Source organism: Micromys minutus (assembly GCF_963924665.1).
Source record: "Micromys minutus genome assembly, chromosome: 10".
Taxonomy (NCBI): Eukaryota; Metazoa; Chordata; class Mammalia; order Rodentia; family Muridae; genus Micromys; species Micromys minutus.
Genome location: NC_137979.1, coordinates 4,805,969 through 4,876,985, shown reverse-complemented (window position 1 = coordinate 4,876,985; position 71,017 = coordinate 4,805,969). Strand labels below are relative to the sequence as shown.

At 51.0% G+C, this 71,017-nt stretch overlaps 1 protein-coding gene across 1 annotated transcript; it reads left to right on the top strand.

Moving 5' to 3' along the window:
- Positions 1 to 23,294: 23,294 nt before the first annotated feature.
- JADE2 (jade family PHD finger 2) lies at positions 23,295 to 64,079 on the top strand (the record flags this gene model as incomplete). The annotated part of the gene is given in 13 exon segments (XM_080923465.1): positions 23,295 to 23,331; positions 23,334 to 23,341; positions 31,543 to 31,600; positions 34,195 to 34,289; positions 45,137 to 45,294; positions 49,265 to 49,425; positions 49,877 to 50,088; positions 51,796 to 51,963; positions 53,567 to 53,683; positions 54,797 to 55,261; positions 58,718 to 58,835; positions 60,993 to 61,124; positions 61,834 to 64,079. Coding segments are annotated over 13 exon segments (2,535 nt in total). The 3' UTR covers positions 62,640 to 64,079.
- Positions 64,080 to 71,017: the final 6,938 nt, after the last annotated feature.

The following is a 71,017-nucleotide window of genomic DNA, read 5'->3' as shown; positions in this document are numbered from 1 at the left end:
ACTCAGGGTCTGTACTACCCGCCTCAGTAGGCAGGGACCCATCCAACAGACACGCCCACAGTAGGCAGGGTCCTATCCACAGACACGCCCACAGTAGGCAGGGTCCGCTCAACAGACACGCCCACAGTAGGCAGGGTCCGCTCCACAGACACGCCCCCAGACCAATCTGATGGGGGCAATTCTTCCATGATGCTCCGTTTTCACAGGTAACTACAGTCTGTGTCAAGTAGAAAAAAACTAACTGACACAGGTAGAAAGATCAGAAGTTCAAGGTCATCTTGGGCTATATAATGAGTCCCAAGTTAGGCTGGGTTATCTGAGATCTAGTATTCAAAACAAAACAAAAAAGTAAAAATTGTTCTTATCTTATGGGCCAAATGTGGCCTTTGGGGCATAGTTTGTTCATTCTCTAGAATGCTCTAGTCTAGAATGTTCTGTCCTAGGGCTTAGAGTGCCAGTCGCCACAGCCCATAAGTCATGGGTAGTGATAGAGTGGCCAGCGGCTGCGGTTGGCCCTGGACAGATGATTCCCTAGGATTTGGGATATTAGGTGTTAAAGCCAGGGCTGCCCCAGGCAAAACAGATAACTGGGCACCCATTTGGCAACTGTTAACCCAGAGGGACCAGGCTTCAGGAGACAGATAGGGCTCTAAACGGCCTTCTGTAGTCTGCCCATGCACTGCCAGGTCCTTGGGCCCTTATCCCACCCTAGCTGTCCTTCTGAAGGGAGCTGCCCCCCTCTTCCCAGCAAGGAAACCTCTGTGGTCAGGACTCTCTCAATAGGCAGGAAGTTGAATCATCAGCTCTGGTAAGGTTTCTGTGGCGTGTGGGTCAGACCCAGAGCCCAGGCTTCGGGCCCAGTGCCTGGCTCTAAACTTTGTTTTCTGTCTTCTGGAGAAAGGAGAGCCCCAGAGCAAGAGTGTCTGATGAAACAAGAGTCACGGAGTCACACACGTGCGAAGAGCAGGTTGATGTGTCCCCAGCTGTGTCCCTTCCTTGTTTCCCTCACCCTCTCTGTGTCTCAGCTTTGGCTTCCACCACAGAATTCTGATTCTGGAAATCTTGTGGAGAGAGGGAGAAGAGAGAGGGCATTGGGTTCCAGGAGGCTCCTGGGTTCAGCAGGGACAAAGGATGCTTCAGTATAGATCCTTGTCCACCTCCCCCAACCCCAGCTTGGGGACAGAAGCCGACCAGGCACCCCTTGTGAAGACTGAAGAGGCTCAGAAAAGAATATCAGGAGGCACTGGAGCGGGACAGGGGGCAGGGTGGGGTGGAGCATGAGGCGAGGCACAGGAGGGGCTAGCTTAAAGGACTTCCTTCCAGCAACAGTAGTCATAGCACTTACTGTTTTTATGGTCTTATTTATTTATGTGCACATGTGGTGATCAGAAGACAACTTGCAGGAGACCATTCTCTTCTTCACTGTGTGGGTCTCAGGAATCAAACTCGGGTCCTTGGGCTCGGCTGCAAGCACTTTTTCTGGCTGAGCCATTGCAACAATCCCCACCTGTCGCTTATTAAGCATTTCTGGGTGGGCTGAGGAGAGTTTTCACAGTATTGGTAAGGCCCTGAACTCCATCCCTAGCAGTGGGGTGGGGGTGGGGCACATTTGCAATCTTCCCAGACCCTGAGTGATCTCCTCTGAGTTACACAATAACTTTTAAGATAGGAGCAGGCATTTTTTCCATCCTGCAAAGGATGTGAAGGAGGCCCAGAGACAGTAGATACCTGTGCAAAGTCACTAACTCAGCTATCCAGGCAGGGCCAGCATTGACTCCAGGGTTAAGATGTAGTGTTAGAGCAGGATTAAGAGAAGACAGGAGCTTCTGAGGAAAGGTAAGAATAGAGGTGTGGAGAAGTGTCCTCTTTCTAAGCTACTCAAGGACATCAGAGAACATTAAGAAGTCAGGAAGCAGGAGCTCAGAGACCTGGAGAATTGGCTCAGTGCTGAAGAGAACTTGCTGTTATTGAGAACCCAGGTTCAGTTCCCAGCACCCATAACAACTGTCCTTAACTCCAATTCAAAGAGATCTGACGCCCTCTACTGGCCTCAGGTGATCCTACCTGAAAATGGTGCCCAAAGGCACAGACACAATTTAAAAAGCTGGTGAGGGGGGGGGGGCTGAGGCTGTAGCTTTGTGAATAAAGCACCTACTACCCAAGTGTGGGGACCTGAGTTCAGAGCCCCAGAACACAAATCTGTAATTGCAGCATTCCCACCATGAGATGGGAGGCTGCCACAGGCAACAATCCTCTGAACCTAGCAACTGCCATCTTGTAGGGGGGGGCTACCTGTGCACTCTGCAACAGATCGTCCCCACCGGGCTTGTTGGCTCTTTACACTCCCTCACAAAGGAGTGGGGAGCATCAGGAGATCCTTGCTTGAGGTTCCAGCTGTTCCCTGCCACCTGCTGTATGCAAATCTTCCCTAATCACACATGCCAGGGAGAGGAACTAGAGAATACAGTTCTGGAAAGAGCAGGGGAGGGGGGCTCATTCCTGCTGGGCAGAAGATTTTCAGGTGGCTTGCTCAAGGAGCACCCATACCACCCCCCCCCCCAGTAGGTAATCCCTCACCTGTGCTCTCAGGAAGAAGGCCCCCAAACCTCACTGGTTCCACAGTGAACTCTGGAACATTAAGTGAGACTGGAGACCTTGTTTACATCTTCCCCAGGAAAAGAAGTGTAATATCAGTGGCAGAGACACAGAAACTGGGAAAGCCCTGGAAGTTGGTAGACCAGATATCCCAGGAGGACCGCCACCCGTGATTGTCCTCTGACAAACATACACTTGAACACATGCCACACACAGCTGCACTCTTCATAATGAACATGCACACACATTACATACACAAGAAATAAGAATAAGTAAATAAATGGGGAAATAGAGAGATGGCTCAGTGGTTAAGAACACAGACTACTCTTCCAGAGGTCCTGAGTTTAATTCCCAGCAACGTGGTGGACCCAATACCCTCTTCTGATGTGTCTGTAGACAATAACAGTGAATATATATATATATATATATGTGTATGTATATATATATATAACACACACACACACACACACACACACACATATATATATATATATATATATATATATATATATATATATATATAACATGTTTTAATATTGAGGGTTGAGGAGAGAGGAAACTGGGGTGTAGATCAGTTGGTAGACTTCTTGCTTGGGTTCAATCCTCAGTCCATTAACCAGACATGGTAATAAACTCCTGTAACCCCAGCACTTAAGACATGGAATGAAAGGTCATCCTCAGCTACACAGGGAGTTAAAAAGAGGTCAGGTTTACTGGGCTGGGGTATTAGAACCCTAGATAAGCAGTCTCAAGTTGAGCATGCTGACCCTATGGTCTTTGAGACCATAATGAGGACTTTACACACAGTAAGCTCTTGCTGCATACAAGGCCATCTGAAAATGCCAAGCAAGCTGATTCTGCTCTCTCAGGGGTGTGCTTTGGGTGTCCCTGTACGTCTCACCCTCTCACAGTGGGTCACATACTCTAGGCATAAAGGGAGGAGACGGTGAAGACACAGCAGGGCTTATCACCTTAGTAGAGGACCAAGCCCATGAAGGGGGCTACTAAATCCACCCTGGGGGATGTCCAAACCTAGCTAAGACAGACACTATCTGAGAGGCTGAATTCAAGGCTTTAGAAGCCAGGCCTGGCACAAGGCCAGGAGGAGGCTACAAGGAACAGGTCAAAAGATGTCCCTTTGGGCACTGTGTGAGAAAATAAATGGCCCTAAATCACAGTGTTCCTTGAGAGAAGGGCAAGATGGACAAAGTCAACCCAACTGTTTCAACCTGACTCCTGCACAGGGTCATATCAGGTACAGAGATGGCTTCTTCACCTGAGCAGCAAGTTCAAAGCCCTGGGAACCCATTCTCTTCTGGGCACCATGAAGTTTCCTATGAAGCCATTTATCTAAGAAGCATTTTGCTGTGGTAACTCTATGATTGCTGCCCAGAAGCTTGTTAGGGGAGGGTTCCAGAGGCATCCATAGCCTCAGGATTTCTAGGTGGAAGAGCAAGCCATGACTTTGACGGGAGAAGAGGAAGAAGTGGGGAGCAGGGGTTGAGGCTAACCTCTGACATCCCACTTGGAACTGAACTAGACAGCAGGAGCCTTGGGACCCTAACCATTCCTGCAGACACTGGCTTCCATTAGCTGGCTATTTTGGGCAGCCCCAGACTAGACTAGTGGTTCAGAGACCTGAAATAGTTCCATATTAGACATGACTGGCTCACCCACATAAATGAGTCTTTGGGCCTTTGGGGGATCTGGTGATGAGCACACCTCACTGTCTTCCAGCCCAAGGACGCAGGAGTAGCTAGGGTCTCCACCCAGAGGCCAGACTCCTTAGCACCACACATGTGGGCTGAGGGTAAGTGGTCACATGGTGCCTACAGCCAGGTCTGTTCTGTATGCTTTCCTGCCCAGGTGTCCTCCAGGTCCACGTTGGAACTCCACCTCTCAGCAGGAGAAAGCAGAACAGGACTGGCTGGTTGAAGGCCCCATAGGACTGCCCTTGGGTGCTACAGAGGCTACAATTTGAGCCTCCCCCATTTGCTATGAGTGCCAGCCTGGCATGGGGCCCCAGGAGCTCCAACTTCCCCAGTCCAAAGGCCACTAACAGCCAGAGGCTGGGTGTACACCAAGGACTGTGTGCTAGCAGGATGAGGAAAGAGGCTGCAGGGAGGGGAAGCCCTAGAGCTTGAGGCATACACAAGGAGGCCTGAGACCTCTTCAACTGCCAGCTGGGGCTGCCTGGCTTCCCTCACCTCAGAGGCTGCTGACTGTGGACAAAGCCCCACACACTAGCCTGTCCCCAGCTTGGGTGGCAGTTCTCTTGTAGGACTAGAACCTGCTGTCAACTGCCTGTCAGGCTCCTGAAGAGGAAATGCCCAGCTACCCCCAGGGCATAAGCCTTCTCGGGGTGACAGTGACAGGCAGGTAAGGGAGATGGTTGGGTTGAGGGTCTTTCAGCTGACTTGTAATCTGCCATAGTTCTGGTCTAGGTGGGGCCAAGGGGAACTGTGGGTCTGGAGTAGCTTGAGGAAGATGCTAGGAGGGACTTGGTGGGGTCCAGAGCACAAAAGCCCACCCAGCAGTCAGGAGTCCTTGTGTCTAGCATGGCTCTGCTCCCATGTGCACCCTGTGATGAAGACATCAAAGCCCAGGTGGGAAGCCAGAGGCAGTGGAAAGCGTTTAGGATCTGGGTGAGGGTCCAGATTCAAGGCTCTAAGGCCAGGCTTGACTCCGGGCTCTATGAGGCTGCAGAGAACAGTGAGAAAGATACCTCACCTGAGCACTGGGCAGTAGACGAAGTGTGCCCTACACCAGAGTTAGGCACCCACACAGTAATGTCAGTGTCTGGGGGTTCCCCGGAGACAGGCTGCGGACTGTCTTAGAGTCCTATTTCAGTGAGGAGACACCGTGATCACAGCAACTCTTTCTTTTAAAAGGTTTGTTTGTTTAAGTACATGTAGCTGTCTTCACACACACCAGAAGAGGGCATCAGATCCCATTACAGATGGTTGTGAGCCACCATGTGGTTGCTGGAACTTGAACTCAGGACCTCTGGAAGAGCGGTTGGTGCTCTTAACCACTGAGCCATCTCTCTAGCCCACAGCAGCTCTTATAAAGGAAAGCATTTGATTGGTTCGGGCTCACAGTTCCTGAGGTTCAGTCCACTGTCATCATGGCAGGAAGCACGGCAGCACGCAGGTAGACATTCTGGTGCTGGAGAAGGAGCTGAGAGTTCTACATCTGGATTGGCAGGCAGTGGGAAGAGCAAGTGAACCAAGTAAGTCTGGCCTCTGAGACCTCATAGCCCACCAGCCACGCCCTAGTGACACACTTCCTTCAACAAAGCTACATCTACTCCAGCAAGGCCACACCTCCAAACAATACTACTTCCCATGGGCCTATGAGGCCATTCCTTTTCAAACCACTATGCCAACTGAGAAAAGAAAGTTGCCAGCCAGATGTGATGATGAGTTCTAGCAGGCTGAGGTCAGAGGACAGTGAGTATAAGGCCAGCCTGGGACACATCTGGCCCTGAGCTCTGTTGCTTCTTAGCCTTTGCTCACTGCTTTGGCTCAATTGCGTCCCAATATCCCACCCTACAAGAGGAGGTACTAAAGTCTTAATCACCGGCACCTACAAGGTAAACCCTATGTGGAAGCCAATTTAATACAGTTAAATTAGATCATCAGAGTAGAGTGGCCCCTATGTAGCGTAATTGACATCTTTATAAAAACAGGAAAATTTGAAGCTGAGTGTAGTGGTCCAGTGCACCTGTTATCCCAGCAGTCAGAAGTCTGAGGCAGGAGGATTGTGATGAGTTTAAGGGCAACCTTGGCTATACAGTATACATAGTAAGTTCAAGGCTACCCTGGGTTACAATGTGAAGTACAGTCTACTGGGAAAAAATTATTAAGAAGTTTGGGAGGAAGGGAGAGGGACAAGGAGGGGAAGAGAAGGGTATGAGGTGAGAAAAGAGGGAGGAAGAGATAAGGAAGGGAGGAAGAAAGACAAGGAAAAGACTGAATATGAGGAGTATGGTTTGGGTATATACACAAAAGAAAAGGAGGAGGATGGAGGAGGAGGAGGATGGAGGAGGAGGAAGAGGATAGAGGAGGAGGAGGATGGAGGAAGGAGGAGGAGGAAGAGGAGGAAGAGGATGGAAGAGGAGGAGGATGGAGGAGGAGGAAGGAGGAGGAAGAGGATGGAGGAGGAGGAAGAGGATGGATGGAGGAGGAAGAGGATGGATGGAGGAGGAAGAGGATGGAGGAGGAGGAGGAGGATGGAGGAGGAAGAGGATGGAGGAGGAGGAGGATGGAGAAGGAGGAGGATGGAGGAGGAGGAGGATGGATGGAGGAGGAGGATGGAGGAGGAGGAGGATGGAGGAGGAGGAGGATGGAGGAGGATGGAGGAAGAGGAAGAGGATGGAGGAGGAGGAGGAAGGAAGAGGAGGAAGAGGATGGAGGAGGAGGAAGGAGGAGGAGGAGGATGGATGGAGGAGGAGGATGGAGGAGGATGGAGGAAGAGGAAGAGGATGGAGGAGGAGGAAGGAGGAGGAGGAAGAGGATGGAGGAGGAGGAAGGAGTAGGAGGAAGAGGATGGAGGAGGAGGAGGAAGAGGATGGAGGGGGAGGAGGAAGGAGGAGGAGGAAGAGGATGGAGGAGGAAAGAGGAGGAGGAAGAGAATGGAGGAGGAGAAGGAAGAAGGAAGAGGAGGATGGAGGAGGAGGAGGAAGAAGGAAGAGGAAGATGGAGGAGGATAGAGGAAGAGAATGGAGGAGGATGGAGGAAGAAGATGGAGGAGGAGGAGGAGGACACAGGAGGAGGAGACAACATGTGAAGACACAGAGACACAAGCAGGCATGGAGGAGAGAGCCATGTGGTGATGAAGGCAGAAACCACAGAGATGTGGCCACAAGCCAAAGAATGCTTGAAGCAACCAGAAGCTGGAAGAGACAGAAGCATCCTCCCCTGAGTCAGGCATTAGAAGGAAGAGGTCTTGTCAACACTGATTTCTGGCTTCCAGATCCCAGAGAGAAAACATTTCTGTGACTAACTCTTCCTTTTGCTGGTACTTCATGACATCCGCCTTACGAAGGTAACATACCCAAGCTCCCTCTGCTTCCTGTACGCACCCCTACCCTGCCTCTTTGGCAGGTTCTCATACTGACCATCACCTGCCCCACACATCCTCTCCTGTGCACCCCAACTCTGAGCCCTTCTCCCCTCAGTAAGTCTGTAGACTTAGTGGGTACGTTGGTCTCGCTGTAGACTACAGGCCCTTGAAGGGCAGGGTCTGACCTGCAGTAGGACATGTGAGTGGTACTCAGCACACAGTAGGTGGCTGGATGGATTCACAATGAGCCTTGTGAGCACACCAAAAGCACTGTTTACATCTGCAGAGCCTGCTCAAGTGTGGGTTAGGGACACAACAGTATCTTTAGGGGGCTTCCGACATTGTCTCCGAAAACCACCCTCAGTTATTCCACACTCAAGTTCCCTCCTGGACCTGTGTGACTCTGAGGAACCTGGGAAAATTCCTAACCTCCCCTTTCAACTGAGCCCTTGGCTTTTGGAGTTAGCCACAACCTAACTAGTCAGGTCCCTCCAACAAGGGGACTGTGTCTGTGGCCGGATGACTCATGCACACTGCTCCATCCCGCAACCTTGGGCGGGACTTGGGCTGGGGAGGATGCCAGCCAGCTCAGGCTAGGAGCCTGCATCCTGTTGCCCCAACCCAGTCCTTCCAGAACAGAGTGTACTCAAAGCTTCAGGACAAAAATCTGGAAGCAGAGAGCCGGCTCTCGTTTGGACCGAGATCTGAGTGATGAAAAGAGCAGGCAGAGGAAACAGCAAGTTCAAAGTTCCTGAGGTAGGAATGTGCTTGGCACAATCAAGACCTAAGCAAAACACAGTGGAGGCCACATTACAACCGTCTGTAACTCCGGCTGCCAAGGATCCGGTCAGGATGGGCATAGAAGGACTCACCTGGATAAGCCAGAGTCATTGCCTCTGTCAAATACTTAATAATTTTTCCTCCAAGACTGGGTCTCTCTGTGTGTCACTGGCTGTGCTGAAACTCACTCTGTACACTAAACTGGCTTATGAACTCACCGAGATGCGTCTGCCTCTGCCTACCGAGTACTAGGGTTAAAGGCCCGAGCTACCACTGCCCAGCCTAATTAAACTCCTTACCTTTTAAGAGTTCTTTTTCTTTTTTATTTATGTGTATGTGTGTGGGTGCACAAATGCATGGGGGTAACTGCAGAAGTCAGGAGAGGGTGCCAGATCCCTGGAAGCCAGAGTTACAGAGAATTGGGAAACACCCAACATGGGCTCTGGGAACTGAACTTGGGTCCTCTGCAAGAGGAGGTATGGTCTTAACTGCTGAGGCATCTTCTCCACCCATCTCTGCAGAATCTCTTTCGGCTCCTCATGGAACATCTTCCCAGTCTCTGGGAAGCACACTGAAGACAATAGGGTGGGTGTTGTGTCTCTCCTAGCTGCTCTTGCAGAGACCCTGTTTCTCCCTCCCAGAGCCCATGTGAAGGCTCACACCCATTCACAACTCCATTTCAAGGGTCCCATCCAATCTTTGGACCTTCTTTAGTACCAGGGACTCTGTGGTACGCCGAGTTACAACCCTTGCGCATGTCAAATAAAAATTAAAATTTTAAAACAGTGCCTTTACCTCCTGGACCTCAGGGTCCCTTTACACACTGTCACTGTGGGTGCATCAAACCTCATCATCTATATAAGGACTCTTTCCTTCTTTTTTGGTGACATGTGGGTCTTGCTACATAAGCTGTGCTGACCTCAAACTCACAGCAGCCATCCTGCCTCAACCTCCCAAGCTCTGGGATTACAGAGACGCCCCACCAACCCTGGCAGGACAGGTCTTCTTCAGACTTACTCCAGGCTGCTCTAGCTGCCTTTTACTTACTATGCATAAATAATGCAGACTCACTGGAACTGGATGTTGATCTTAGATTAAAAAGGTGGGTTAAGAAAAGTGTATCTGCTAAGCAAGCACAGTGTGCATCAAATCACAAATCCTCAGGTTAGATGGAAATTATTTTTAGGTTGTCTGGGGAAATAGCTCAAAAGACGAGGACTCCAGAGACATAGCCTTAGGCTTGTGTGGGCCTGTATTGATAAAGGGCAGACTCAAATGCATATGTACGAGTGCTCTCTCTTCCTTCCCTCAGCCCCCACACAAGCATCTCCTTTCTGGCTTCCCTTTCCTTCCCATCCCCTCCCCATCCCTCATACAAACAGAGCAGCAACTTATGTTCTGCCTCATCTTGTAACCTGTTTCCGTTTCTTCCTCTCTTTTAAATACATGGGGAGGAGCATGCCATACATACATGTACATATGTTTATGTGGAGGTCATAAGACAACTTGAGTGAACTAGTTCTCTCCTGCCACATAGGTCCTAGGATTTGAACTCAGGTCCCTGGGCTTGGGAGAGGGTTCCTCTACCTGTTGAGCCATCCCTCGGGCTTTGGCTACCTGCTTCCCTTAAGGAATGCTTGTCCATCAGGGACTAGACACAATATCTACCAGCTTGTGTTTAAGCTCCAAGAGCAGGTGGGGATCAGGGACATAAGAAATGAAGTGTCTAGGGACAGTTATTGTCCAGGGTGGCATGCACTGCCCATGCCACACCCTCTGTTTAACCTGCCCAGTCTGCCTAGATGGGGATGAGCTCAAGAAAAGCTCTCCTGTTCCCATCATCTTCCTGATGTGGGCATCTAGTGTGACTCCATCCCAAGCCTCTCCCTGAGGCTCTAGCTAGGCCACCATCACCCCCTCTACAGCCATAGGTCCTGGATGTCCAGTGGATAACACCCAAAGGAAGAACATTTGCTCCTTAGCCCTTTAAGAAAGTTTCGAAGGAATCACCTTGCATGCCGGGACACTTCCCACAGCAGGAGGCTGGTCAAACCCAGGACCGGAAGTCCAGGAGGCCATTTATGAAGACTTGAGTGGGGGTAGCCCAGGGTTTGGTGGGCCTTGCTGCATTTGGGCTCACACTGAGTCCTGACTCCATCCTCCTACCTGCTGTGGTTTGCCCTTCTTCCCTCCTGTGGAACAGGATCTCATCAGCCACACCTGATGTCAGGGAGGGTTTAGGCCTAGAAGGGCACAGATTCCAATCTGAGCACAGCCCAAACCAGGATTCACCAGCTCAGAGCCCAAACCCTGGCCTCATCTTTACACCCCCTGCCAACCACCCAGGCTGAACTTACGTTTGCTCTGTGGCCCAGGACAACCATGAACATTTTTTAAAAGAATGACTTCTATTATTTTTGTCTGGTGTGGGTGAGTATTCCTTTGTGCATCAGAGGTCAGAGGGCAACTACAGAAGTCAGTCCTCTTCTTCCCTTCCACCACGTGTGTCCCAGGGATGGAGCTCGGGTAGTTAGGCTTGGTGGCAGGTGCTTTTACCAGCTAAGCCATCTCAGGCTCAGACTTCTGATTCTCCTGTTTCTAACTCCTGAGTACTAGAGTTATAGGCACGTGGCATTATGTTCACTTGATTTGGTGCAGGGGACTGAACACAGGCCTTAAAAACATGCCAGCCCTGAGTGGGTTCTTAGTAACCGTTCTGGCAACGAATTGTGCCTGCCTTTGTCACCCCAGAGGCCAGAAATATTTCATGTAGATATACTGGGAAGAAATAGAACCTTCCTGCCAAGGGAGGGAGCATCTTCTGAAGGCCAAACTTCTCAGCACTGTCTTCTTTCCACTTGGTTCCCAGATCCAACTAGCTGAGCAAGACCCTCGGGTCACAGAGAAATGGGGCTGGCCGAGTCCTGCTGTAGCTCAGGCTCCATGAGAAGGCTTTAGAAAACACGGACTCTGAAGCCTGTCCATCCGAAGCAGCCCAGAGAGAGATCATGATTCCAGGTACCAAAGAACGCTAAACAAGTGCAGGCCACACAGATCACTACACTTGAGGCAGACCGGTGGGACAGTACAATGTATCTCAAGAGTCTTCAAGTACCACTTGTTCCTAACTGAAGCTTTCTTCCATACATGGGGTCCTACTCCACAACCAGCTCACTCCTTCCTTTCTCCCAACACTAAAGGCAATAATCTCAATCTCTCTCTCTCTCTCTCTCCCTCCCTCCTTCCCTCCCCCCCTTATTCTCTCTCCCCGTTTTATTTTTAGATAGGGTCTCATGGAACCCAGGATAGCCTCGGATTCACTCTAGAGCTGAAGATGACATTGAACTTTTGATCCTCCTGCTTCTGTCTCTCAGGTTCTGGGGTTTCAAGTGTGTCCCACTGGAACTGGAGAGATGGCTCAGGGGTTGCGAACACTGTTCTTACAGAGGACAGGGGTTGCGAACACTGTTCTTACAGAGGACAGGGGTTGTGAACACTGTTCTTACAGAGGACAGGGGTTGCGAACACTGTTTTTACAGAGGACCTGTTTTGATTTCCAGCAGCCATACAGTGAGTCACAACTGCATGCAACTCCAGTTCCAAGGGATCTGATGCCCTCTTCTGACGTTGGACTCCTGCACACATCTGGTACACATAGACTCATACAAGCACACACACACACACACACACACACACATAACTATATCTAACAATTAAACCTTTAGAAGGCATAAAATAAATTCAGGTGTGACGGCACATCTTTAATCCCAGCATTCAAAAAGCAGAGGCAGGTGGGGTTTGAGGTCAGCCTGGTCTACATGGAGAGTTCCAGAACAGCCAGCTAAGGATGGTGTGAAACTCCTTTATCTTCCCACTTCTCTAATGAGTCGGGATTACAGGTGCACAGGCCAAGACCCGCCATCCGTGAGTTTCTGAGGTATTAAGATCACATGTTAGGTTTCAGACTGGGGCACAGCTGAGTAGCAGAGAGTTCTTTCAGATTCAGTACCCTCCACGCCCTCATTGTCAAACTAAACAAAATGGGGGACTCGTCGTGTAGGTATTTTGTCTGATTGTGAATAGTACCATGTACCCCGAGGTGTCTCTGCCACTTGAGGCTTTTATTTCCTGTCTGTGGGTGTTTGGGTGATTTGCCTGCCTGCATGTCTGTACACTACTTGTGGGTCTGGTGCCCATGCAGGTCAGAAGGGGGCATTCCAACTCCCTGAAACCAGAGTAACAGATGGTTGTTAGCTACCATGTAGGTGCTGGGATTTGAACCTGGGTCCTCTGCACGAGCAGCCAGTGCTCTTTACCACTGAGACCTCTCTCTAGCCCTGCTTATCACAATTTTTGGTCTTTCTCCACACTGGAAGTACACAAGGTTGCTCCTTCCTTGGTGCTCGCTTTGGTCTGCCCCCTCCCCCCACAAAGGCAGGTCACCTGTGCTCCTGTCAGGGTCTCTCCAGAGGGGGTTTTTGGGAGTCAAACTACATAGTCTCACCTCCTCCTCCTTCCAAGTTGAAGAGCCACTATCTCCACCTTCCTCATTTTCTGAATGAAGGGTGCTGTATCTACGGGACAGTCCTCCAAGACTCTCTGATACCTTTGCTGCAATGCAAGGCAGTGTCCCAGGCAGACACCATCTCCTCCCCTCCCTATCCCATCTTGCTCCACACCTGCTATGGTTTACAAGTGACACATCCCCCAAGGATTCCTGGGTTGGAAACTTAGTCCCAGGTATGCTGGGAGGTGATGGAATCTGAGAGAGAATGGACCTGATGGGAGTGTGTGAGCCATTGGGGAACCTGTCCTCCGAAGGGAATGTCTCTCACAGCAAACCCTCCAAAGAATGGGCTGCCATGCACCCCTGAGCTTGGCCTGAATTCCTGCCTAGTTTCCAACCATATGATCTCTCCTCTCACAGAATTCTTGCTACTGTGATGCCATCAGATATGAAGTTTCCAAAAGAACCACACTGAGGTCTGCATCATGACCCTGAGCCTCCAAACCCATGCTATGTCAAAAAAAAAAAAAAAAAAAAAAAAAAAAAAAAAAAAAAAAAAAAAGTTGCAGTGCTGGGGCAAGCAACTGGGGCCTTGTGTACACTAAGCCAGCCAGACACTTTGTTATAGAAATAAATAACGGAGCAATACCACAGTTGTATACTCTTCTTAAGAAATTCTGGGCTGGTTGTAGTAGCACCCACCTTTGATCCCAGCACCCCAAAGGCAGAAACAAAGGATCTCTGTGAGTTCAAGGCCAGAATGGTCTTCCTAGTGAATCCCAGAACAGCAAGTACCACATAATGAGACCTGTCTCAAAAGAAGAGAAGAAATAACTCCTTTTGACCATTTTAGCCCCAGTTTCCTAAGACATTTTATCGTTTCTGTTTGAGACAGGCTCTCAACCTCGAGATCACTCTTTAGCCAAGGATGACCTTGAGTGCTTCTGCCTCTACACCCCCAGTGCTGAGATTACAGATGTTCACCTGCAGGCTTGGTTTATGTCGTGTGAGGGATCAAAATCAGGGTTCGGTACATTCAAGGCAAGCACTGTACCGACTGGCTGCATACCTACCTACCCTGTGAGTGTTTCTAAAGGTGAGCTATTTCTCTTTTTAAAGAATTATATTTATTTTATGTACATGTGCACACTGTAGCTGTCTTCAAGATACCAGAACACATTACAGATGGCTGTGAGCCACCATGTGGTTGCTGGGAATTGAACTCAGGACCTCTGGAAGAGCAGACAGGGCTCAATTAACCACTGAGCTGTCTCTCCATTCCCAGGTGAGCTATTTCTAAGAAGACCAGTTATTTCCCTTGTAACTAAGCAAAGGGAAAGCCTGGATGTCTGGCGATGAGAGAAATTTGCTTTGATTTATCAGAAACCCTACAAGAGGTGAAGGACATTTGTTTATTCAAGTCCTGCTTGATTTAGAGCCTGTACCTGGGTGTCTGAATGGGACTGGTCCCCTCAGTTCAGAGTGGGACATCTCACACTCTGGTTGGGTAGGCACTGACAGGAGTTACTGGCTGCTGCCAGGTTCTGGAGAGCCGTCTGGAGGCCCATGGGATCTCCACTGCCCTCTGCCATCTGTGGCCAACAGGCAGGATCTGAGAGGATGAGAGGGGACAGGTGGCCTGGCTGGCGCATTATCCAGACATCTCCAGGGACTGGTCAGAGCCATCTCTGAACTGGCTGACTGCGGCTGTGGAGAGGCACCTTTCCCAGCCATGCACTGACGTACACCCAGGCAGAGCCAAGTTCAGATCTTGCTACAAACAGCCTTAAGGGGCTTCTCACTCTGTTCCAAGTCCCAGCTGTGGTTTCTCTGTATCATCCAGGAGGCTTAAACTTTTGGCCTTGCCTTCTTTCTGAAGGTCTATTTGGCACATAGTAGGTACTCAGCAGATATTTATTGAATAAGCAATGGATGGAATGATAATCCTTCTTCAAATAAAGCCACCACCTACTTCTGACTCTAGATGGAAGAGGAAGATAGAATTCTAGAAACGCCGATAATAGAAAATACAGGAGCTGGGAACGTAGCTCCTCAGCAGAGCTGCCGAGTGTGCACAGGGCTCTGGGTCTGTTTCCCCAGCACCACGTAAGACCAGCCATGGTGTCACTGGGAACTTGGAAAGTAGAAGCTGGAGGATCAAGTTCAAAGTCGTTCTCGTAGTCCTCAACTACACAGAGAGTTCAGGGCAGGCCTAGAATACATGATACACTGTCTCAAAAAGAAGGGGGAAAAGCCAGAGGTGATGGATGGGCTTTAGTTCCTGTAGTTAGGAAGCAAAGGGGGGTCATCTATGTGACTCTAAGGCCAGACAGGGCTACAGTGAGACCTTCTGAAAATAGGAAGGAAGGAAGGAGGGAGGGAGGGAGGGAGGGAGGGAGGGAGGAATCTAGCAAGCTTAGTTTCTGACTTTGCAACAAGCACCTTTCCAGCTTCCACTCACAAGACCCTCCACAAAGGCTTCAGCAGCCCTAATGTGAGAACAGGGTTCTGACCTGGCCCACTAAACTCTCTGCGCTGCTGCCACAGGGAGCTTCTGGGAAACAGAGACTCAAACCCCTCGCCAGGCTTCACAGATCAGAACCTTCCCTGGAGACGTTCCTGGTCAGCCCTGAACAGTATCTTTGAACAGACGCTGCCCTGAGCACCAAGTGAGCCTGCAGGAGGGCTCCTCACCACACCCATCTTCGGAGGCAGGCTGCTGGCAACTGTGCTGGGCTGGTGCAGCTGCTCTCTCAGGCTACCTTGATGACTCAGACAAACGACTGAGTCAGAGACTTTGTCTCTCCAGCCCTTGAATGTGGCCTGGAACATAGCAGACACACTCAATAAATATTCAGTGCAGAAATGCTGAACTAATCTTAAACTTTTTTTTTTTCAACTAAAGCACTTAGGATACTGGGGACCTCTGCTTCTAGACATAGATTGCAAGCAATTTTAAAAGATTTTTGTGAAAAACTCCTGAAAGAATACCTATTGTCTATTGAGCAATTGCTGACTGCCAGGCTGGGTTTTGACACCATGAGCACAAACTCCATGTTTCATAGAGGTTGGTTCCAGGGAAGGAGCATGAAGAATGAGCAGCTAAGGAGGTTGGAGAGTTGGCTCAGTGGTTAAGGATACTTGCTTCTCATGCAGAGGACCTGGGTTCAGTTCTCAGCAACCACATGGTGGCTTGCAACCATCTGAAACTCTAGTTCCAGGGGTTTGAAACCTTCTCCTGACATGGTGCACATCAATATATGAATGTAAAAAAATGAGTAAACATGAAATATGTGAATATTGAAGAAAAAAAAAAAACCTACCAGGCAAGGACAGGGGAAGGCAGGGGGGTGTAGCTCAGGCTAGCCTGTGCACTGAGTATGTGTGTGCTACCCTGGACTCGATACATAGCCCTCTGTGGATGTACATACTTGTAATCCCAGGCACTGCAAAGGTAGAGGCAGGAGGATGAGACACTGAAGATCAAGTCATAAAAAAGTAAATATAAAGTTCAGGGTCATCCTCAGCTATATATAAGGTTCAAAGCCATCATGGGCTATTCAAGATTCTCTTTCAATAATAATAATGATGATGATGATGAAGATAGCCGTCACGGTGGTGGTGCATGCCTTTAATCTCTGCACTTGGGAGGCAGGTGGATCTCTGTGAGTTTGAGGCTAGTCTGGCCTACAAAGCAAGTTCAGGACATCCAGAGCTACACAGAGAAACCCTGTCTCAAAACACCGAAATAAACACATAAATAAAAAAACCAAAGTGAAAGAGAAAAGAGCACTGATCTAGTAAGGTAAGTGTGGTGACTCAAGCCTATAATCCTTGTACATGAGACTGAGGCAGGAGGATTGCTGTAAATTCAAGGATGTCTTGGGCTACATAGTGAATTCTAGGTTAACCTGGGCTACAGTGTTAAGACTCTAGCTCAAAAAAAAAAAAAAAAAAAAAAAAACCTGAAAGAATAAACTCAGGCTGGGGAGATGGCTCAGTGGTCAAGAGCACTGACTGCTCTTCCAGAGGTCCCGAGTTCAAATTCCAGCAACCATCTGTGATGAGATTCGATGCCCTCTTCTGGTGTGTCTGATGACAGCAACTGTGTGCTCATATACAATAAATAAATCTTATGTTAAAAAAAAAAGAGTAAAGTGACTGTTGAGGATGTAGATCTGTAGATTCCTGGGCCTGGCTTTAAACTATTGAAACCTGTGGGTGTCAGAATAGGACTATGCCTGTCTGTCTCTTTTCCTCTATGTGTATGCTAGAGATCAAGGCCGGCTGTTGAAATCTGTACCTTCTTGGTTTTGGTTTTTCTTATCCAACCCTTGAGCTACCTACACTAGAGGCTAACTGAATTCTGGTCCTCTTGGCATTCATTAGGCCATGCCTTCAGTCCTTGCTCCTCTTTCTTGATCTAGTCAGGTTTTCTCTTGCTTCTCTCAACTGTTGTCAGGGTTTCCAGGGACCTCCATGTTCCTGAACCTTAAGGTTTTTTTTTTTTTTAATGTTTTTCCTTGTCAAGACAGGGTTTCTCTGTGTTACCCTGGCACTTCTGGAACACTCTGTGTGGAACAGCTGGCCTGACACTCAGAGGTCTGCCTGCCTGGCCTTTTTTTTTTTTTTTTTTTTTTTTTTGTTTGTTTGTTTGTTTGTTTTTTTGTTTTTTTGTTTTAAGGTAGGCCCGTCTGTGTCCACAGTTAGGCTAAAACTCTCCACATAGATCAGATTGGCCTGAGCCACACCAAGAGTGACCAGAGTTAAAGGCCCAGTTTTACAATAAGATATCCTGTGATCCTTCAGCAGTTTGGGGCTCTTCACACTGGGTGCTCAACAGGCACCTCAGCAATATGCCAAAGAGGAGTCCCTGGTCCTCCTCAAGCTTCCTCCTCCCATCCCTCAAGCCCCCCAGTCTTAAGTAATGGCAACTGCACCTTCCTGTTGACTTAAGACAAAACTCTTGTAGCTGTGCCTCATTTAACCCAAGATTTAAGTTGTGTTTATGTATTTGTACATTTGTGGGTGTGCATGAGCCTGCACGTGCCGCCACTTTCCTGTGGAAATCTGAGCGCAGCACACGGGAGTGTACTCTCTCTCCATCAAGTACATTTGGGAAATTAAGCTTGTGCAGTGAGGATAGCCTGTGCCTGCTACGCCACCTCACCGGGTCTTCTGACTTCCTTGTCTCTTCCCTTTCTTTAACCGAGTCAGCAAATTCTGTTAAAATTTCATACAGAACACGCCCACTTCACCCATCCTCACAGCCATTACTCAGGTCCATCCTCCAACCTAAATGTTCTTCCTGCTTCGGCCTTGGGCTGACAGTCTGCTCTCCGTGTGAAACTGAGTGTCAGATCACGGCACTCTTCCATCCCCACCCCACACCTCCCATGTCATTCTGCCAAGAGCACCAACTTGCTAGCCTCTGAACCTTGTCCGTGCCGTGTACTCAAGTACTCTGATTCCTATGGATTCCTCTCGAGTATAAGATCTTTACTCAGATCCCTAATGGATTTCTCCCGAGTATAAGGTCTTTATTATTTTTGCCATGTTGAGAGTGGAATCCAGGACCTCAGGCAGCCCAGGCTGACCTCAAATTTGCCATGTAGTCAAGGATGACCTTGAACTTCTGATTCTCCTCCATCAGCTCCCCCTAGGTGATAGGATAGTAGGTGTGAGCCACTATCCTGCAGCCCTTGAAGTAAGTTCTATGAGTTATAAAGAAACCTAATTATACTGGAATAAAACGCTCAAGATATTTTCAAAATGTGTAACACACTGATATGTGTGCTTTCCTAAGTTAGAGGGCGGCCCAGTCTGAAGTGGGGATGTGCAATGGCATTCTAGGGTATTAGTAACACCTGTGATGGAGTATGAACATAACCTGTGATCTTACCAGCAGCCACTTCACAGGTTGTTAATACTGAAGACTTGTGGTCCCTATTCATAACTGAAGAAAGTGCTACATTCTAGTGATGAAAATGAAGATGTGACCTTTCCTCCCATCAAAAGTCGAGGCCCTCAAATTCTACCCACAGACCCATATAGGGGAGTACCCCTAAACTCCACACACACACACACAGAGGGGGGGGGGGCTTACCTGGTATCTTCTCAGACCAGCCAATTTAAAACCGTACCCCTTAGATCTGATGCCTTCTTCTGGCCTCTGCAGGCACTACACATGCATAAAACACAGACATATATGCAGGAAAGACATTCACAAACATAAATAAACGTGAATCTTTAAAGTAAAGTTGGACCCCTATACTGTTTTGATTTGCAATTGGATTTCTCACTGTAGCAGTTAATTATCTTCAAACACACCAACACACACTTGTAATCCCAGCATTTGGGATTGCACCGAATTTGAAGACAGCCTGGGCAACACAGTGAGTCTGAGGCTATTCTGGGCGCACACTTGATTATCTGATTACCTGTCTGTTTGTTTTCAGGGCTGGAGAGATTGTTCTTGCCGAGGACAGGAGTTCTCCCGGAGAGGTCAAGTGAAGGGGTTGACAGAGCCTCAGCTCTAGAGTATCTCACGTCCTCCTCTGGTCTTCATAGGCACCTTGCAGTCACACACAGATATCCACAGACAGGCACACACCTACACATAATTAAAACTAGAATAGAATTTAAATTACTCTTCCTCCTCCTTTCCCATTTTTCCCCTGGGGGGGTGGGTGGGCAAGCTACTCCACTCAACCTGCAGTCTCATTTTGCTGTCTGAGTCAAATTTTCTGTGTAGCCCAGGCTAGCTTTTAACTCTTGGCAAGCTTCCTGTCTCAGCTTCCCAAGTTCTGAGATTACAGGTGTGAACCAGGATGCCTGGTTGGACAAATTTCTTATTTGTTTAATTAAGCTATGTATGTGATGAATTAAAGTCAGCCTCACTGTTTTTGTTTAGTTAGCACGTCCAAGGTTAACCTTAGACCATAGCACAAGGCTCTGGGGAAATCCAAGGACTAGAGGGGATTTTGGTCCTTAGCCAGTGGTATTTCCTGAGGGTTGTTTAGGGGAGCCCTGGTTTGGCCCCTATGGAAACTTTGTCAAGGACTAAACAGAGCTGCTGTCGCCAAGATGGATCATGGCGTGACTGTATAATAGCATGACTTTTCTTCTGGTGTGTACCCAGAGCCAATGGTAAGGACAATGGTGCCAAGATCACGTGCCCCGAGCCGTCCACTCAACACTGCCCACTGCACATTACTCCTGAGTTTCTAAGGCCTTTCTGCAGAGGGTAATGGGCTTTTGAGAGGATGGAACGGACCAGCGTGCACACAGGACGCAGCAGGAAGCACATGCTTATGAGGTGTTCATTTCTTCCCTCTATCATCTCGCTAGGTCATTTTATAGTTCCTTGCCAAGACATTTTCCCATTCCAGTTCATGGGCTCCCAATGGCCAAGAGAAACAGCTTGTCCTGTCCTCTCCCGCACAGACACCGCGCCCCCACCCCCAGGAAAGACCAAATCTGTGGGCCGGTTTAGACTCTTCCTCTGTACATTGTGTCTCTACCTATATCCTGGGTCCATGGCTGGTCGTTGTTGGGACCTTGACCATATATAGCCACTGTTTCCTCCCAATTCCTCTTTCTGTGCACACTGGAGTTCTTGTATGTATCCTCAGGGGAAAGACTGAGAGTACTGTCCTCTTCTTGCCTAGCATGGGCAAGGCTCTGGGTTCAATCGGAAGCAACAAGCGCAGAAAGAAAAGGCAGGAGCTGGAGATATGGCTCGATAGTTAAGGACCTGAGTTCAGGTCTCAACTATATCCATTAGATGGCTCACGATCATCTGTAACTCCGGCTAAAAAGAGCATCCCGTGCCTCTGGCCTGCCTCACCTGCATGCAGACCCACCTGCCCACGTGCAGACACATAATTAAAAGCAGGTGCGCATACACCTACTCATCATTAAAAATAATTTTAAAAAATAAAGAGTTTATAAGAAAGAAAACAGGAGCCAAGCACCCAGGTAAGCTGTGCATTCTTAGCCAGGTCCTCCTGGAGAGAGAATTAAAATTTACATATTCACATGCATGGGTATCTGCACATATGGTCTCTGGAATCTTCAGCTCACCAAGGTAAAAACAGACCCAGAGAGATGCATTCACTGGCCTGGGGCACACAGCCTCTGAAAAGGAAGGCCAGGATTAGAAGCCATTAACCACTCTGTTGGGTACTCCCAGCCTGCAACACCTGTTAGCAGACATTGACCTTGGCCTGTGAAAATTTTTCTCAGTGGATCGTTGAGAACCAAAGCCAGGGCTAACTGTGAGGTGATGGTGAGCCAGACAAGGCTCTTCAAACTTTGTGAATGAAGGCCAAAGAAGAGAAATTCTGCTGGTGGCTTCCTTTGAATTCACCTCTTTCTTGTTGCAGAAAGCGCTTCTATCAGCGTTCCTCTTGCCCCTCTTTGTTTCAGAGACAACCTCCCTGTCAGAGGATTTGAGCTGTTATGAGTTTGTTTATTATTAGATTTATTTCTCCTATAAGCAAATGTGTTCACAACATTCCATCGGGGAATCTTCTTAATTGTCACATAAATGTCATCTTATGTAAATTGAATATTTATCTTTGCATACAAGAGGGGTGGGGGTGGAGGGGAAAGGAAAAATAAACAACCTTCAGTCTTGGAGAGGGAAAGGGATTTGAAACTCATCCACCTGACTTCAAAAACAAAGGTGAGTTTAGGGGGGTGGGAATCATTGGATTAACTTGGAGACAGTAGAATACCTTGGCAAGGATGAGATGAAATGCCTTAGGGATGCTGGGCCAGGCTTCCCCAAACCTCAGCCCGAAGCTAGCCAACCTCCCCAGCTGGAGCATTCCCACGAGGCAAAAGGTTGCCCCCCACGTGCCTACCAATCCAGGAGGCCTGCCCTTTTCCTTCCTAGAGAGAAGGTGAGCTCCCCAGGCGCAGCGGGTTGGGTGGGTGTGGCCCGCAGCTCAGGGAACCGACCCAAGGCTCCGCCACTGCCGGCTAGCCGCCCGACAGCCCGCCCGCCTGGCGAGCGCAGGCTCTTCTTCCAGAAACTGCGAGGATTGGAGAGCACTGTTTGTGCACCACAAGGTCAAGTCGGGAAGTGGAGTCGGAGGAGGAGGGGCGAGAAGGAGAGGGTGGGGAGAGGGGCGCCCCGCTTCTCTGCCAAGTACCAGCCCTGGGAAGTTGCCCCTCGGTTTTTAACCCCTTGCGGTTATAAGATGCACGAGGCAGGAGGAAGGGGGTACCCGGGGGCAAACTCCTCCTGAGGCTAGGACATGTTGCCACCCTGCTAGCCACCCACCCATCACAGTGCGCCTCACCCCCCCCCCCGGAAATGCAGGGCAGCACCGGGCGCCAGGAGGCACCCGCGAGGGGGAGGGGGCAAGGAGCCCAAGAAGGGACCCCCCTCTAAGGACAGCCCCTCTCTTCCGGAGGTCGCCCACAATTTCAACTTTCCCTGCCTAGGATGCCAGTTTGCATTTGGTGTGGGTGGGGGAGGAGGACCGCGCCCCCTCCCCCAGCCCCATGCGCGCCCCTCCCCTACACTCCTGCCAGCACTTTCTGCTCACTTCTGGCGCTGCAAAAAACGCCACGCGATTTATTCGATTTCGATTTTAAAACCAGTGATTCCGAAACCGGGCGGAGGGCGAGGGTCTTCCAGCACCGGAGTACCTGGGGGTGGGGCGGACGGGCCGGGTACTCCGTGCAAGCCTCGTTTCCTCCGCGAGTGTCGCCTCTAGGCTGTTATTTGCAAAGAAACGTCTTTTTGACGCAGGGAGAAATGGCAAATTTTAAGTACGTCATTAATATGGCGCCAAAAGATTTTTTTAAGTATAAGCTTGCTTTTTTTTTTTTTTAAGGTTGCGGGGGGCTCTGCCTGGGTCTGGGGCGCGAAGGGGGCGGGGTGTGAGCAGAAAGTGTGAGTGAGCGAGTGGAGGGGCGGGGTATGTGTGTGAGTGTGTGAAGTGTGAGCCGACCTGATGGGACTTGCACGGGCTCAGCCGGCGCTCGGGCCCGGCCCTGGGGACAGGGCGGGCTGGGGGCGCCCCGGAGTCCACGAGGAGTCCGGGCCCGCGTGCAGGCGGGCGGGTGACCGTGCAGGGCACCCCCCCGGGGGGGCCGCAACGCTACCTGGGACTGTCGCCGGAGCCAAACAACTGGGAAGGGGGGGACACGACAGGGGGGTGCCGGGAGCGGAGATCCAAGTGAATTAGAAAAAAGTGGCTACTCCCCCTCCCTCTCTTCTTGCCCGCCCCCACCCCACCCCCACCCCAACACATTTTCCCCCCTCTAAAGAGATCACAAGGAAGTCTTGGTTTAAAAAGAAACAGAAACATACACAGGGGGTTGGTGAATGGTGCCGACCGCGGCCATCGCAGTTGGAGGCTATTTTTTGGGGGGGTGAGTAGCGTCCATGGAGTTACTTTGCGCCCACTCCTAGTGGCACCAGCTCTGGGCTGGAGGGCTGACCATCTTCCCAGCAGGGGTGCGGGGCTTGGGGGACGCCGCGGCCCGGTCGCCTCCCTCGCCACGACCCCGGATGGATGCGCGCCCCCCGCCCTCCCGCGCCGGCCCCAGGAGCTCCTGGCTTCGGGAGCATCCTTCCCGCGCCGGCCCCCGCCGCGGCGCGTAGCCGAGGGCAGCGCCCCTCGGGAGGGCACCGCGGAGCAAGGTAAGAGCCAGCCCCCGGCGGATGGGCCCTGCGCATCTCCACGGCGTTATTTTGTGGGCTTTTTTTTTTTTTTTTCTCAACAGATCTGCCAGTGCTCCTCGCTCCCTCTCTCTCTTGCTCGCTCGCTCCCTCTCTCGCTGGCTGCCTGTTCTAGGAAGCCAGCGCGGGGGGTGGGGGGGACGCACAGCACTGGGGAGAGAGATTGCGCATGTTGGTCAGCCGTGTTTTAAAGAGTACAGTGCGGGGAGGCTGAGAGGGGCGCATGCAACAACTTTTGGAAGGGTGAGCCTGGCGACCTTCTTTATTAATGACTGCGGCAAAGCGCCCCTGGGCCGGCGAGGGGGCGCGGGCGGGTGGGGGCGCTGGGGCTGCAACTTGCCTCGCGGGCTCCGGCCGGCCCGAGGGGCTGCGGCGCGACCGGGGTGCGGGGTGGAGAGGCCGAGCGGCGGGGCAGCGGGGCACGGGAAACCTGGAGCCATCTGCCCTTCTGTCTCCCCGAGTTTCATTTTGTTGATACGCAGCACGTCCGGGTGCCGAACCGGGCTGAGCCGTTGCACATGACCCCGCGCTGGGCTCACGTGCAGCCAGTCCAGTCCTAGACACCTTCCGGGGGCCACCGCCTCCGCCCTGCGCCCCCTTTCCAGGCTGGGTGCACGCGGGAGCTGCACGCGGGGGCAGCATGCTCGGTTCTTGGGTTCAGAGGCATTGCACAAATTAGTTTTTTTTTTTTTCTTTTTAAGGGGCGGGGGACAACGTTCCCAGGTGAGTGCTGGGTGCGCAGCCCAGGCAGCCAGGGTGCATATTGGGGTAGTGGACAGCAGCCCTCCGGTGCTGCGCGGGAGTCCAGTGGGGGAGAGGCACTGCGAGAGTGGAAATGTACCGGCGACGGCCGGAGCGGCGGGTGCGCGCTCGCGGGGCGACGGCAGGGGGCGTGGCCCTTGTTTACCTTCTCCCAACTCTGCTGGTTCGCGTCCCGCTTCAGGGACGACTCTGCAGCTCCCCCCACCTTCCCTCCGCCCTTACTAAACTCTGGGTAGTACCTAGGAACAGCAGACAAGTGGAGGGGCCTGCCTGGGACACACGCACCTGACCCCAAAATGAGTGACATTGCAGCCCCCGCCCCCACCAAACACTGCTGCAGTCCTTCTGCCGGATCCCCGGCCCCGCCCCGCCCCCGGCAGTGGCATCTTCCCGGCTCACCTCCTTCCTCCCTCTCCCTCCCTCCTTCCCACCCACTTGCCTGCGCCTGCGGAGCGGCTCTCGCTCGCCCACTCCCCGCCTGGGTGCAGACTTGTGGCTCCCCATGGTCCCTTCCCGCCCATCCCTGGGCTTTGAGACATCCCCTTCTCCGGGCAAGGGGTGATCTTGGGTCAGCTTGGAGACTCGTAGCTTTTCTGCTGGAGGGTGAGGACATCGTAGAACTGGCTTGGATGCTTCCCTCTACCTTCCAGAGAGGCCCAGCCAGCTCAGCCCAGTCCCCCTACTGCACACCTCTGCCCCGCTCAGTACCCCCGCCCCCACCCAGGGCTTCTTTGCCCTTCCTCGAGTCCCCTATACCCCTCCCCCGCCCCGGGCGCCAAGCCCACCCACCTCCTGGCGCCGCCCCCGGCCCGAACCGCCTCTTGCCCTTCCTACGCCTGGGCTGGAGCCCCCCGCAGCCACCTCCGGCTCCTCCTCCCGACTCCCGCGGTCGGAATCACGCCGGCGCGCCTCCAGCCTGCATGCCCGTCGCCCGCCGCCAGGGGCAGGCTGGAGGCGCGCAACCCTCCTCTAATCCCCTTAGCCGCTGCAGCCGGCCTGTGCACTTTTTTTTAAAACCAGCTTGGCCTCAGGCCTCCTGCTGGGGGGCGGGGGAGGGGCGCCGGGTTTCTTTATGCCCGAGGATGCGTTGCATTCGCTATCCCGGGTCTCTGCAGATTTCCAAACTTCACCCTTGCCCTTAGTACCCTCCCCACCTCATCTGCAAGATTCCGAGGTTCAAAGTTTTACCCAAAGGCAGTTTGCAAGAGGTCAATGGGAGAGATTACGGTTGTTTTCAGAGAAGGTGCTAGAGGGGTTAGGGAGGGGCAGGGCTCCGGTTTTGAAATGAGTTCTGAGCCCGGAAGAACTCTTAGGATGCTCCCTTCACTTTTATATTTGCAAACAGAATGGAGTTTGGGAGCTGGGTTCTCCTCTCTGAATGGCACCGTCTCTCCTGTCACTGGTAAAATTCCCAGTAGGACATTTGGCAAAAGATCCCGGCAGAGGGCTGCCAACCGAGCCTGGCTCTGTTTTCTGGGTTCCCAGGGTGCTGACTTCTTTTTCCCCTCGCCTGATTTCTTTTTACCCCCTAAGGGCCGCAGGCCAACCCACCAGCCCTCCAGGCCCTCCTGTCCCATCTTCCTTGGGCGGGTTGGTACTCGCAGAGCAATCTACTAAGCAGGCAAGGAAAGTAAGAGAATGAACTGTGAGGGGGGAAGGAATGAGTAATAAAACTGACCCAGTCAAGGAGGACTTTTATGTTTAGGCTATGCTATTTGCTTTTTAGGTCACAGGCTGCAAAAACAGTCTTTGATCCGAAGTGGGCGAATAATTTATTGAGAAAGTTTGCATGGTGTGTGTAGGGGGTTGGGGGGAATGCCTGTTTGATCTGGAGCCCTCTTCTTGGTTGTTCCAAGAGCTGTTGGCTGCTGTTTGGAGTGGGAAAGCATTTGGTTCCACAGTAAATGCCTTTTAGAGGGGAGTCCTCACCCTACGCAGTAGGACTTAACAGTGAATGTTGGCTTTGAAACTGTTTGGCCAAGGGTCTCCCCAACACTCTTGGAGATGAAGTGTTTAAGGACAGAGTCGTTTGGGCTCTGGGTACAGCAAATGTTTCCAGAATGTTTTCCCATCCAACATGTTTTTTCTTTCCCTAAATTGCCTGGTTAAATGGCCAGTGACTCCTATCCAAGAGGCTGTCAAAGGTCTCTACCACTTAGTTCTCACTGATATGTGGGGATCCCTGGGTCCCTGTTGTACTTTGTCATTTAAATTTAAGCCTTTGACACTGACTCCCGTATCTTTGAGGTTGTGGGCAGAATATTCCGGTTATTTATAACCAGTGTTTCTATTAGACTAGAGGGTGGTTGGTTGCCCCAATGCCTCTACCAAATGCTTCGCTGTATGTGCAACAGGCTGTTTGGAGATCCCAGGGATGGTTGCCAAGCTAGAGTTGGGGGTGAGGGATAATGGTTGCTTGTCATGTCCCCCATGTGGTGGCACCTATATCACAAGACGCTTAAACACGTAGACGGCAGGTCTTAGCTCAAAGCTTCAGCACTATGGGACATTGGTTCTGAGCCTTAGCTTCCGCTCAGAAATCTCTTTGGAGTTTGGAAAACTTCTGTACCGTAAGCCTTCGTGTAAGTTTGAGCCCTTTGACCTAGGTCTGGATGTATTTCCCAGTTGTCGCAAAGGCACTATAGGTCTTAGTTTACTTACCAGCCCGCGGGATTTCGAAGTAATTCCCGTCTCTAGGTGAGCATAGGAAGTGACAGACTGTATTAAAGACTAAACCTGGTCTCAGGATGCAGCTGATGGTCAAGCACTTTTCTAGCAGTTCCAAGGCCCTGGGTTCTAGAACTACAATGAACAAAGAAAACAGAGGAAGTCTAAAGTGTGTGGCAGCTCACTGCAGTGTCCCCACTCTGTTAATGAACTGAGGAAGCCAGTTTATTATATGCATTGTGGCCTTTGCTCTGTCAGCCCTAGGCTAGAAAGTCAGCTCTCTTCTTAGAAGAGGAGCTGCCGGTGGGCAGTAGACTTAGGAATGGTCCGCTGAGGTTTCCCTGTGGGGCGAAGAATAAGGTGGAGGGAGTGTTGAAAGATAAATTAGGTACGGCCCATCACTCTCGGGAACTCCTTGGCTGGGCTGGAGAGCTGGCCTGTGTGGTAGATACTCTAGGCACTGGAAGCTGGGGGCTTGGTTGGGACACTGAGGTCAGGAAGTTGACTCTCAGGCTTGGAGGCGTTGACAGTCACAGCCAGCATCCCTCTTGCCCTGTGTGCAGAGTCATTTTTTTGTATCTGCAGTTATTGTCCCCGAGAAGGCATTAAAGTTAATGAGAGATGGGAAGGAGTGGGGCGCTGACCCCCGTTGGAAAACCGTTTAGGAGTGCGCGAGCTCCTGTTTTCTGAACGTCTGTCTGGTCTTCCCCGCGCAAGGAGGCTCTGAGGACAGGTTTTCCAGCCGAAATATCATTAAATTGTACTAGCATCTTATTACACACACGCCTTCGAGGTCTGCCTCAGACAGGGAGAGTTTTTGTTTCTCTCTGAGAGATTGTGTCTGGAATGGCAAATTGCCTGCTTGAAGCCCCCCCCCCCCTTTTTTTAAAGGAAGACCAAATCCTGCTGTGTGTGAGGGCAGGCCTGGTGGCCCCTAGAGAGGAGAGGCTGGAGGCCACGATGGGGTGTTTTAACTGCCCCAGGGAGTGGCTGCAGTAGCAGGCCTGAAAGACCCTCTGTTCCCGGGTCAGCTGGGAGGGCGTTAATGGAGGCCCAGGTGTTTATTTGAATTTATTTGCAGAGACATCTTTAAAAGAGACTGGCATTGGGCAGTGGTGCTCCAGGGCCAGAACTTTAGTGGGGGCTAAGGCCGGTGGCCTGAGCTGCCAAGAAAGCATCTGCCACCAAACTGCTGCCCTATTACTGAGTTGACATTGGTTATCAGCCAGGAGCCCAACCAAATAAAGCTGCCTGGAAAATGTGTAGGGTCAAGATTGGGAAGGAGGACTGGGCAAACGGGGGGGGGGGGATCGTGGGCTGGGGTGTCAGTTTCTGCCAGCAGCAGGCCAGCCAGCTGGGCTGTGTGGTCCTGACACTCCATGAGGGAGGGACCTGAAGTATGTTCAGTACTCCCCATTATACTGTGTGCAGTGTGAGAGTCCTTGGCAGTCACACAAGGATCTAGCCAGGCATGCTCTTTGCTGGTTCCCAAGAAGGACAGTTGGCAAGTAGCTCAATACACTGATGTGCGCTCTGAAAACAGGGCAACGGGGCAGCTCGTTTCTCTCAAGAACTGACCAGGCAGCTGGCACAACTTGTGCCCAGGTCTGGAAGCAGGAAGAACCTTTAGCTTGGAAGAGGAAACAAAAAGAGGCTGTAGCTCACTGGTGAGTTCCTGCCTTGTATACATGAGGTCCTGGGTTCAGTCCCCACTGACCTGCTGTGTAGTGAGGAAGGGGATGGTCGCTGTGAACTTTGGGTAGGCAGGGTCCAGATTGGTGTAGGGCTTCGGGGGACATGAAGATCGTGCCTTGGGTCGGCTGGAACCCTGTGAAAGTTCACAGGGAGGGGAGTGAGGCAGGATTTAAGCTTGGAAGGGCTCTTTGGGTACAGTGTGGAGTTTGGATTCTGGGAGGGAGGTAGTGAAAGGAAGGAGATGAACTTAGGTGGGCCCAGGTGAGGCGTGAGATGGGCTTGAACCAGGCAGGTGAATGTAGAGTTGGGAAAAGTGGGTGTGTTCGGGACTTGCAGAGGAGGCACGGAGCCCTTGGGCCACTGTGCCATGGAGGGCCCAATGGTTACCCACAGTGCAAAGGAGAGCTTCCCTTGTGTGTCCATACTGGGGTGGGCCCACAGGAATGACAAAAGACTCTTCTTTACAGGTGGATTACAGAACCAATTCTTATCCCCAGAAACAAGTGCAGTGTGTCACCAAAGTCATCTATCTGCCGGAGCAGAAACTTGACTTGGGGGAGCAGGGAGGGGGTTTTAAGGAGGGGAAACCCAAGGCCAGGCAGACTGGCATCTCCATCACACACACCTGTTGTCCTTAGCTTCGCCCACCCCCTCTCTTGCCAGGTGATTTGAGAGACACAGGGCTGCCTCATTGATGGGGCTGGGTATAGGACTAACGGCTACAGGTTACCTGTGGTTTCTGGCCAAGGACTCAGTAGTCTAAGAAGGGTGTGGGCAGCTATGGTCACTGCCTATGCTTTCCAAGGGGCCGGCTTCTGTAGGGCTGGCCGTTCTGGCCCTAGGCTGCCATGCATTTACTAGCTAGCTTCTGTAGGGCACTTCAGCTGTTCTACTCATCCACTCATCCACTCCTTCACTCATTCACTCTTGCCAGATGATTCCTGCCAACAAATGTGTTTCATTTGGCCCTTCTAGGGTGTTCTTCAAATTCTGACTCAGTTGCCAGCACTTTAAAATCTGGAGGTGTATGGGGAAGTTAGATCCAGTTTCCCTCCTGGGGGAAACACTTCTTTGCCAGCACCTCTGGCCTTGTGAGATTTGACCCCAGCACTCCTAAATGCATGGCCCCTGCTCCTCCTCCTCTTCCTGAACTGGATGAGGTCACACCCAGGGACCTGTGCACGCTGAGCTCCACGTCCAGCCCCCAGCCAGCTGTTAGTGTGTGTGAGATCCTGGTTTGGAGGTACTGTTACCCTCTTTGCTGAAACAGAATTGTAGGACACATTGGATTGGCCAATTTACAGCCACACAGTGACGGGGCTAGGTTGGGCCAGATGTGGGCTACTGCCAGAATTCTTTCCAAAGTCAGCCTTCCTCAGATCCTAGATGTTATGGAGGGTGATGGTTTTGATTCTGGACTCCCTCTCTGTTGCAGAGAGTTCATGAAGTCTGATGGTCAGGAATTGGGTCTGCTAAGTCTCTTACAAACGCTGTCAGCTTAGGCAGGTCACCCGGCCGCTGAGGCTCTTTTTCCTCCTAGACTCTTAAGTTAGAGAGACGCAGTTGGCGTAGTTACCAAGGACTGTTCTGAGAGTTCCATGGGGTCCCTGTGTGTTAGCCCCCCGCCCCAGCCTGCCATAAGGGGTGAGGACTTTATCATTGTCCCTGCTCCTTGGGTTGCTTGCAGTGCCAAGTGTCTCTCGGTTCTTTGCTCTTTAGGAAACACTGGGCAGCAAGCAAGCAGCCCCATCAGGCTCCTCCCATTCTAGTGGGGGGAGGTCATGTGTAAAATGCTCCTCACTGAGGTCAAGGGTTAAGCAGGACCACTTCAGAGGTCTGGGTAATTGTCCTTCCCACTTAAGTGAGTAGATATTTCAGGGTCTCTGTGGCATTGTAGGGAGGCAGTGGCTTCTCATAGATTGACAGGAACAGGCTGGAGACGGAGGGCAGTGGTGTCGAGGCAGAGGGGCTGTACTGTAGAGCTTCTCCCTGAGAACCGGCACTGACCGGACGTGGGGGAAAGAGCCCTGAACCAGGTATTAAGCCACTGCAGGTGTTCTCCCAGCAGGCTGGGCTATTGAGGATTCACAAAACCTGAGGTAGAAGTGGGTAGGCACAGCCTTCCAGGCTGCAGTGGATTCTTTCTGCAAAAGGAGTTTAGGGTAACCTCAGGAATCAGACCCCGGACTCAGGTTCAGCCCTCATTGCCATTAGTTGGTTAGCAGAAAGAGGCAGGCTTCCTCCGTAAGCTGTTAGGAACTCAGCACTGTGGACGAGGTTGTGAGGGAGCTTCCCTCTGTGACTGAGGAGTTAGATGGCTCAGGAGAGAGACAGTAGGATTGTGTTTTACCTGAGGATGGACCTGCTGCCCCATTTCCACATTCCAGCATTCACCATGCTCAGGATTGGGCCTCAATGATGGTTTGTGCCTTACTTTGACTGCGAAGTCCTAGGAGGATCTTTCTTGCTTCCTCTTCTCCCTCCTCCCTGATATGCTGACTGCATTGACTGGGAATTGGGACTTGAGTGGTCATTGTCACCTTTCCGTCTGTGCCTACTGGCCTGCCTGCAGTCCTTTCACACCCATTGACAGACTTTTATTTGTCCAAGTTCCTTAGGGCCTCCTTTCTCAAACTCTGGCTCTGTGGGTAGGTAGAGAGAGGATGAGGCTGGAAGAGAGGAAGGGCCTCTTTCTGCATGGGAGTGTGAGTCAAGGATTTCCCCTGATGTCTGGGAAGATAATATCTCTTCTTACCGTCTGTTTCAGATGGAAGAGAAGAGGCGAAAATACTCCATCAGCAGCGACAACTCTGATACCACTGACGGTAAGGCCTTCCCACTGGGATCTGTGGGGACAGCGTTTAATGGTAGGAGGAGGCTGACCCTCCATTCAGCTCAGGCCAGGGCCACATGTGTGAAAAGCCAAGTCTGGTTTCTCTGCTGGAGGCGGTCAGCTGCTGCTCTCATCAGAGCTTCACTGTCCCCGTGAGCCTATCGCCCAACAATCTAGGTATGCCTTCCTCTCTCTCTCTGGACAGACTAACTCAGGGCATTGGCTGCTGGTGATAGAAGAAAATGAATCCTTTAGCTTTTTAGAAGTTTCTACAAAACAGACATGAGACCTATTACCCTTTATTGTTACAATTAGTTAGTTATAATGAGTTAACTTCCTAACCAGTGGCAAACTCCGATCAGAGGATTCTTAACCGCATTCATTGCTCGGTTACCAGCTAGAATCTGGCACACAGTAGGTATTCTATAAATGCTGGCTGAAGAAAGTAATGAGGAAAACCAGCAGTCATGGAAACTTGGCAGTACGGTCTAAGAGGTAGATTTAGATAAAGGGGTGGGTATGTCAGTTGAATGTCTGGAAGTGGGGGAAAGGTTCCATTGTCAAGATGCAAATGACATTTTGGGAGCAGAGAGAAAGGTTTGTGTACAGCAAGAGCTTTCTTTCTGGTTGATGACAAAAGGTAGCCGCTGTCCAGTGGCCCTGGAAGCCATTGCTTGGCCTCTTAGATTAAGGAGTTCCATCTTCTTGGGCGGGAAAGGGCCTGCGGTCAGGAGGGTCCCATCTTGAAGTGACTACTTTGGTGGGGTCCTCTAAGAAGGAAACCACAGTACTAGGGAGGCTGAGCCTGGAGCCCCTGCATCTCTAGACCTGGTGGACTAGCCAGCATCTGCCTCCCTCCCAACCAGGGGATTGATAACGCCTAAACCTGTCTGCCTCTGGGTCTCGTTTGCCGCCCTGTGGGTCTGGCTCTGTTGTAGCCCACTCCTCCCTTCCAGCCCTCTTGCAGAAGGGGTTACACTATCTAGAGTTTTGTGGCCACTCACCTTCCACTCCTGACCTGTATCTGGGCATCTGAGCCATGGAGAAGCAGCAGGTTGGACCCAGATTTGAAGCTGTTCCCTCTATCAGCTCCCACTACTGTTCCCACCCAGACTGCGCTCAGCAAAAATGTTGGCTCTGCAGCTGGTGGCGGTGGTGCATGTCTTTAGTCCCACTCAGGAGGCTGAGGCAGGTGGATCTCTGTGAGGGCAGGTCAGGCCAGCCTGGTATTCATAGCAAGTTCCAGACCAGCAAGGGCTATGTAATGAGACTCTGCTTAAAACCAAAACAGAAAAACCCTGGGTCTTCAGGGTCCTTCTTGCTGAGGCCATTGCCTATATTCTCCAGCAAGGGCTTTGGACTATCTTAAAGCTGTAAATACGGTATCCTTTGGTTAGCCTTTACAAGACAGGTCATCTCTTATCCTGTTCATCAGCTTCACGTTACTGTCGTGTGAGGTTATTAACTTATGAAAGGACAGGTATACCCAGCCCACAATTTTGGGATTTCCAATGCATGAGCAATCGGCTTCTGACACTTCGTGAGGTTTCAGGTTCTAAAAAAGCTGCACCACCTCCCAGTAGCATTGTCCTGAGGACTAGGTCATTGACACATGGACCTTTGAGGTACTCGTGTCGAAATCACCATACTTCTACTAGAGAAGAGCAAATAATCCGGCACTGAGGGGCATGAATTCAAGGCCAGCCTGTCTCACTTTCTTTTCCTGTTGCTGTGATAAAATACATCGACAAAAGCAACTTAAGGAAGAGTTTGCTTTGGCTCACAGTTCAAAAGTCCAGTCTGTCGTGGAAGAAAAGGCATGGTGATGTCAGGGGTCACATGTCTCTGCAGTGGGAAGAGAGGAGAGAGGCAGATGATCCAGAGCCCATGCACGGTGGGGGTAGGAGGTTGGAGGGGTGCCAGTGCTTTCTTTCCACCGGCTCTTCCTACCTCAGTTAACCCAGTCAGAATAGTCCCTCAGAGGCTTAGGCACAGGTTAACTGATCTCTCACAGGAGTGTCGGGGAGACTTATCTTCTAGATGATTCCCTTCAACTTGCCATTTAACACCAACATTCTTGTACCCACCTCTTCCAGGCTTATGGACATCAAATCATTTGCTTGTGGTAACCAGTAATTGGGAGGCTCACTTGGGTCTGGCTTAATAGTTTTTGTTCAGATTCATCCTGCCCTACCCCGCCCTACCCTAATTCTGTAACCCACCAAGGCCCAGGAGTGCCATGATGTAGCTAACCTGGGGCAGGCTGGAGAAAGGGCATGGAATGTTCAAGCATTCCTTGACCAAGTAGGAGAAGAAGCAGGACCTCAAAGAGGATGGGGACTTTCTTAGAGCCACAGAAACAGCTGGTAACTGCTTTTGATTCCTTAAGCCCCTTTCGGTGTTAAGTGAAGGTGACTTCATATTTCTGTTGGTCTGTGAAAAGATTGGGGCTCAGGGCAGGGACAGTGCCTCTCACCTTCTGGTCCTACACAAGCAGGTGCTCATCTTGAAATTTCCCATCCTCTCTGAGGCTGAATGCTGTTCCTGACTCTCCAGGAGCCCTCATGGCCTGTCGTCTCTCTGCAGGTCACGTGACATCTGCATCAGCATCAAGATGTTCCAAACTGCCCAGCAGTACCAAGTCGGGCTGGTCCCGGCAGAGCGAGAAGAAGCCCTCAGAGGTAGGTGACAGTGGTGGAGAGGTTCACGGAAGGACGAGGCTGGGGTGGCAGGACAGAATGAATGGGGACACCAGTATATGCTTCTGACAATACTTCGTGTGTACCTGCATGTTAAGCAGGGTAATGATGCCTTCACCTCCTGATCTGCAAATAGACGTGTTTATAGCTCTGCCTGTGGGTCGAGAGCCCTTTGGGGGTCAAATGACCCTTCACAGGGGTCACATATATCCTGTATATCAGATAATTACATTACTTAATTCATAACTTGCAAAATTACAGTTATGAAGTCACAATGAAATATCTTTATGGTCCAGGGCCACCACACGAGGAACTATATTAAAGGGTTGCAGCATTAGGAAGGTTGAGAACAATTGATGTAAGCTGTTCCTCTTGACTTAGATTAGCCTTTGAATGCTCACAAGCAGGGCAGTGCCATAATGTGATGTGTGAGACAGGTCTCTCTATGTAGCCCTGGCTAGCTGGGTCATGCTGTGGCCCCAGACTCACAGAGCCCCTGAGTTCTGGGTCTAAAGGCTAAAGGTGTATGCCACCACATCAAGCATCATCTGGTATTTTGATAAAAGGTCCCACTGGCTGCTGTGGGAGAAAATGACCTTGCAGTTAGTAGTTCAGAGCTAGAGGCAGTAAAGTCAAAAAAAGATGTGATTCGGGAAGCTTCCAGAAAAGCTGAGGGTGACAAGGTTTGCTGGATGAGTGTGTCCAGAACTCTGATGAGCTGTATGCCTCCTTCTTGTGTACCTGCATGCCAACACCTTCTTCACCTCCTGATCTACAAGTAGAGGTGTTGGCTTCTGTGGAGGGAGTGCTCAGTACATGACCTCACAGCAAGTCCTTGCTTCTTGTGGCCAATGAAAAATTGCATGCAGGGGCTGTATCTGTTTCTTCACCAGCAATGCCACCGAGCAAAGACAGGGTATAAATGTGGCTGTGAGAACGTCCAAGGCTGTGCATTTCCAACCTGGTGTAAGGACCATGTCTTTTCCCAACCGCACCCCATTTCTTCCTGCTGCTTTCCACTGGGTTCATCTGTTGTCAGTTTTTACCAGCCCCTAGATGTGTATTTGGGGTGGACTTCCTGTAGGCTCTTCAGTGGTCTTCCCAGAGCTAAAAAATGATTTCTTGCTTCCCAAGATGCCTTGCTCTCTGCTCTTCCCTTTGGGGAGCAGGATTGGGACCCCATGAGAGTGTTCTCCATTTTCCTTCCAAGTTAGGTTTGTGTGTGTACACATAGGAACACACGAATGTGTGTGCGTGTCATGGCATAAATGGGGAAGGCTGGAAGGAGTTGGATCTTTTCTGCCATTCGGGTTTCAGGGGTCAAATTGAGGTCCGTAGGCTTGGCAGCGAGCACCTTTGCCTGCTGGGCCATTCCAACACCAGCCCTGAGATCTTCCGAACCTGGTTCGTGTAGAAGTGGGTGAGGGCATTTTGGGGGCGTTGTGAAGGCAGGAGTTGGAAGCTGGGGCTGAAGGGTAAATGTACGTTGTGACTCTTACATATGGATAGGGTCTTGGAAGGCTCTGCCTCTTCATGGATGAACATTTTGGTCACCTTTACTTGGCCCTCCTGGTCCTTGGAGTCAGGAACTGCCATGCTCATTTAAGACTTGAGGAGGTTGGCTCTGAGAACCCAGCCTTTCTTCGGCTTTCCTATGATTCTGCACTTTGGCATGAGATGGGAAACTCCAGAAGGAGCTCACTCTTCCCGTGCCCCGCCTCCCCATGCTGGGGGCGGGGGGGGGGGGCTCCTTCTCCACTGGCTGGGACCAACCCTGGGTGGAAACAGGTGTCAGCAAGGCTGAGAAGAAAGAACAATTTGCATGGGGCAGAAAATTCCCCTGCCTCTTGGGTTTTCCAGCCCAGAGGCTTTGTACCTAAAAATAGATTTGAACCTCTGTAAGGCACCTTCTGGGGACTAGCTGTGTATAGCCCGTGCCCATACCGGGAGCCCCACAGGTGTGCCTGTGATGTCCACCCAGGAGGACTGAAGAGTCTTCCCTGCCTTGAATGGCAGCCAAGCCTTTCCTCCCACAGCAGGCTGGAGAGCAGCCTGAGAGGTTTTCCTCATCCCGAGTGAGAGGGTTGAGCCGTGGCCGGTATAAATTCTTGAGTTATGGTGAGGCAGAGAAGAAAGCATCAATGAAAGCTTCCAAATGATTTGGCTCATGAGAGGGCAGAGAGAAAAAAGCTAGGACTTGGCTGCAGGAGTGTGTGTGTGCTCTGATGAATGCACTGGACGCAGAGGGCCCCGCCAGTGAGCAAAGGCTCCAGGGACCCTAACAAAGTGCGTTCTTGGTTCCCTGTCTGCCCAGTGCCCTGTGGGATGACTGCTGCTCACACTGTGTTCTCACTGAGGCAGTGTGGTACAGAAATGCCCCCTCCCGTTGGTGGCCGCAGCGCTGAGGAAGCTGTGGGTCACTCCCTGTTTTTATCCTCAAGTGCGTGCAGTCATAGAGTAGGGAACTTGAGGCCCCAAGGTGTTTAGTGTTGCACCAGCAGTGGGCATATGGTAGGGTGTGAAATAGCTGAGAGGTAGGGTTAGGGAAAATAGACACCCTTCCTTTCCTATCTAGGGGATGCTGCTCTTCAGATGAACATGGGCCAGGGCCAAGGAACACTGACCAGGAGTCAGGACCCTGGACAGGGCTGGCGCAAGCTTTCCCATCTGGCTTTTTACCCAGGCCCCTCCCTGAGCGGATGGGAAAGAACAGTTCTAGGCTGGGTTAGGAGTCTGCCTGTAAGCAGTGGAAGGGAAGGTGGGGACAGAACCAAGGTCTCAGCCTTCTTTTCTTAGGCGGTTTGTGGGACTCCCACAAAGCTGAAGTCTGTCCCTTGGACCTTAAGTTGAGAAAGACGGGGACCCCAGTCTGCAAAACTGGTACTGTGTAAAATTTGTTGCAGCCTTGGAGTTGTCTTCCGTTGTCTTGCCCAATACTGTTGGCATCATTAACACTTCATCCTCCGTGGATCATTGCTTTATAGAGTCTGGATTAAGTCGCAGCCTGAGACCATCTTTGGTAGTCTAGCACGAGCCCTCTCTTAGGGCAATATTTAGGTGGGTAAGGACCTTCCACCTTGGGGAACAAGCTGAGAATTCAGTCTTAATTTCCCCAAGTAGGGTTCCAGGTTTCATGGCTGCCGGGAAGCTTAAGTGGCAGATGGTCTTTAATTGAGGGCCAGTAAAGGGGGGGCCTCCTTACCCATTTCCCCTGGCTAGTGTCAGGTTATCGCCATGACACTCACACCCTTGCAACGAACGGGCTTCTTCTGAGCCAGAGTGCTGCTTTGAGCTGGTAAGGATGGTTCTGAGAGAGACCTGGAGGCCTGCCCTGTGGCTGGTACTACAGGCTATATATATCTACCTCATGCCTTGAGACTGCGGGTGGCTGAGCAGTGGGGAAGTCCCCTAGGCCACCTGTCTGGAGGGGAGATGCTGTGCATCAGGAAGTTATTCGGTGAGCCTCTGCTGCTGAGTAAGGTCAGCAAGTTCTGAGGGTACCTGGGAGGTGTGGCTAGATGTGGGGTGGGGGGTCCTTAGGAAGTGTGTCTACTAGGGCAGTCCAGACTGAGGAGCTTTGGGACAAACTTGACCAGTGACTTGACTGCACACGCACACTCTCTCTCTCTCTCTCTCAAGCCTCAAGATCTATGTCTAGAGCCTGTTATAGGGCTGTGGCTGTTTTTTCCTGATACCTGTGGAATCTTAGTTATTCTACTGCTGTAAAGAGACACTGTGACCAAGGCAACTTATCAAGAGGAAACATGATTGGGGACTTGACTACAGATTCAGAGGGCTAGTCTGTGATCGTCATGGCGAGAAGCCTGGTGGCTGACAGGCAGGCAGGCAGAGTTGGAGCAGAAACTGAGAGCTTACACCTGATGTGTAAGAGTGTGGCAGAGAGACTGGGCCTGGTGTGGGCTTTTGAAACCTCCAAGCCTACCCCCAGTGACACACCTCCTCTAACAAGGCCACACCTACTAATCCTTCCTAAACAGTTCTACTAACTAGGGATCAAGCATTCAACTATATGAGCCTGTGCAGGCCATTTTCATTCAAACCATCACAGAGAGGAAAGTTCCAGAAGAGAGTGGGATGGATGGATGTCAGGACAAGTTGGTCACTTCTGGTGGTCCCAGAACAGGGAGGGTAGTAGTTGGGATCCTATGCTCCCATCTTCTGTAGGTTCTGCTAAGAAATGAGTGTCTCTAGAGGAGAGAAGAGGACGACCTTTGTACATCCTACAAAGACCCTTTCCTGAAGCCCAGCTTCCTTGCCCTGGGTACAGGGGCTGGCCAAGAAAGTGAAATGCCCTTTGCAGTCAGTAAGAGGATGTTCCCAGATGTGTCCTGAAAAGCTGTGTGAGGACACCCCTGTCCCAGCAGTGCAGCTTTGCTTTTTAGAACAAAATGGTAACAACATAAAAAATGATCAGATCTATCCTGAGAGAACAATGATATGACCCGTTTGTTGTGTCAAAACCAGAAAATAATCCTGGAGGCACAGGGATTAGAGAGTCCCTATGAAAGCAGCAGGAAGGGCTGAGGACACAGCTCATCAGTAGATGGTGGCCTAGTGTGCATGCGGTCCAGAGTTTGATCCCCAGCCTTACTTAAATGTCAGTGCAGGGAGGTTAGAAGTTCAAGCTTGTAGGGCCATCAGAATGGCTCAGGTAAAGGTGGCTGCCAAGCAACCCTGGCCACCTGAGCTGAGTCCCTTTAACTCAGAGTGGAAGGAGAGAATTGAGTCCCAAACATCGTCCTCTGTCTTTCATACAAGTGTTGTGGCGCACACTCCTCCCAAACACACAGTGCACACATGAATGTATGAGAACGTCAAAGTCCTCCTTGACCATGCACAAGTTCTAAGCTAGTCTGGGCTACGTGAGACCCTATAATAAGCCAACAATGGCCATGATTACATAAAGTACCCTAAGCCCCAGTTTTAATTTCCAGCACTGAATACACTGGGCATTGATGGTGCTTGCATGTAATTCCCAAACTCAGGAGGTGGAGGCAGGAGGATCAGATTCAAGGTCATCCTCCACCATGAAGCAAGTTAGAGGCCAGCCTGGGCTAGAGACCCTGACTCCAGATATTCAGTGTGGTGTCCTGTGTCATCACACGCAGAGTGCTCACATTTAAACCGGAGAACTCCCAAAGAAAGTTCCCGCTTGTTCCTATTAGATCCAGATTTCCAGCCAGTTGGGTGGGGGTGGGGTAATGCTCTTCCTCCAGGGCCAGACACTTGGTCTCTGAGATGTCACTCCGATGGGCGGAGGGGCGGGGTAAGCAAGGGCCAGGTCCACTTCTAGTACAGTCAGAGATCTAGCTTTTCCCGCCAGCTGGAAAAGCCTCCAGGCTTCTGGGACTTGTCTTGCAAAGGAAATGTATGTCATAAATTCTCTGTAAGAGCAGGAAGTGCTGTTACCCTCATGAAAATAAGAGATGTTGAGTGGTTTCTCAGTGTTTTTGAGCACCTGACCGTGGTAGTTTGAGGCTGGAGCTGGGTGGGCGGCGACTATTACTATTTCTTGAACCCCTGTCTGGGATTGCATATCTAATATGTAATGTCAATTTGCTCTTGGCTGAAAAACTGTGTCGGGTTCCAGCCCAGAAAAGATTACTTGGGAGTTGAAATGAACATCTGGCTGTCTTGGATGGCGAGGACTGGTGTGGCTGAAGACCTGAAGCAAGCAGTTTATCAACTCCTGAGCCTTCTCCACAGCTGTGAGGGAAGGGATCCGACTCGAGGGTGGATGGTGTAGGGAAAGTATTTGGCACAAGAGCTGTGCCTTAGCATTACAGAATGTTATTTCTGACAAGACACGGCACTCGGGGAGACCGGAACACACGGTTTCCAGGACTGGAGAGATGGCCTGGCACTGGCTACTCCTGCCGAGAACCTGAGTTTGGTTCCAGCACTTGGGTCAGGTAGCTCAGAACGACCTGTAACTAGTTTCAAAGCATTGAGCACTTTTCTAGCTTCTGTGGGTGCTTACTCACAGAGTCTCATGAAGCCCAGGATGGCTTCAGACTCTCTGTGTGGCCGAGGGTAGTCTTGAACTTAAGGTGTTTGTGCCTCTGCCTTTCATGCTGTGGATGTAAGCGTACACTGTCATCCAGTTTGTGTAGTGCTGGGGTTCACACCCAGGGTTTCCTGCACAAGCAAGTGCCCTGTCAGTTGAGCTGAACACCTTGCCCTGTGTACCTGACTGTGCTGAGTCTTTCATAGGTAACCAGATTTCCTCAGCCATCCAGCCTCCGAGAAAGGGAAGCAGGGACTGAGTTTCCCGGGTAAAGTGTTTCACGCTACAGACCCACGCACTGCCATAGAGAATTCTCTGTGCCTCCTGCTCCGGTGTCATCGTACTTTGAAAGTTGTTCAGTGTTGTTACTAGTTTCTGGAGGTCACTCCAACTCCATAGACACCCCCTCAGAGCATGTTTTCAGCTTTCTCTGGGCAGCGGGTAGAGAGAGCAAGTAGCCTCTGGTCTTGAGAAGAGGAACAGTGGGCCAGGACCATGTCACGAGCTCCTGGGGAACATCCTGACATGTGGGAAGAGCAGGGTCTTTGATCCCCCTGTAGGGCGATCTTTGTACCCCTGGCTCTTGGTTTAGTTGGTAGCCTTTGAACATCCTTTATACGGTTAGAGAAAGCTACAGTTAACATCGTCCAGCAGCTCAGCAGAACTTGGTTGCTAGGCAGCAGACATTTAAAGACAACCAAAAGAAAGAAAAGTGGTAAACATTCATATCCTGAGAAAATTGCTTGTTTCCAGCCCCTCGACTTTCTTGCCACAGCAAGAATTCTGTTTGTTAGTGTCCATTTTATTCTATATTTAGTTTTCATAAATTATTCAAAGGAGTTTTAGGAAAATCATTAGGCTTTCTCCGAGCCTGACTTCTTGTAGTTCAGATAGAAAACGTGTAGATTAGGAAACAGGCCACCCTGTTGGTGGTCAGGTGTCACTCTCCTCGTGAAGACCACTGAGTACCCGGCTGTAGCCTGCGACTGAAACCGAGGTGTTAATCTGTGGCAGCGTCTGGAGTCGGCACCTAGCATGTGCACCCCAGATGCTGACATCACTGAGTTCCTCTGGCCGGGAAGATGGACCAGAAAACCATGAGGCTCCACCAGCAGGGGCTTTGGCAGTACAGTCAAAGCTCAAGGCCCAGGCTGGTTGCAAGCAAAGCTTCCTAGACCCTCTGAGGGCCAGGTTGAACAGAGGAGGAGGAGGATGACGTGTGTGACGAGGGAGGTGTGCAGAGGGTAAAAAGGGTCACAGCCATGGGGCCCGGGAAGTTCCACTTCATTCTCACTGTTGCTGTTATAAACACCCCGACAAAAGCAACTTGAAGAAGGAATTTAGTTGTGGTGGGGATGCCATGCCATAGGAGCATTCTGTGGGGTCTCACACAGCCTCTTACTATATAACTTAGGATGACCTTGAACTGGGGGGGGGTATCTGTCTGTCTGTCTATACGAGGCTCATGCAAGTCACCAAATACAGGTGGAGGTCAGAGGATAAGTTCTGTAAGTCACCTCTCTCCTTCCACTGTGGTTCTAGGGTTGAAGGCAGGTCATCAGGCCCATGTAGAAAGTGTTTTACTTTCTGAGCTGCCATTCTTGCCTGGCCTTGAACTTCTGATCCCCCGGCATCCACCTTTTGAGTACCCAGATTGAGGTGTGCGTCCTCACCATGTTCAGTTTCAGTGGTGCTGGGAATTGAACCGAAGCCTGTGGGCATACCCATGCGATGCCTGCTAAGCTCCATCCCCAGCTGAAAAATACTCTGTTTTCCTGAGTCCTGCCTAAAAGAGTGTCCCATCGCCTGTTCCCCAGTGATGGGGACAAAACTAGAACAGTCTTATAACCTGGCCTGTACTGCTAAAGGACCTTGTGTTAGTTAGGGTTTTACTGCTGTGAACAGACACCATGACCAAGGCAAGTCTTATCAATAAGAACATTTAATTGGAGCTGGCTTACAGGTTTAGAAGTTCAGTTCGTTATCATCAAGGTCGGAGCCTGAATGTATCCAGGCAGGCGTAGTACAGGAGGAGTTGAAAGTTCTACATTTTCATCTGAAGGAAGCCAGGAACAGAGTGGGCATCCTCAGGTAGCTAGGAGGAGAGTCTCAAAGCCCAGTTCAACAGTGACACACTTCCCCCAACAACACCTCCTAATAGTGTCACTCCCTGGGCTGAGGATATGCAAAATCACAGACCCCAAGCTGAGTCCCAGATCCTTTCCTGTTCTGAGGACTCTGGAGTCTTAACTCAGGAATGCCTTTCTGCCAGTGGCAAACAAGCTTTTCACTGGCCAGGAGACATCAGGCCCTGAGAAACGGGGGCTGCTTAGTACTCGAAACCTCATACAGGTCAGTGTGGCTGGGGGTCTTCACCTCTGAGGTCTCTAGTTTGTATCTCACTCTGTGAGTGTTCACAGCACGTGCAAGGTCCTTGACTTCAGTGCCAGGCACGGAGAACACATCTAACAGCAAAGCATTGTATGACAGGAGAGAGGACCAGAAACATGACACAAGCAAAGCAGATGGTGTCTGTAAGTGGGTGATTAGGAGAAGGTGACCTGGGGTTGGTTGGAAACTGGCCCAGTCAGGTACCTTGCAGTCCCAGAGCTGATGGTTGAGGTCACTGAGGAGGTAACAGTTAAGGTACATTCCAGGGTAAGGAAACCACAGGGTGGTTTTATTTTTTGAGAGAAGGTCTCTTGCTGGCCTTGAACCTTGTAGAGGATGGCCTAGAACCGATTTCTCCTGCCTCCATCCCTGAACGCTGAGATTACAAGCGTGTCCCAACACATCCTGTTTTATGTGTCTATAGACAAAGGCCAGAGCTCTGTTCTTGTCAGGCAAGCAATTTAGCTACGTCCCTAGCACTTGAGTTGTTGAAGTAGTCTCCCTCAGTAGTTCTGGCTGACCTGGAATTCACTTTGTAGACCAGGTAGTGTTGAGGAAGTCTTTCTGCCTCTCCCTCCAGAGTACTGGAACCTTGGCCAGGTCCCACTGGGGTATTTATTTCTAACCACATTGCTTCCTCAGACGTTGATTTCTAGATGGGGTGTTGAGTTCGATGAGTCTTTGTGACATCAGAGCTGCAGGGTCTGGGATGTCCCACTGAGAAGTTAGAGGGAGTTCTACATCCACTCAGACCCTGGTTGTATTAGAGCCTGTGCTGAGACCTGGAGAGAAATAACCCAGTCTCTGCAGAGCCAGGCCAGGCCCTCTCCAGAAGCCCCAGTGGGGAAAGCCTCTTACCAGCCTCAAACCGCTGCCGGAGGCCTCTCGGAAGTACAGTGTGCCTGAGTTTGCACTCTCGACTTAGCTGTCTTGCTGCTTGCTAATAAGATATGCAAATTACCAGGGCTGTGAAATCCTAGCCCCATTCCATCTTCTGTTTAATTAGCATTTAATCTAATCTGGTTTTAATTTTTTTTCACACTGGCACCCTAATTAAATGTTAGGGTGTTAGTCTTAACAATTAAATTATATTGGCAAATAGAGTCTTCGAGAAACTTGACCTTTTTTTCAAGTCAGAGCCCTCTGCAGCTAGATGCAGATATTAATTAGATTCTGTGAGATGCTGCTTCTGGGTCCATTGATGGACCTGTCCCGTTGTTTTCCTGTGGTTATGGCCCTCTATTCCACAAGGCACACACAGCCAGTGAGCTGGTCCCAGCAGGCAGTGGGTTACAACGGACAGGTTTGCCAAGGGTTTGTCAGGAGTGTCCAGAGGGTGGAGGTAAATGACCAAGCCCCTGGACTGACACTTCAGTAAGAGGTATTGACTTTGCCAAAGGGCTGGGGTGGGAGGTGGGGCTTCAGCCTGGAGAGTGCTTGCTTGAAGTGGTTTCTTCCTCCTCTTTAATGTGAGTTCACCCTTAGCTTGTGATTTTCAAGTGATGACCACTGGGAAAGTAAGTCACATGGTATCTAGGGGTACCACTGTGTGTGTTCCACAGCAACACCTTGGGGGTGGGGTACAGAGGCAGGAGGCTTTGCCACTACCAGCTGGGAAGGGGTTCAGAGGTCATTCTCGGGTAGAGGTTGGGAGGAACAATGGGAAGAATGGTTTTTCTGGTGAGAGCACAGGTTGGTGGCAGAGGAAACCTTAAAAATGGCCTTGTGGGACAAACTTAAGGACAAAAGAAGGCAACGGTCTTCCTCTCCCATCACATACCAACCAGGGATGGCTCTAGGGTGGGAAGCATAGTGCCTTTGAAGGAACTTGGAGGTCCAGATGATGGAAACTTCTCACTGGGCTACCCCAAGCCACTGCCTCTTGCTTTACTCTTTGTATAGGATCCAGGTCTTCCCTCCTGTAACTAGAGTGGCTCGTATTTTTATACATAGAACTGCGCCTCTGGGTGCAGATCTGTAGCACAGTTTTAAGGCCCCTGGGGAGAGTCCCGGACACTCAGAAAGGAGTAGTACTGTGTTCGAGGGCAACTTTTCTACCCTTAGGGGCTCTCTTTGTGCGTCTGTATGGCTATGGGATCCGAGAGGTTGGGACCATTAGGGCTGGAAAAGATAAGGAGGCTGCTTTTTTTGGTGAGGGACCTACTAGTCCTGGCTTTCTTACTTAACCTGTCTCTATTCTGTGATGCAGACGACATCTTTCTGGAACCTTTTCTTTTACCATGTGGATGGACACTGAACTTAGGTCATCAAGATTGGTGTGGCAGAAGCCATTGCCTGACTAGCCATCTCACTGACCCTACTGTGTGCTGCCTTATTTATCTGCTCCCCTGGCCTGTGAAGCCAGTCTCTCTGAGGTATCCTGATGCCTCTTTCCCCTCATATCCGCCAGGTTTTCCGGACAGACCTGATCACAGCCATGAAGATCCCAGATTCATACCAGCTCAGCCCGGATGACTACTACATCCTGGCGGACCCATGGCGACAAGAATGGGAGAAAGGTGTGCAGGTACCTGCTGGAGCAGAGGCCATTCCAGAGCCGGTGGTGAGGTGAGCCAGGTGGCCAGGTTAGGACCATCGGGCCTGGGGATGAATCTAGGGTAACTTTTTGATGAGGGACCTAACCAATCCTGAGATTTCTTCCTATTCCGTCTCTATTTTATTGTTAATTCTCTTGCCAAACAACAACAAACATTGGTCCAGAAACTCTGGCAGGGCCACCTTTGAGGTTTTGGGCTTGTATTTTGCTCTGAAGCAGATCTCATGGATCCAAACTGCTTTTTGCCTTCAGCAGGACCTCAAACCAGAAGCATAATCTCTCGTTTCTGAACTAAGGGTGACAACTATTTTCCTTTAGTTGGAAAAGGCCAGTAAACGATTCCTAGAAGACTCGGGATGAGACGTGCGTGTAGCAGATGACAGAAATGGTTAGGGTTAGAATGTTACCTTTGCACACGTCAGCAGAGGGAATGAGGAAAATCTGCAGGCTTTTGACCATCAGTTACCATGAAAATAAGCCATATTGTTCTTTAAAGATATTTTTAGAGGTTAGAGCCTGGTGCCCATCACCCAACAGTGTCAGCCTCTGAGGTGTCTGTTCTGCTAGGGCCGGGTCGGAATAGACTCCCCAAGGGCTTTATAGCCTGCTGGTCTTGTGGGCAGGGACTTTTGTCAGAATGTAACCACATACGGTCTTACCTCAAACTACAGAATATAGTCAAGTGTTTGATTCTACAACCTTAAAGGACTGGCAGCCCTGTCCCACCAGCTTGCCTGAACTGGTCAGCTAGTGTTGCTACCCCTCCCTGGTGATGGCAGCCTCATGGCTTTAGCTTGAGTTTAAGTAGATGACGCTTTGGCAAAGGTCCTTGCTATCCCCGCCTTTGACATTGGCACCATTGCTTGCTAGCAGCCTCATGTGTGAAGAGCCTGTTTTGTGCCAGCCCTGTGCTAGGATGGCAGGTTAGGGAGGCTCAGCCCAACCCAGGTATTCTGGGACAGACTAGAGGCAGGAAGGTCTTTTTGTGTCCGGGGCCCTCTGACAATCATGATGGATGGATGGACGGATGGATCCCCTTCTGGGGCCTATAACATGGGTCAAGATCCTAGTGGGTTTTTGTGCCCTGTCAGGAGAATCATGACCTGACTGCTCTAAGACAGTCTGCTTGCTCCTCTGTGAAACAGAATGATGTTCATACCAGTGGCTACCTGATGGTGTGGGAGTCATGGTTAAGTGAGAATTCCCAGGCCAAGTAGTCACTGAGTGCGGCACGACACTTTATTTCAATTGCCTCTGCCCTGGTGGCTTGACTTCATTAAGACTGTTTATAGGGTTCTTTATCGGATGACGTGGAGAGGGACCATGCTATCCTGGTCTCCCAAGGTCCCAGCATCCTTCATCCAATTTAATTGTTTTGTTGAAGCTATCTTTTTTTTAGTGTGTGTCCCAGGCTGGATTTGAACTTGGTGTGTGTCCAAGGGCGACTGTCTCATCTAGTTTATGTGGTGCTGGGATGGACCCCAGAGCTTTTTGCTGTGCTGGGCAGTCACTCTGCTAAGTACATTCCCAGGGTTCTTGTGGCTGGGCTTGGCTTGCCCTGTACTCAGAGGGCCATCATACCCCTGCTTCTTAGCTCACCCAGATCAGGATCTGGGTGCCTCCCCACTGCACAGCCCCCCAAGCCTTTGTGGTAGCTACCATGGGGGATACTGAGTACCTCCCAAGTCAAGCCTCTCACCGTCATTCAGGGACCATAGTTGTAGGGTACATAGTACTGTCCCCACTTTACAGATGAGGAAGTCAGGAAATTCAGGGGAATTTCCTATGGGGCCTAGTAGGCCTCTGGGCCAGGAAATGACAGACCACAGGAACAAACCCTGGGCTGTCCCTGTGAGGCCTAGGGTAAGAGCATTAGGCACACCCTGACTACTCTCCCTGTAGACACCGTCTGCCCCTCCATGGCCTTTGGGCAGTTGTGTCACCCCATGGTCTAAAATCTGCCCCTGAGGATTTGCACTGTCCCTTTAGACTTGGTTCATGGAAAAATCAACCCTCTGGTGTCTGTCTTCATCTCTGGGATAGCCTCTGCTCTCCCTTACAGGTCTTAAAGAAGCTTTCCTGCCACACCATCCAACTCTTCCCTTCTGCTATGTATGAGGAAGAGGTGTTGGCTTAGGGTTGGGTCAGTTCAGGCCTAGTAGAAAGCGCTCTTTCTGGTGTGTGTCCCTCAGCCCTGGCTCCCCAGTGGGCTAGGCAGGCGGCTTCAGTGAAGCAAGCAGGTGTGACTGGTATTTGGCAGTAGGTGGCTGTTTGGACAGGGATGCTCCAACGCTTGACTAAGTGTATGTTTGGGGCACACAAGGCTGGATTGTGACAAAATTACAGGCTGTGCTTTTAAGAGACGCTCATTTGAAGTGACAGTTCTTTGGGTTGGACTGAGGGCACTGGTGCTGGCTTCTGTTTAGGATAATGTATTTGGTGTTGGAGGAGGGTCCTGCCATCATTGCCACCAAAGACACTCATGAGGGCTTCTCACGGGTGGTGGTGGTGCTAACCTTGAACTTTTGACCCCCTCTCGTCCACATGACTTCTAAGACTACAGTCTCTTCTCCCTGCTTAACACCCCTGGCTCCCTGAACTCAGCATCCTTCCTGTCCCTTTCTGACACCAGGGCATTTCCTGAAATCAAAGGCCCTCCCTGCAGTTCAGCCCTGCCCTTGTGCCATCTTGAACCCTCCCTCCCCTGCCCAGCTTGAGCTGAGTCACAGCCCTTGGCAAGCCCTGGCTCCGACCCCAGGAGGCCTCCAGGCAAGTGTGGGGCCTCTCAGTCCTAGCAGGGCTGGCCAGATGGAGGCCAGGCTCCAGACAATAACCATGGCAACCAGTGGGTATGGGAAGGCCTGACATTTTGAACTGGCCTCAGAATGTGACTGGTAGCACACAGATGCACAGAGGACCCCACCCACCTGAGACAAATGCCCCTTACTTTCCATTTTGGGAGGAGAAAGGTGATTGACATCTAGCAGGCTTCAAACACACACACACACACACACACACACACACACACACACACACACACACACACAGTCAACCTACCTCTCCTGCCTACCTAGCACTTTGCTAAGAGCTTCCTTTCTTAACCCTCGCCGTCCTCTCACCAGATACCTGTGATTGGTTGTGTTAGTGGTATCCTGTTTGCGTAGTGGGGACCCAAGGGAACAGATATTCAAGGGTGGAGCTTTGGTGCCTGCAGTAGGTCGCTGGCCCCAAGGGAAGGCTGACCTAGCATGGGATCTAAAACAGTGTGGAGCTTGGAAGTTTGGAGAGGCAAGCAGAAGCAGTAAGAAACATGATGCCTCTGTGTGGTCCAGGGCGATGGTCAAGGTGTGTGGCCAGCATGTCACAGTGACCATAGACCTGTAATCTAGAAAGCTCTCTCCTGGGTTCTGTAGTAGAATCCTGTGGAGCTAAACTCCTGGGAGAAGCAGCCAGACTTCACCTCAAGACCATGATACCTATGAGTTGTTGGTAAGGAGGGGTCAGGGATTAAGAAGCCATGAAATCAGTCCTTGGTCCTAGCCTGGAGGGGTATGCCAAAGGGTCTAGAATCCAGCTGGCTCTGTCTCACTTGTCCCTGAGTAACTGGTACAGGGCATTGCCCAGGATGGCACTTGAGACAGCTCCCGCAGACCAGGCAGGACTGATTCAGGTTGAGAATAGCCCCGCTGGGCAAGGCAGATGCTACTGTGATGGGCCAGGGCTACATGTCATTCCCACATGGACCTCACTCTTATAGCCCTTAGGGCCTACTGTTCTTGTAGATCCAGTTAACAGAGTCTGTAAGACAGACTGGCAACAAGGAGAAAAATGGGAATGGGGGTGAATATGAGATGGGCACTGTGGGACATCAGCATTTCACAACCATCTTACTTACCCTGGGCCATCAGTTCCTCAGCTGGGCAGACTGAGGAGAGCAAGCTAAGGCCCCTCTCTTTACCACTACCATTCTTGGTTTCACAGGATCCTCCCACCACTGAAAGGCCCTCCTACACAGATGTCCCCAGATAGCCCCACACTTGGTGAGGGTGCCCATCCTGACTGGCCAGGAGGCAGCCGCTACGACCTGGATGAGATTGATGCGTATTGGTTGGAACTTCTCAACTCGGAGTTCAAGGAGATGGGTAGGTAAAAACATAGCATGTGATTCACAGGACTCAATGTCATGTGAAGTGAACATCAGGTTACTAGGCATGGGTCTCCTAGATGAAGCCTGTTGACATGTCCCAGGAAAGACTAGCTTGGCCGTTATCCGAGTGCACACACAGATGATACCCACACAGTGCAAGCAGTAGATTCCTCATGGATCCAGCTGCATCCCAGAGACACCCTACATCGTATGTGCATATACATGTGTGTGAGTGGGCCTGGCCAGGCCGTAGATGGTGAGGTGATCATGATTGGCAGGACCTTGTGGGATTGGGTGGGTCAATTGTCCTTGATGGAATGGAGGCCCAGGTCACCACTGTAAATGGATGGATGGAGCCTTCCCCTTGACACTGCTACTAATGTTTTTCACAATTGTCGCAAAGCCTCTTGAACTATTAACAGGGTTCCCTGCCATCCTATCCACAGAGAAACCCGAACTGGATGAGCTAACATTAGAGCGTGTCCTAGAGGAGCTGGAGACATTGTGCCACCAGAACATGGCACAGGCCATTGAGACACAGGAGGGGCTGGGCATCGAGTATGATGAGGATGTTGTCTGCGACGTGTGCCGTTCCCCTGAAGGAGAGGATGGCAACGAGATGGTCTTCTGTGACAAATGCAATGTCTGTGTGCACCAGGTGGGTGGACCCTGTCACTCTCTCCCATACCATATGCACACGTGCTGCCCGAGCCCAGCTAAGGCTGGTTGCCCTGGTTTCAGGAGGATGGGCACAATGGACCAGAAGCAGGCCTTGCAGTACCTGGGACATCCGTGGCCTGCTTGGTTCAGTCCCGCTAGCCAGATCTAAGTGTCCTTTGGGTAGTCTGTCTTCTCTGTCTTCTCTGGTCCTCTTCTCAGGAAACTACCCCCAGCTCTTCACATCCTGACTTTACAAAGGGACAACAGCATCAAGGAGTGATAGAGAGCCAAGCTGCCTAGTTTCAAAACATGGTTCTGCATTTTGCAATGTATGAGGCTTAGGGCAAAGTTCGTAACCTCTCTGCAGGCCCTGTTTTGTAAACTGAATGCACATGATCAGTCAGAGCAGAGATGACCAAGTTGTAGGATGCTTGCCAGTACTCAAGAGACCCTGGGTTCAATCCCCAGCACCACCCCCAGCCCCCAGAAGAAAGTGAATTGTTTCTGATGGTTTTTTGCTCAGTGAAAAATAGCAAGGCTGAGCCTGTGAGATGGCTCTGTGGGTAAAGGCCCTTGCTTTGTAAAACAGCATAGTAATGTGAATTAAGTGTCCTTACAAAGATGAAATGAGAAAGCCTAACTAACGAGTGGTCTTCAAGTGTGTGTCTTTGTGTATTCTATTCCCAACAGCTTAAGAAATACACAGCATATCTATGCTGGAGTATGTCTTACCATTGCTATTGTAACAGATAGCCAGAGTCCCTTTTCTATTTTTAAGATTTTTTTTTTTTTTTTGAGGGTATGGGAGGGGTGTGTGCATGTCTGAGTAGATGTGTGTGGAAACCAGAGGAAGCCAATCCCTCTGGAGCTGAAGTTAAAGGTGGGTGTGAGCTGTTTTGGGTGCTGGGAACTGAACTCAGGTCCTCTGAACTTAGCAAGTGCTTTTAGCTACTGAGCCATCTCTCTCTAGCCCACAGTTAACTTACCTTTATTTTTAAAAATTGTCTTATTAACTTACGTGTATGAGTGTTTTGCCTCATGTTTATAAATATATGTGTCTGATTCCCAGAGAGGAGAAAAGAGAACATTGGGTCACCTGGTATTAGAATTAAATGGTTGTAAGCCACCATGTGTGGTTCTCTACAAGAACAGCAAATGCTCTTAACTGCTAAGGCATTTATTTCACCAGCACATCGATTCCCCTTTCTAGATCTTGAGGCCTGAGGTTCTAGGTACTGTGTATCTCTAGGCTTTGTTTCCAGAAGACCTGACTTGGATTCTTGGGCCCACTTTGGCCCCCAACTTTGAGGCACATGTGCCCACTACAGCTGAACTAGGAAGATCCTGGGGAGCTGAGAAGCAGGGACTTGAGCTACCCAGCAGCTCTTGGGTCCATCTGTCTCTCCTACACTCCTGGGATGGTGGGGTGGGGAGCATAACTGTTTTCACAGAGGATCCTGTATAAAAAGATGAAAGTTTGGACTTTTGACTTTGGAGGTTTAGAACCAAGTTTGTATACAATTTAGGAAGCAGTAGAGGCTTTTCTTAAAGCCTGTGCTACTTAGAAACCTCTGGCTAACTCAGTTCTTCCAGCCAAGAGCAGCCCTGACTTCCCAGAGGATAGGGCTGTATACCCTCAGGGAATCTCTGTGCAAGTCACTGAGCAGACACACACCCCTGACTAATAACCACCCACTGTTCTCAGGCATGCTATGGGATCCTCAAGGTGCCTACAGGCAGCTGGCTGTGCCGGACCTGTGCCCTGGGAGTCCAGCCTAAGTGCCTGCTCTGCCCCAAGCGAGGAGGAGCCTTGAAGCCCACCAGAAGTGGGACCAAGTGGGTACACGTCAGCTGTGCCCTATGGATTCCTGAGGTGTGTAGAAGGTTTCAGGAAATAAAACATGGGGGGAAGGGTGGAGAGCTTAGGTTGGAGCAGGCAAAATTTAGATTTCAGAACATAGGAAAAGAAGGGTCTTCATTGGGTTCCCATGAAGACTCAGAAAGACAGTGACTTAGGGTTTTACTGCTATGAACAGACACCATGACCAAGGCAACTTGAGTAAGGACATTTAGTTAGGGCTGGCTTACAAGTTCAGAGGTTTAGTCCATTATCATCAAGGCAGGAACACGGCAGCATCTAGGCAGGTATGGTGCAGAAGGGGCTGAGAGTTCTACATCTTCATCTGAAGGCTGCTAGCAGAATACTGGCTTCCAGGCAGTTAAGATGAGGGTCTTAAAGTCCACACCCACAGTGACACACGGACTCCAAGGCCACACCTTCTAATAGTGCCACTCCCTGGACCAAGCATGTGCAAACCATCACAGACAGGTCTAGGAGTAACTGGGAGCATTGTCTGTGAACCTGGTCATAGGTCTGGTCTCCAACTCTGAGTCACTAGGACATTCAGGAGGGACAGTTTGAGGTCCAGGCCTTAGTCAAGCAAAGGGGCTGGAAGGAGGGAAAGTATCAGATTATGAAATCTATCAAAAGTTTTGGTTAAAATCAGAATGAAACCAGTCTCAGTCACATAGGCCTGTAAATCCAACACTTGGGAGACGGGAGTAGAAGATCAGGAGTTCAAGACCACCATCAGCTTGAATTTGATGCTAGCTTGGGCTAAATGATAGCCCTGTCACAAAACCAAGCCAAAGGGCAGGTGGTTCCCCTAGTCTAGAAGGTAGCAGTAGGAAATTGGATGATGGGCCTCCTCCTGTGGCTGCAGAGGTAGCCTGTGACTGGGGTCACATGGTAGGGCCATGGACAGCAGGCTGGGTCCACGGTAGCCATCTTCACTAAGGCTCTGCTCAGTTCTTCTGTATCGAGAAGCCTGTCAGTGTCTAGAAACAAGCGAGGAGACCCTGTCATCATGTGACGACTCCTTTCCTGGTTTAGTCACAAGTTCCTACTGGAGAGTCCACCTTACCATTTCTGGGGTAGTAGTTATTTGTGTCAGATGTTCATCTTGAAGGTTAGGGCAACTTCTTAGTGTCGTTTGTCCTGGTTATGGCAGAGAGACTGACCTATTGAGGACCCCAATAGGTCAATAGAACCCCAATAGGACCCCTGGGCCAGCAAGGTGGCTCAGTAGGTAAAGTTGCTTGCTGCCAAGCTTGACCATTGAATTCAGTCCCTAGAACCCACGTAGTGGAAGGGGAACTTACTCTCTAACCTCCACACCTGTACACACACATGCACACATGAACACACACATGCACCTGCATGTGTCAATGTCTATAGTCCCAGGTGCATGCTTCTCCTAGCTACATTCTTACACATGCATACTCTGGGGCTGGTTCCAAGGGAGCAGGTACTTGATTGGGCCAGGATCAGGGACTCAGACCTTCAGCTCTGCATGTGTGAGACAGGGAGGACCTGGGACTTGTGAGTTGAGTCCACGGCTCTGTCTGTTCACTATCTGGCTGTGAGTGACAGGATCCCACCTGCAGACTGATGCAGCTCTCTGTATCCTGCCCAGGTCAGCATTGGCTGTCCAGAGAAGATGGAGCCCATTACCAAGATCTCTCATATTCCAGCCAGCCGCTGGGCCCTGTCCTGCAGCCTCTGCAAGGAGTGCACAGGTACCTGCATCCAGGTATGTGGCTTGCTTCCTTCTGTTACCCGGAGCTGCCGTGATACCAGAACATGCACCAAGGTACCTAAAATACCAAGTAGTTATCACCACCTACACTGATGGTCCCTATAGGCTTAGAACAAGGTCCATACGGGTACTTCATCTACATTCATTTGACCCCAGGCTTCCAAGGAAAGGAGACAGATCCCACCCAGGGACTACTAAGAACTTGGCTTTCCCCACAAGAACAGGTGTCTATGGGCTTGATGATTCATTGCCCTTTTAGACTGTAACCCTGTCATGGGAGAGGAATGGAAATCTGAGTTTTTCTCCAGATCAGCAGATGGGCCTTCCTGATCCAATGCAGGGCTTACTGGTCTACCTGTAATGGTTGCTCCTGTCTTGGTGATCATCAAGATTACCTGGGGCATTCAAGCCACAAGAAGCCCTAAGCTCCCACAGCTCTGATTCTACAAAGCAGGGTTTGCTGATGCTTCTGTGTGGGGTGCTTTGCTGTGGAGTGGAAGCTCTCCTCTGTCCCTTTCATCTCTCCAAGAACACAGTCAGCCTTGCAAATATGGCTCCACCCTATTTATCAGACCTCCAGAAGGGCTCTGGACTGTGGGGCAATGGTACCTGAGGTTAGGTACACTGTTGATGAGCTGGTTCCAGCGGTCCAGGCCCCATCTAGGGCTGAAGGAATGGTCAGTCCAGCCTTTAGCTGCTTGGGTAAGAGAAGGTAGAGATCCAGGTGCTCTTAGAGAATAGCACCAGGTCAGACTCCTGGCTTTGAGGACAGTACAGTAGAGGAGTCTGTGACCCTCTTTAGGTTTTTACACTGTCCTCTAATCCCAAAGTCATTTGCCCACAGGATAATGCATCTTGTCCTCTCAAGGGGTACATCATCATCTTCTGATTCTTGGCTCCTTCAGTATGTCTGGGATTTGCTCCATCAGACGCCTCATGGCTCCCGTTTCTCCTGCCAAAGGTCCTTTAACACTGTGTAATGTTTGAGCCTGTGCTATTTTATGTAGTGTCTCCCCAGCATTGCGTGCTCCTCAGCGCCTCAGATGCCCTCTATGTTGCCTCCTGGTGCTCCTTTAATGCCTGACATCACCCTTCCCCTCCCTCCAGTGTTCCATGCCTTCCTGCATCACAGCATTCCACGTTACCTGCGCCTTTGACCGAGGCCTGGAAATGCGGACTATATTAGCTGACAACGATGAGGTCAAGTTCAAGTCACTTTGCCAGGAGCACAGTGATGGGGGCCCTCGGAGTGAGCCTACTTCTGAGCCTGTGGAGCCCAGCCAGGCTGTGGAGGATCTGGAAAAGGTAACCCTACGCAAGCAGCGGTTGCAGCAGCTAGAGGAAAACTTCTATGAGCTGGTGGAACCAGCTGAGGTGGCTGAACGGCTAGACCTGGCCGAGACCCTGGTGGACTTCATCTACCAGTACTGGAAGCTGAAGAGGAGAGCTAATGCCAACCAGCCACTGTTGACGCCCAAGACCGATGAGGTGGATAACCTGGCCCAACAGGAGCAAGATGTCCTCTACCGACGTCTGAAGCTTTTCACCCACCTGCGGCAGGACCTGGAGAGGGTAAGTGGCCCTGGTGGTGGTGTGGGAGGGGAAGGTAAAGGCTACCAGAATTAGAAGGCACAATGGGAGGAGAGATGCTTGGTCTTGGAGTCTCTCTTGTTCCAACCATTTCTGAGGCCTTGGTGAAGGTGACCTGTGGAGACAGGAACCAAGGCTACAAGAGCCCAGTTGCCTGCAGTTTCCCTTCTGACCTTTGTAGATGGTAACTGAGACTCAAGGGCCCAATGTTACCCAAGGTACCTCTGTCCTGACATTAAGGGTGGGGGTTGGGATTTCATGGCACGGTGGTGCACGCCTTTAATCCGTCCTAGCAGACAGGAGCAGAGACAGGTGGACACCAATAGAGACCAGCCTGGTCTACAGAGAAAGTTTCAGGACAGCAGGGCTACATAGAGAAACCCTGTCTTAAGGAGGGAGAGAAAGAGAATCGATTGTGCTGGCCAGAACTGGGTGGGCAGGGGTGGGTGGTGGATGGGACTCCCATAGCTGCCCAGCAGAGAACAAGGGTTAGGATAGATGTCACATAACACCAGACGTTGCCCCACAGAGGCATCCAGGCCTGGCTAGGGTTGACAAAGCCACACACACTTTTATCCTTTCTTTAGGAATCAGGACAGAACTGTAGCATGCACCCTGGTATATGTGGAGCTGAGGGAGGTGAAGGTGTGTGTGTTGGCAGAGGGGCTGGAAGACTGAAGAAGGAAGCTGTCAGAGTCAGCAATGAGACCCAGCCAGCCCCAGGTGTCTAGCCTCAGTTCCTCTGAGGGTTACACATTGACTTAGGCCAATGGAAAGTACCAAGTGCTCTGTGGGAGTTCTTTGCATGGCCTCATAGTGGCCCAGTCTTAGCCATGGCCCAGGGCCAGTAGCTGAGAGTACTCCACCTTTGACTGGGCAACAGGCCACCTTGGTCCTGCTCCTGTAGTGAAGGGACAGGACAAGGCTGGAGTGACAGGCCTTGGATGGTCTGGCCCTTCCCCACAACTGGTGACTTTCTGTTTCCTTTTCCATGAACTGGAAGTAAGGATCCAGCTGACCTTGGAGTCAGGGTTGGGGTTAGGGGTCGTACAAGGACAGTGGCTTCTATTCTGGGGTCTCACAAGGACAGTGACCTCTGCTGTTAGTGGTGTTTTTTGAGGCTCTTCTCACCCTATAACCCAGGGTGGCCTCATCCTCCCAACTACTGGGATGATAGGAATGTGAACCCCTTTCCCTACTCCACTGCAGGTTGATTTTTATTACTGTTGGCCCCATAAGCTCTTAGAAGCAAGGTCAAGCCTTATATTCCAAGAGTGGGCTTCACAGAGCTGCAAGGCCTGGCGCTTCAGCATGGGCATCTTCCCTAATGGTTCAGGAGCAGGACTGCCACCAGCATGAAATCGATTTTACGGCCAGCCCAAAAGATGTGCTTTCCTACAAATTTCAGCCGCAGGCCTGGACCTTGGCAGGCAGCATGGATGGGCATGGCCACCACAGCGTCCAGAGTTATTCACGGCTGACAGAAAAATTGCAGTAGTGGACATCAGCCTGCAAAATGCCAGCTCATGTCCCCTAGCAACCATGCTGACTGTTAGGCCCTGCAGGACATGCTTGTGGTTCTTGTTGTAAGAGTTATTTCAGAGGCTGAATGGACCGTGTGTGAGAGCCAAGAGGGACGTCCTCCGAAGGACGGAGAGGAACAGTGGGAATGACCCTGCCATTTGCCTTCCTGTTGGTCCCTATCTTGGGGTCCCTTACCAAAATCCCTAACAGCAGATGTCCCTCTGTCGACTGCATCATTTAGCACTCCATTCTCCACCTTTCTCTTCATTCAGTCGTAATGGAGAAAGGGCGCACCCCAATGGGGGATGACTTCATCTAAGCTGATTTTTATCTTCTGGGACCTTAGGTCCCATCCAGAGGTTCCCAGCAGGAAATCTTGGGCCCATTTAGAGGCCCTGGAAGGTGTAAGTCCGCCAGGAAGTGGTCTAATTTGCATTTCAAGAGCATTGTTGAGGGATGGTTTTACTGTCCTTGTGAAAGGATGGGGGATGGGCAGGGGTGGGGCCAGGCTGTGAAGAGAGCTGGGTCCTCACAGTCCTCACAGGGATAGACCGGTGGGTCAGTTGTGGGCCAAGAGAGCAGGTCCTGGGGATGAGGCCAGTTGTCAGCCACAATTCCTTCACAACCCCCTTTTGCCCAGAGGGCACCCCAGGGTCTGCTTACCTTCCCAGCCCACCTCACTCCTGCTGGCTTGCCTCTCTCTTTCCAGTACACTGTCACCATAGGCCTAGGTGTCCCAGTCAAGACCACCAGGTCCAAGGAGGACTTCCTGCCTTGCTGGGTGGCAGGCCACGGGAAGACAGAGACACTTGGCCCTGTTGCTTTCTACAGATCTATTCCAGAATGTAGGGAGGCACAGAGCCAGGCTGAAGTACTGGAAGAGAGAAACGTGGACAGGCGGTTGGTTGACTGGGAAATGGGTCACAGTAAGAGGTTCAGACGCTGCTATCCCTTGAGGAAGGGGCTGGGCATGGGAATTGGTAAAGCTCAGGTCAGTGATGAGTGGACCACGGTGGCCTGGTGTTGAAAGTGCAGGTGAGGACACAGAATGTCACAGTGAGTCCATACTGTACCCTTCCCATTGATCCTGTGTGGTGCATCTCCTAGAAGCTCCTTCACAGGTACTAGGAAAGGAGAGAAAGGCCACCCCTGATAAAGGTCTGCTCATGCTGCCTTGAGCTAGGAGGATTGGGGTCACGCCAAGAAGGAGGGGTTCTTAATTAAAGGTAACCCAGGCAGCTTAAAGACAGAAGGACCTCTGTAAGACCTGAAGACCACCTGGGGACTAGGTAAAGGAAGACTTGGATGGGAGTAGGATTCAAGCTGAGTGGCTGCGGTCAGGTCAGTAATGTCTCTGAACCAGACCAGACGGGCATACATACACTTCATAGCTTACCAGCCAACCTGAAGAATGTATCCCGTCCTCTAGGCTAAACCAGATGACCTCAAAGCCTACTGTAGGGACTCTTCCCAGCTGGCCTGAGGGGGTTGGCTGCTGTCCTTTATAAAGTAAGACATCATGTCTCTGTGGGTATGGGAGCATTGGCAAGGCCCTGGCTTAGGTCCCAGTGCAGCAGGTAGACTCGGAAAAGCTATTCTGCCACATTGTGCTCATGTGAAGAAAGTATGGTGATACTGGTGCCTTGGGGCAGGCGCTGGGTTTTTCCGGGACGGTCGGTCGTATCTGTAGAGTTGCTTTGTTGAGAATGGCGGGTGTTAGGCAGGAAGAGAGGGTTGCCAGTTCGAGACCAGATACTCCCTGCACACTCAGGGTTTGGGAGTGGATTCTCAATTGTCTTGGGCAGAGGGAAGGCAGCAGCAGAGGTCTGTGTTCAAAACACTCTTTTTCCAGCACCGAGGCCCCCTGAGATGGCTGGCGGTAAGTGAATGGAGAACTCTCCCATGTCCCCTCAGGTGAGGAACCTGTGCTACATGGTGACGAGGCGAGAGAGAACGAAACACACCATCTGTAAGCTTCAGGAGCAGATATTCCATCTGCAGATGAAACTTATTGAGCAAGATCTTTGCAGAGGTAGGCACAGCGCCCCCTGCTGGGAAGGTGTGTGTGCGGGGCCTGGAAAGGCATGGAGCCCTTCCCTGTCCCTTCTCACCAACATTACAACCATCTGGTCCATATGGGAACCTACCAAGGCCCTGGTGGTGCAGATAGGTAAGGAGCCAGAGTTTGGACTGTGACTAAACCTCTACCCTCGGGCATCACCGGTGCCCTGGGATAGCCCAGTTCCATCAGCAGTGGCTTAGCTTGCACAAGAACAGGTATAGTCCCACAGTCTTCCTGGCTCTGCTGGGTTCAGGACAGGCCGGAGCTGGCCAGCTCCCCTGAGTGAACCCTGATAGGCATCAGGGTTCAGTCCTCAGAAGGCCGCTGTGCGGAGATGAGGCTGCGTCTCCCTCTCTGATGTCATGCAGTGAAGTTCAGGCTCTGATGAGCTGTCTTTTGTCCTCTGTGTATAACATGCACAGAGCAGATGGAGAAACCAGGAGCAGAGGTCTTGACACTGACTGAATTGGTTAGTTATGAAGTCTGCATGTGTTAAGGAAGAGAAGCTTAACGCACATGCACACCCCGGGAACATTATACTCAAATGCTGAACTTACATGCAGAAACAGCTAGGTAGAGAGAGCTTCGGTGATGTGCCTGCCACTACTGACTCAGCCAAGAGGAGAGCTGCTGGGTGCCATTAGAGCGAATGGTTGCCCCTTTTCTGCCAGTAGCCGAGTTGCCCCATTTACCTTTTGGGGTTACCAGCATTCGTTAAAGCTGAGTGTGGTGGGACATACGTACCTGTAGAGGAAGGGGTCTGGAGGCTCAATTGCTGGCACCCACAAAGTAGCTCACAACTACCTGTACCTCCAATTCCAGGGCATCCAGCGCCCTCTTCTGGCCTCTGAGAAACTGGGAATGTGGCTTACTTGATGGGGTGACTGCCTCCTCCATGAAGCCTCCCTGGGTTTGGTCCCCAGCACTGCTTAAAATCACGTGTGCAGGTTCACATCTAATCCTAACACTGTGTGTGTTCTCTACATATCTGTACATGTGTCCACATGTGAAGGTCAGGAGAGGGTGTCAGATCCCCTGGAACTGGAGTTACAGATGGTCAGGCACCACTGTGCAGGTGCTGAGAGTTGAACTCAGCGTTATCAAAGGGGGGGAGGTGGAAAGAGAAAAGAAAATTACTGTTGCCAATTACAGAGGTCAGAGTAGGTCATGGCCCTGTGGAACTGACAGTCAGGAAGTGTCCAGAGCTTTCCTGCCCAAGTACAGAAAAGGTAAAGTGGTGGCCCAGGCTGTGTAGTCAGGGGTGTGGTTTAAGAGAGGGATAATGAGGGAAACTCTACTGCATACAAAGTGCCCGTGTTCATCGAAGCAAGACAGTAACAGTACTTTCTTGCACAGGATCTTACATACCAGAGGGTCTGCACCCCAGCCTAGAGTCTGGGGAGCCTGCAAGCTCCTTGTCCTGGGTAGGAACCGTTGTTGAGAGCACTGCATCTTCGGTGCCTGCAGTAGGTGCACACGGGAGGGAGGGTGCTTAAGGAGGCGGTAGGAACCGCGGTGAGACGTGTGAAGTCTGGAAACCTTGGAATGTCAGGCGTGGGGTCCAAGATACAGGCAAAGAGAGACTGAGGACTGAGGTCTGCTTAGAGGCTCTGGCGACTGAGTAGATAGAGGTCAGAACACATCTCTACCTCTTTTAACATTGTTCCCAGAAGCCCTCCTGCCTCCCTGCCTCAGCTGAGCAGCTAAGAACTCATCTTTTGTAGAGCTAAGGGTAGAGAGCCAGATACAGAGCTGGAGGCCAAGGCAAGGACCTTGGCCATGGTGTCAGGCCCAGAATCTAAGCCTTTTCTCTCCAGATGATGTTTTTCTGCCCTATGTCCGTCTCCTGTCCTTGCAGTCTGTCCATACAGCATCCAATCACCTCTTCCACCCACCAGAGCTCTCCAAGGTCTGTGGGTGTTGGAGGTCACACTGAAGTCCAGGTCCCACAAGGACTTTTTGTGCCACCTCTATCCTTCATGGAGCTGTGGGCAGTTACCTTGTGTCCTACCCCAGCTGCCCTGTTTCTGGCACACTGACTCTGACCTTGGTGCCATGGTTGGCAGACACAGTTTATGGACAATCCCAGAGCAGCCACACAAGTTTAACTCTCTTCCTCTAACATAGAGCCTTCTGGAAAGAGGTCAAAGGGCAAGAAGAATGACTCTAAAAGGAAAGGCCGAGAGGGTCCCAAAGGCAGCAGCCCTGAAAAGAAAGAGAAAATGAAGGCTGGGCCGGAGTCTGTGCTGGGGCAGCTGGGTAAGTCGGGCCCGTGTGGCCCCACAGATGCTAACCTTATGCTTTTCAGCTTCACCGCCTAGGGGCCAAGCAGTGTGAAGCGGAGATGGGCCCCTCAGGCCCTTCGTCTTCAAGTGCCCACAGCAACTCAGTTCACCAGAGAGCCCAAGAAATCCTGGCTGGACAGAGTTCTGCCAGCTCAGGAGCTGCCTGGCCAGGGTGCTCTGTTCATCCTTCCAGAGTCTACACCGCCCCATGTGCCTTCCCTGCTCAACCCAGCCACACCAGCCTGCTGTTTATTCAACCCTAGCTGACCTTTCTTGAGCCACCCAGAGTCCAAGAGAAGTAACATTAAGTTCTCTACTCAGTGCCACAATAGATCTCAGTAAAACTGGGCCCAAAGCTGAAGTTCCTTCTCCCCCCGCCCCCATCTCTATCTCTCCGAAAACTGCTGGAGGTTGTCTGTAAGGATGCAGCTCCTCCTGGTGGCCTGTCCGCTCTTGCCACTTTGAAATTCTTACTGTTTGAATAAGGACCTCACCACTCCCTTCCTTTCCACTCACTGCACAGTTTAAAAAGCTGGCCCTGGGGTCAGTCAACCTAGTGAGCAGAGGCTTTTATAGCATTGGTGAACTGCGTGGACAGAACAAGATGGCTGCCTGGGTGGGTTGGTTGTCTTGAGCTCACACACCTGTGGCATCTTATCTGCCTCCTTTCTCCCATTCATCAGGTCTGTCCACCTCGTTCCCCATTGACGGCACATTCTTCAACAGCTGGTTGGCACAGTCTGTTCAGATCACAGCAGAAGACATGGCCATGAGCCAGTGGTCTTTGAACAGCGGGCACCGGGAGGACCCTGCTCCAGGCCTGCTGTCAGAGGAATTGCTACAAGATGAGGAAACGCTGCTCAGCTTCATGAGGGACCCCTCGCTACGACCCGGTGACCCTGCCAGGAAGGCCCGAGGCCGTACTCGCCTGCCTGCCAAGAAGAAACCACCCCCGCTGCAGGATGGGCCCAGTGCACGGACCACTCCAGAAAAACCACCCAAGAAGGCCTGGGCCCAGGATGGCAAGGGCACACAAGGACCACCCACGAGGAAGCCACCACGGAGGACGTCTTCTCATTTGCCGTCTAGCCCCGAAGCGGGGGACTGTCCTGTTGTGGCAGCACTGGAAAGCCTTCCAACGCTGGCCTCCGAGAACCGGGACGAGACCGCCCCCATGGCTTCCGACTTGAATGTCCAAGTGCCTGGTCCTACAGTGAGCCCCAAACCCTTGGGCAGGCTCCGGCCACCCCGAGAGATGAAGGTCAGTCGGAAATCTCCGGGTGCTAGGTCTGATGCTGGGACAGGACCGCCATCTGCTGTGGCCGAGAGGCCAAAGGTCAGCCTGCACTTTGACACCGAGGCCGACGGCTACTTCTCAGATGAGGAGATGAGCGATTCTGATGCGGAGGCAGAGGACAGTGGGGTAGAGCAGGCTTCCAGGGAGGCAGGGGCAGAGGAGGTGGTTCGCATGGGGGTGTTAGCCTCCTAACTTATCCAGGCCCTGTCCTGGTCCCCTACAAGGCCTCAGCCCAATCACAACTGCCATTTCCAACTGCTGAGTGTCTCAGACCTACCACTCTGTCGTGGTTTTATTTTTAATATAGAGAGAGTTCTGAATTCCACTGTTGTCTTTCCTCTGTGCTGGCCCTGGCCACGGGGACTAGACCAGGTTCTATGTGCCACCCCTGTCCTGCAACATCGCCGGGCTGCTGGCTTGATGGAGACCAGGTGAGGGAGAGAGCTAGGGCTCCTGCCCACTGCCATTGGGTGACACAGACTGTCGTTTGGGCATTATTTCATGGCAGATGGGCCATCCCAGGGCCTGCCCCGCCTTGTCCTCTCCCCCCCCATTGCACTGGGGTCCATTTTGGGTGGGGGGTGCCAGGCTGCACTCCACTGGTCCCTAAGGAAGTCTAACAAATGATACCCAGCCAGTCTGTTCACTGTCACAAGCACAACGAGCTTCTATGAGAAAGCACTGAGGGGGTGCAGGGGGCCCACCGGCTCCTGAATAGCCCACAACATGCGAGGCCCGCCCGCCCACCCGCAACCCCCCCTCCCTTGCTGCTCTGTCCCTGCCAGTGCCCAGCCCAAGCAGCTCTGGGAAAGGGTTCCCAGAACCCCCCCTTAGCTGTGCTCTTTACTCAGGGGACCCCCCAAGCAGTCCTCCGCCTGTACAGGTGGAGGGCTCCAAGGGAGGGCCAGTGCCCAGCCCGGGTCTCGGGGCTCAGATCAGCCCACTGCAGAGAATCACTCTGGGGCTTTAACTTCCTTTCTTCCTTTGGGGCCAGTCTCGGCCACAGTCTTGCTGTCTCCATTTGGAGCTGGCCAGACCAGACCGGTTTGCCTTTTGAAGTTTCCTAGTCCTGCTAAGAGATGAGCTTCCTTACTGGTTTCCTTCTGGAAACGTCCTTCCAACAAGTGTAGTGGGATCCCGGGGCCCAGCTGGGGCTGGTTGGATTGTTGCTGGATCTTCCTGTATTCCTCTGTTCCTTAGCGCCTTAACCCCCTTTCCCTCCCCACTGTACCCCCCTTTTCCTACTCCTCTTCAAATCCCCTCTTCTTCTCCAAGCCCCCAGGTAGTTCTAAAGAGTTTTGATGGAGTGGCCCCAGGGTGATAGATAGCTCAGGGAACAAAGGAATTCCGTGAAAACATTTTTTTCTTTTATGAGTCACTCTTGGGTCACTTCCGCCACTGGTAAAACCAGAACTTCTCCAACCAGAACCTTGCAAAAGTCCAGTGAACCAGTCGAATCATTCTGAGAATGCCAAAGAATCTTTTGACCATAACACACAGCACAGCCCGGACCTGACAACTGTCGACTTGAACTTCCATTTCAAAGGAATTGGTTAGCAACAGAGTTCGGTCACTGCACCTACAAAGAAGAGCCCGAGACCTCGGAGGAGGTACACTGCTGCCACCGCCACCGCCACCACACCACGGCTACTGCTGCTGCTGTTGTTGGTTTACGGTCTGGGCTGAGCCGCTGAGTGTGGTCCTAAACTTTGAGGACTCCCTCCCCCTTTTGAGGGGGGGAGAATCCTGACTGTGAATCCAGAGTGGTTCCCCCATTGCCACCACATAGATAGATACGTACAGAGCAAATACATGGGACCTTCACCCACCTCGACTCCAAAACTATCAAGGTACGACAGTGAGTTTGAGCAAAATCAGAAACAAAGATAATGACTTCAGCTTGGGGATTGGACAAACATGTCTTATCCAAATGGACTCTGAGGGTGTGGGGTGGGCTCCAAGGATCCTGGACATCCAGATGGCATCAGCTACCACATAGACTTAGTCTGCCTGCCCGTCTTGGTAATAGTGACAGCTCAGTGTCAGTGTCAGTGTCGGCACCCCCGCCCTTCTCTTGTTTACTGCCTCTAAACAGACCTTCCATACCCTGTGCTTTGGGTCACTTGAGGTCTCAATCCCATCTGCTGGACTGCCTGGTGGTCTGACCTGCGGGACACGAAGGGCATGAGGGCTTAAAGAACAACCAAATGCTGCAGGGAGAGGAAGTGAGTGTCCCTGACCACTCTGTCCCACCAGGCTCCACGCCACAGTTGTCCGTGATAATGGCTGGTTAGCAGACCCCTTCACTGGGCCAGGCCCTACGGCAGTCTTCATTGGGCAGCTGTCGCTACTTCTAAAGTGTCCATCGGGCTGCAGGGAGGATGAGGTGCCCCATAGCCTCTCCCTAGTCCCTCTGTCCAGGCCAGAGGAGATGCCTGCTCTTGCCCTCATCCACTACCCCTTCTTAGGGAGAAGGGACTCTGTGACTCGTTTTGGCTAATGTCCCCTTTCCACCTCATTTCCTCATCACGGGACACAGGCTCATGTGCAAGGAAAGTATTTTTCTGTATCATAAGTGTATTTTGAAACAAGTAAAGAAGAGAAAGATAGAATGCTCGTTTACTTTATTAAATGGGCTCTGACTTGGTAAATGGCGTGAGAGAGAGTCTTTGCAATGTAAGGGCCTCAGGTTTGTTGGAGAAGCCAGCCACCCAGGTTTCCAGGCATAGGTATTGGAGAGAGAGAAAGTGTGTGTGTGTGTGTGTGTGTGTGTGTGTGTGTGTGTGTGTGTTCGCGTGTGCGTGCGTGTGTGCACGAGTGCTGTGCAGATGGATGTGCAATCTATGGATACCCTATGGGACTTGCTGGGGTTTCTAGAGACTCAACTGCCTGATTCTACAGGAATATTGGCAGCAGGTTAGACTTTGGGTCTCTTCACCATTGCCACATCAGGTCAACCTGTGCCCGTACCTGAAGCTCTGTGTAACAATATGTGATCTCAGTAGTAAGGTCCTTGAGGAGGCTACTCTCCTGTGCCCTTGGCCCAGCTGGCCACATTGGCCGAAGAGCCAGAGGTGTTGGCATTGGGGACACTTTAAGCCACTCCCTGCCGCTGTCTCTCAAGGATGCACACTGTGCTCCATCCAAATCACAGGGACGGTGGTGGGGAGGGTGATATGAATGTCACAGGAGGAGACACCTTCTGTCTTTGTTTCAAAGAAAGTGATGTGCCATTTGTTAATATACAAGAGAAATATTGAAAATATATTGAAAAGAGCAATTTTAAATTATTTTTGGCTTATGTTGCAATATTTATTTTCTTGTATTAGAGAAGATTTCTTTGTAGAGAAAAATGTATTTTTCATTACCGCAAAGACCTATTTCTCCTTTTTGTACATTGTCCTTGTTCGCGACCCTTAATGAGCAATAGAATGTTCAGTCACCCCCGAGTGGCCAGTACACACTGTGCCCTGCATGATTATGTTGCTGCTGCCACTGCATAGTTTCTGGCCCCGTGTTGTCCTGCTCACTGGGGCATCCGGATTTTGGCCCCCACCAGGGTCTGTGTCTAAGGAGCCCACAGTACTCCTCGTGTGTTGGCAAATTCAGTTAATAAAGCAATGTTTTCTGTGCTGGCCGCTGTGAGGTTCTGTTGCATTCGGTGAGTAGGAGACCCAGAAATCCTACTGCGTGCCTACAACAGTATGCTCCTCGAGGGTCCGGAGTTCCAGTGTGCTTGCGAACATTCAGTACACACCACTGGTATACCTTAGAGGGGGTGTCTTTGGTCTCCAGGGTTAGGGATGAGGAGGTGACCTGAAATCAAGCCTCCAGTGAAATATATCTGAGGTAGGGCACTGGGAGGATGGCTCTGAGGGACTGGCAGCACCCCTCCCTGGAGGCCGCATGTTGACACACACTAAAGTACCCTACCATCCAACCTGGTGCACATGCATATGACCCTAGCTCTTGGGAGGTCATCCTAGGTCATCCCCCAAAACTTTAAAAAGATGGACTCCGTGTACAGTTTACTGACCTCCACATGTGCACAGTTGGAGACACACCTTTTATAAATTAAAATCCCAAACTTACTCTACCACAGCTACCCGGCTCCTTGAGATGATGTAATACCAAAGTAACGAAAAGCAAAGTGGGTTATTTCTGGAATTTCCCCTTTAATATTCCTGGACTGTGGTGAACCAGAGGAAATCGACAGATAGCAAAACTACTCTGGGCTGGGCACCATAGTTCTGTGGGCCGAGTGCATACACAAAGCCTTGGGTTCAGTTCCTAGCACTGCCTTTAACTCGTGGGTTATAGGGTAGAGATATGTGACATTGTGTAAGTGGTACCATGCCCCAGTTGTGACTGGTCCCTAGTCACTTAGCCCAGTGCCCTGGAGGCTCACTGTGTGGTAGGATTCCCTTAGTAACGCTTTCTGTCCCTCTGAGGTTGGGTCTCATTGAGTCTAGCTGACCTGGAATTCTGTAGAGTTGAAGATGACTCTGAACCCAGTCTTCTGCTTCCTCATTGCTGGGATGATGGTTTGACGACCACACCTGGTCCATTTGTGCTGACTCTGTTACCGGAGGTGGGTCGGCCAAGCCAGGAGAAAACTAGGTCTCTGGAAACATGCCCTTAAAAGGAGTACAGAGACTTCAACTCTTCCCATTTTTTCTTCCCTGATCATAAAATGAGGCTTTTCCATGCACTGCCCCATGATGCCTTGTGTCACAGCCCCAAAGAGCAATAGCCAGCTGACCTCAGACTGAAACTATGAACTCAGAGAATAACAGGATGTGTGATCATTTCCTCTCGAGACAAGGTTTAGCTATATAGTCTAGGTTGGCCTCAATCCCACAATCCTCCATGTCTCAACCTCCTACAGATCTGAGAATACAGGCACAAGCTGCTATGTTGGGATCATATTAGGTTATTTCGAATAGTCAACATTATAGAGACAGAAGTATGCTGGTGGTCACCAGATACTGGGAGAAGAACGTGAGGGTGGTTTGGTGGGCATCGTGACAGGAGTAACTGGGGTTCAGGGGAGCTGATACTCACAGATGTGTGTGTGGTTAACAGTAATGTGCTGCACTTGAAAACCACTGAGTTTTTTATTTTACACATGGTGTTAACCCAAAGACCAGGATGCAATTATTTTATATTTGCTCAGTTGTCCTCAATTTTATGATTGTCACCGTTTGGTGAAAATGATAGAATGTGGGCCTGGAGAGATGGCTCAGCCATTAAGAGGACACTGCTCTTCCAGAGGACCCTGGTTGGGGTACCAGCAGCCACATGGGTGATCACAGCCATCTGGAACTTCAGTCCTAGGGCATCTGATGCCCTCTTCTGGCCTTGGTGGGTTCTGCAAGCAAATGGTTTATAAACTTGTGCAGATAAAATCACCACACACATAAAAAAGAAAAGAAAAGAAAAAAGCTGGGTGGTGGTGGCACACACGTTTAATCTCAGCTCTTGGGAGGCAGAGGAAGGCAGATCTCTGTGTGAATCCAAGGCTAGCCTGGTTTGCAGAGTGAGTTCCAGGACATCCAGGGCTACACAGAGAAACCCTGTCTCAGAAAACAAAACAAAAAACGTCCCCCATAAAAGCATTGTGCTACTTAAAATGAGACACAACTGCTTTGCTGCAATGACAAATGCATGTTAGACCTGAGAGCGTTCATACTGGAGGCCTGGGAAGAGCTAAAGCGTAGAGGGCCCACCTAGCATGTGTGAGGCTCTGGCTCAATTCTCAGCATCTCAGAAAGGGGGGAGGGTAATGAGATGACTCGGTGAGCTAAGACACACGCTGTCAACCCTGACATATGGTAAGAGGAGCTAACTTCTGCAAGTTGGCCTTTGACCTGAGTTAAGAGTGATTGCTGAACTTCCAGCGGACCCAGGTTCAGTCCCCAGCACCTGTCTGACAGCTCGCAACGGGAAGGGAGAAACTCTTCAAATCCCAGCCCACGGATTGGGCAGAGCGCATGCTCAGGAGGACCAGGTGTCCTCGTTATATCGCTGGGAAGAGACTCCCATGACTATGGCAACTTATAAAAGGAAGCACTTAATTTGTGGCTTGCTAACAGCTTCAGAGGGGTTAACCCATAATCATCACTGATTGGGGACCAAGCCTTCGAATATATGAGCCTATGGGGGCTTTCTCGGTCAAACCAGCACACCAGGTGAGAGCTGCTGCTTTTATTTTTCCAGGTGTCTGTCTCTGTCTGTGTATGTATGTGTCTGTGTTGTGTGTGTGTGTATCTGTGTGTGTATGTATCTGTATGTGTGTGTGTGTGTCTGTGTGTCTGTGTGTGTCTGTGTGCTTTGCCTGCATATAAAAGTGTGTGCCATTCATCACACACACCCTTGGTGCCCACAGAGGCCAGAAGAGGTCAGAACTCTTGGAATTGGAATTCTGGGATCTGTGCTCTGCCTTGTTCTCTGAGAGAGCAAATGCTCTTCTAACCTCTGAGCCAACTCTCCAGGCCCTCTAGAAGGATTTTTAACCCAGGGTCTCTAGAGGAGGGGGCTCTAGACTCGGGCAGAGAAAAAGATGAGAAAATTTAATCTATGCAGCCTGGATCTTTGCCCAATCAGAACACGCCGTGGATCCTGACTCATCTGTTGCTGAGTGAGAAGAGAAGGCCATTGAAAGCGTAGGATTAATTGGGGAAATGCTCAACCATGGAACACGTGCCCAACAGTCAGGAGACTCTGGGTACCATCTCAGCCTTATGGGGGGTTACAACAGGGAGTGGGGGGCTAAAACCATCTGAGAGGGCTGATAAAGCATAGGCCTGGGTACCAGCTCTAGCAGTGGGGTAGTAGGGGAGTTGAGGCAGGAGGATCACAGAGTACAAGGTTATCCTCTACTATGTGTTGAAATTAAAGCTAGCCTGGACTACATGATATTGTTAAATGAATGAATGAATGGGCCATGTGTGGCTGACAGAGGGATGAGGACAGGCAGGGAATAGGGGCCGGAGGTGCTAAAAGGTTTAACATGCACAAGGCCTGGGCTTCTCGGGCAGGTTTTGAGACTTGTGATCTGAGCGGCATCCTTTTCAAGGCAGGCTGGGGCTGGTCCGTAAGTCTGTCCAGCATGTAGTTCTACTCACTTTCTGTTCCCTGCTGGGCTTCCAGCAAACCATCTGTGGCCGTCTGAGTGTCACGTGCATGGTGGTTGAATGTGCTGTGAAAGAAGACTGGGTTTCCAGTGTGAATTTGATAGAAACAGACTCGTCCGGGCCTCGAGCTCCTGGAGAAATGCAGGCCTTCGTTCTGACCTTCCAGAGCTGCCGTCTCCTCGTTAGCTAAATGGCTGCCTGTGCCTTTTTATCCAGGGTGGCCTAGAGGTCACCTGGAGGTACATTCAGAGACACTGGGACAGACTGCTGAGGTCAGAGTTTGTTAGAAGAGTTCATTCATGCATAGTCGGACAGACAACCACACTACAGACATCAGGATGGGGGCTCTGAAGACAGGAAGCAGGGTCTGCCTAGCAGAAGTGGAGGCAGGGGTCTCAGTGTTCTGAGGGTGAGAGTGGCTCTACTGCAAGACTCTTAAGTTCCCATGCAGGGGCCAGGAAAGGGGTGGAGAGCAGGATGTGTAGTCAATATCCCCTTAGGTATAGACTCACAGGGCCAGGTGCAAACTGGGTATCGGGAAGGCTGTTAGCCTGAGCTGGCTGCCGTATGGGAAAAGGGAAAGCTACGGCCAGAAAGAGGCCTGAGCAGTCAGTCCCTGGACTGCACTCCAGCAGCCAAATCCTTTTTAAAATGTGGGTTTGTTTTGTTTTTGATCATTATGTATATATCAACATGTGGATGTGGGCACATGTACTCAGAGTACCCAGGGTTTCATATCTCTGGAGCTGCCCCAAGTGGATGCTGGGAACCAAGCATCTACGGGACCAGAAGATGTCCTTAACTACTTGCTGAGCCTTTTTTCCCCAGCCCTTTTAACCTCACATTCCTACAAAGCAGACAATGATTTTCCAAAGGTCTTGAGGAACTGAGGACTGGCAGCCTGGCTGTTGCCCAGAGTCACTGGGTTTGTTTACCAATTTGCACTTCCTGGAATCTGAGCTGGTAACCAGCCCTGTTTTGTTTATGAGTTCTCTGTAAACAAGCCAGGACGACTGTGGTCTGGGGTTAGGGCAGGTACTAACCTTGTGCCGTTCCCAGACAGGAGCTTTGTTGGAAACAGCTGTTGGGGACGAGGCGTATGACAGTCAGCTGCTTGCACCAAAAAGACATGGTCAGCATTCTGAGTGGCTGGGCTTTCCTCTGCTGGGGGCACCTGAAACCTGGTAACCTGAGCTCAGGCCAGGCAGAAGAATCTGGATTGGACCTCCTCCCCCACCCTCCCCCAGGGGATTGACTGCTATGATCAACTTGAGACTTAGAAGGTCAGCCAGGGATGTGCAGAGGAAACCAAGGGAGAAAAGTAGCTCTTCAGAAAACACCCCTCACCCATGGGCTTTATGCCGCTGCCGTGTGCAGGATCCAAGAGGCTAGTTGGTTCTGGTATCAATTGTGTGGGGTATTGGGCTGCAAAGA